The sequence below is a fragment of the Lactuca virosa genome, chromosome 9, assembly GCF_052849685.1.
Source record: "Lactuca virosa cultivar CGN04683 chromosome 9, Lactuca_virosa_CGN04683_v6, whole genome shotgun sequence".
Taxonomy (NCBI): domain Eukaryota; kingdom Viridiplantae; phylum Streptophyta; class Magnoliopsida; order Asterales; family Asteraceae; genus Lactuca; species Lactuca virosa.
The window spans coordinates 286,212,833-286,284,921 of NC_136434.1; positions in this window are offsets into that span (position 1 = coordinate 286,212,833).

Below are 72,089 nucleotides of genomic sequence, written 5' to 3' on the forward strand. Positions count from 1 at the left end.
TTAAAATGAAATTAAACTCGTAAGTTATGGAAATGAAAGGACAATTGTCAAATATTAAGATAATAGGTTAATTATTTGTATTATTTGATATGAATTGTCTTGCTATATGTGTTACATTAGACCAATAGAATATTATATGATAATTTTCCTTGTTAGAATTGATCTAAATGTTCTTTAATGAGTTCCATAACTTGTCCTCAAGTTATGGAACATAAAAAGTCTTATCATAAATGTTTTAATAAACTCCATAACTTGTCCTCAAGTTATGGAAAGTCAAGAGTCTTTTCATAAAACCAACATTAAACTCATAATTTATAGAATTGAAGAGTTTTGACAAGTTTCAAAACTTACCCTCAAGTTTTGGAATTTGTAAAGTCTCACTAAAGAAACTTTAATTCCAAATCCTAGAGTTTTAAAAGTTAAAATTCAACCCTTATACTTTATAATATTATAAGTTTAATTATATATATATATATATATATATATATATATATATATATATATATATATATATATATATAACAAGTCAGTCTTACCGTTACTAGGCCTCATTCACGAAGCCGGTCTATAAGGGGGGTATAAGGTTATTGCCTATAAAATGGCAGTTTAATGGGTGTCCACTCTCACCCACCGCTTCCTTGACTGGTGGAGGGTCGTTAGCCGAACGGGTAGGATAGGACATTAATTCTCCCTCAATAAAAGTATAATGATAAATATAAAGTAACTAAATTTTTATCAAAATTCCCAATCTCAGTTACTTTAGGAAAATGTAAAATGGTGCTAATCCATGAAATTACACTTTGCACCTTGTTAAGTCGTTAATGGAGCGTGTGTGGTTAACCGACACACTAATCTGGGACTGACAATGTGTGGCAAAAGGTAGATTGATGTTAACCATAGATCAATGGAGCGTGTGTGGTTAACTGGCTCATTGATTAGGTGATTTGTAACATTGAATGTACCAAGCTAATTTGCATGGTTATTCACAACTTGTTTGTGATCCTCGGCATCCCAGTCACAAACTTGAAGGGCACAATCGAGATTTAAACATGCCATTGAAAAGTTCAATGAATCTTAAAGGATCTAGGAATTTCAATCCAATTAAAACTTAATCATCTATTTCGTTTTTCATGGTGGAAATTGGTAAATCGTCATTTACCTACCTTCAAATATTTTACAATTGGATTATGGCATCCCTCTTCGCAATTGTAAAATATTGTGTTGGGTCCTAACCTTAATATTTCGTTTTGGGTGTTATATTAAGGACTTAAATCAACTAACTTGAATTTGTTCCTTTTAGATGTCTAGTTTAGACAACTATGGTCTTCCCAAATCTTTTGGAAAAAGCTTTCCACATGAAGATGATATTCAACAATATCATACTTCACTTCCTTTCCTCCTTTAATTATTCTCCCTGACCCATAAGTTCGAAGACTTGAAAAGTTTAAGTTCACTCAAGCCCTATTGGCTAGTAAACACCAAGATGGAAGGTCTGTGTGTGCACATGTCTTGAATATGAAGTCACACATTGTGACATCCCCATTTTCACGGCCAGAAAAGACTGATTTTGTGTATGCTTGTTTGAAAATCAGAGTAACATTTTACATAAAAGTGTTGCGGAATTTGTTCCCAAAATAAAAATATGATAAAGATTTATCAAAGCATTTCCGTAGAAATGTATTTCATTAAAAAGACTCGGGATGTCATGTTCGATACAGATCAAAAGCATAAACAGTACAATATAAGCCTTACTACATTATTTCATATCTACAAGCCTATATCCGTAATCCCTCATCCAAAACATCACATCTATGCTCGAACGCCACTACCTGTAATACATGAAACTGAGTGGGTCAGGCTTGGGAGCCCGATGAGCACATAGGGTCTTCAACCCACAATAAATAAGTTATTTAATTTCATCAACCAACAATAACCCGATTACCCATTCCCGTTATCCTCACTTTATGTCCCTCAACACCTATCATAAGGGACTTAGCCTAAGGATCATCATCGGGATGGACACTACTGCTAAGGGGATTCCTCAGCAATAAATGTCCTTAAGGCAACCATGAGGGGGATTGAGTACACCGGTGAACACATCGTTCACAAACACCTATAAGTTGCGAGCTTGCTAGCGTTCCACTGGACTGTCTAGAAGAGTCCGTGGTCGTTATCCATACTCCGCTAGATGACAGAATCAACAACAACAACATTGAGGGCTCTCATCATTTTATCACACATCGTCTATTACATCTACCCATGGTTTACCCAAACATTTTTGTAGATATAAAATACATATACAGTTTAAATCATTTAAAACATGTATAAAAATCTTTCATCAGCATAGACAGCAAGTATTCAGACTATATGCACACATAGCATGTAATTTATATTAAATACTTCATATCTATGTGTAATATGAAAGTGACTATGCACTCACCTGATTAGGTGGTGACTCGGTACTCGGACAGCACTTCGATATCCCAAAACAATTTTCCGTTGACAAAACCTAGTATCAATACCACTAGGGTTTAGTCTAACGTTAACCACAACTAATTAATAGTCTAGCTATTATTACTATTATATAAGCGTTAAACAATACTTATATAACCAATAATAATAGCCCAAGTACTTATTATAAGTTCCTAATAACGTTACTATAATTAAATAAAAGCTATATTAAAAATATCGTAGGCGTAGCTCGCTTACAACGGGTTTTATAGAAAACCGGGTTTTGCTTGGAGCAGCGTTTCCGAACCGAAAGACCCTTTTTCTCAGGACTCCGGGATCCTCGGGGCTTCCTTCGGGTGCTAGGGGGTTTACCTAGGCTTAGGGGGGGGGGGGTTAGGGTAGTCTAGAGAGAGAAAGTAGTGAGAGAGAGAAGAAGTTTTGGTGTGAAAATCTGAGAAATATCGCATCCTATTTATAGGCCAGAGCTGCTGGGAACGCGCTGCGCTCCTCAGACCTGCGCGGGGCGCTCCTCAGACGCATGGCGCTCCTCGGCTACGCTCAGCGCTCATACAGCCACCTGTCTGAAGTTCCATGGTGCGACGTGGTTCATCCGATTCCAAGGGTTCCGAACGCGAGGCGCTCCTTGTACGCGCTGCGTAGCGAGGGCAGGTGTCCTCAATCCGAAGCGAGGCCGAGGTTAGCAAAGGAAGGCTGAGATCGTGCCACGTCACCTCCTTTCGTAACAGCTTCGCAAATTCACTTTCCGACTTCTAAAAATCATAACTTTCGCATACGAGCTCCGTTTTCGACGTTCTTTATATCCACGCGTAGGCGAGAACGTACTCTACAACTTTAGTTTAGACTCCGTCGGCTAATTTTGAATTTATTTTAAATTTATATTTTTAACAGGCCGGGACAGGATTGGTCCGTTAAAAATTCATAACTTCTTCATCCGACGTCCGTTTTCGTCTGTCTTTTTATCGTTACACTACTAAGCCGAAACTTCGAAAAATCATAACTTCCTCATACGAAGTCAGATTTGGGCGTTCTTTTTATGGACGCTCTCGGTTTAACATTTTCTACGACTTTTGTTTAGATTGTTAATGATAAAGGTCGCTCTATCGTAAATTTACTATTTATGCTTCCTGGTGTTGTGGCGGTTCCGTCGCGAAACTTCGACGGATCATAACTTCTTCATTATAACTCAGATTTCGGCGTTCTTTATATCTTCGGAATCCTTGTTTCGACCACTACAACTATGTAGAGATATCGGGTTTATTTCACACTTTAATTTTGACGCTTATTTTTATTCTTTATTTATTACACATTTATAAATAAGTAAGAAGCATATAAAGGCACATAATTCACATAATACTCAAATATTTCATCTTTATTATCTCAAAAGAGTTAAAATCGTTGACCTAGACTATTACATCATCTACTACAGCTTAGCCCTGAAACACGGGCGTTACAATTCTCTCCCCTTTAGGATGATTCCGTCCCGGGATCATGCATCAGCAAACAGATGCGGATAGCGACTCATCATGTCACTCTCTGTTTCCCAGGTGAGATTCCGCCCATTTGAATGTTTCCATCGGACTAGCACTAAGTCGACCATCTTGCGTCGTAACTTTTTAGTCTTACGGTCAACAATTGCCTCGGGCTCTTCAATCAGCCTCTTGTTTTCATCAATTCTTAACTCTGAGATCGGAATTATGTCGGGAACTTCTCCCGTTAACTTCCTCAAATAATACACATGGAAGGTGTTGTGAATACCATCTAGTTCTTCGGGTAATTCGAGCTTGTAAGCTTGGTTCCCAATCTTTTGAAGAACTTTGAACGGTCCAATAAACCTTGGACTCAACTTTCCTCGTTTCCCGAATCTTATAAGTCCCTTCCACGGTGAGACTTTAAGCAAAACCGAATCCTCAACTTCGAAGGTCATCGGTCGTCTTTTCTTGTCAGCATAGCTCTTCTGACGATCCTGGGCTGCTAACATCCTTTCCCTGATCACCTTAAGCTTCTAAGCAGTCTCATGGACTATCTCGGGGCCCATAAACTGCTTTTCTCCAGCCTCAAGCCAACATGACGGCGTACGACACTTTTGTCCGTAAAATGCTTGATAGGGTGCCATCTTGATGCTCAAGTGGGAACTGTTGTTGTAGGAAAATTCTACCAAAGGTAAGTGATCATCCCAGTTACCTTGGAACTCGAGGGTACATGCTCTCAGCATATCTTCCAGTGTTTGAATCGTTCTTTCGCTCTGACCATCAGTCTGCGGATGGTAAGCAGTACTTAAACACAACTTTGTACCCAATTCCTCTTGAAGACTTCTCCAAAACCTTGATGTGAAACGACTATCACGATCTGATACAATCGTTAGAGGAACACCGTGAAGTCTTACTACCTCCTTCACGTAAGCATTTGCGAGCTTATCCATAGAACACCTCTCGTTGGCTGCTATGAAGTGTGCACTCTTAGTGAAACGATCCACGACCACCCAAATCATGTCGTGACCGCTCTTCGTCCTGGGTAGTTTAGTCACAAAATCCATGGTGATGTCTTCCCATTTACTCATTGGTACAGGTAAAGGTTCTAAACTCCCATATGGTTTCTGATGTTGTGCCTTAACTCTTGCACATGTCACACACTCGGCCACATACTTCGCAACATCGAGTTTCATCGTCGGCCACCAATAGTAGGGTTTTAGGTCCCTATACATTTTTGTGCTACCGGGATGAATCGAGTACATGGTTTGTGCGCTTCTTCCATCAGAAATTCTCTTATTCCTCCCGTCTTAGGTACCCAAATCCGATCTTGGAATACCTCCAGTCCTTGACTGTTTGTACCGAACACCAACGTTCTGCCCAAACGTTCTTCCTTTCAGTCATTCTTCTCTGAAGCTTCTTCTTGAGCTTTCCTGATACTTTCCACAATCGTCGAGATAACTTCTATTCTCAACGCTCTTGGCCTTTTTCTCTCAAGGTTGACTTTTCGACTGAGAGCATCAGCGACAACATTCGCTTTACCAAGGTGGTAAAGTATCTCACAGTTGTAGTCCTTGAGTAACTCCAGCCAACGTCGTTGTCTCATATTCAATTCCTTCTGATTAAAGAAATACTGGAGACTCTTATGATCAGTGAAAAGCTTGCACTTCGTGCCATAGAGGTAATGCTTCCATATCTTCAAGGCAAAAACTACCGCTGCCAACTCCAGATCATGAGTGGGGTAGTTCTTTTCATGCTCCTTCAATTGTCGAGATGCATATGCTATCACCTTTTCTCTTTGGGTCAGAATACAACCCAACCCGACTCTAGATGCGTCACTATAGACCGCGAAGTCTTCAACTCCATCGGGTAGAGAAAGAATCGGTGCTTCACATAATTTCTTCTTTAGCTTCTCGAATGCTTCTTCGTGCTTCTCACTCCATGTATAAGTAGCTCCTTTGTGGGTCAAAGCTGTCAATGGAGCAGCTATCGAAGAAAAGCTTTGGATAAATCCTCGGTAGTATCCGGCTAGTCCCAGAAAGCTTCGAATCTCCGTGGGACTTTTCGGTCGTTCCCACTTCATCACCGCTTTGATTTTCGCTGGGTTAATCATTATCCCTTCTTGGCTAAGCACACGACCCAAGAATTGGACTTCTCGGATCCAAAAATCACACTTGGAGAACTTTGCATACAACTTCTCCTTCTTCAAGACTTCCAACACTTCTAGTAGATGCTGGCCATGCTCCTCCTGGCTTTTCGAGTAGATAAGAATGTCATCTATGAACACTATCACGGATTTATCGAGGAATGGTTTACAAACCCTGTTCATCAAATCCATGAATGTTGCTGGAGCATTGGTTAGTCCAAACGACATAACCAAGAACTCGTAGTGTCCATATCTCGTTCTGAACACAGTCTTCTCGATATCCTGATCTCTCACCTTCAGCTGATGATATCCTGACCTAAGATCGATCTTTGAGAAATAGCTCGAACCTTGCAGCTGATTGAATAGGTCATCAATCCTTGGCAATGGATACTTTTTCTTCACCGTTGCCTTGTTCAGCTCTCAGTAGTCTATACACATTCTCATGCTTCCGTCTTTCTTCTTCACGAATAGCATCGGAGCTCCCCAGGGTGATGAACTAGGTCGAATGAAACCGTTGTCCAGCAACTCCTGAAGTTGCGTCATAAGCTCCTTCATCTCCGTCGGTGCTAATCGGTATAGTGCCTTCGATATCGGTGTTAATCCTGGTAACAAGTCTATTCTGAACTCTACTTGTCTATCAGGTGGTAATCCGGGAAGATCTTCGGGAAAGACTTCCGGATAATCACACACCACTGGTATACTCTGCACCTCCTTTTTCTCATTCTTTGCATCGATCACGAATGCCAAGTACGATGCACATCCCTTGGACAAACATTTCATGGCTTTCGTCAGGGAGATGATTCTAGAATTTACTCTGTGTTTGTCCCCGTACACCATAAATGACTCCTTTCCGGGTGGGTTCACCCTTACTATCTTCTTCGTGCAAAGAATCTCAGTATCGTTGGCGCTAAGCCAATCCATTTCCAGAACGATGTCAAAACCGTTCAACTCTATGGGTAACAACTCTTCGTGGAATTCGTTTCTGTTTAGGTCGATGACGATGTTCCTAATACGATTACTAACAGGTACGAATTTGCCACTGGAAACTTCTACAATCAGGGCATTATCAAGTTTTTCTACGGGCAATGCTAGTTTCCCACCAAACTTATGTGACACAAAGGAGTAGTTTGCTCCAGAATCAAACACTATATTGGCAGGCAAACCATTTACAAGAAAGGTACCTGAAGTGACATCTGCTGCCTCCTTTGCAGCTTCGAGCGTCATCTGGAAGGCCCTTGCCTTCGGCTTTGGTGGAATGTTGGGTCTTCCTGCCTCCTTCTCCTTCGGGCAGTCCCTCGAAATGTGCCCTTCCTCGCCACACACATAACAGACTTTCTTGGTGAGGGTGCATTCATTGGCATAGTGCCCGGTCTTTCCACACTTAAAGCAGGTGACTTCTCCGTCGCATTTTCCGGAGTGCTTCTTCTTGCACTTGTCACACCAGTTTGCTTCGGCTCCTCCTCCCTTCGAACCAGACTTCGACAATTTACTTTTCTTGTTGGACCTTGAAGATCCATCGAATTTCCTTTTCTCACCAACCTCGACCCTCTCCAGACCCCTTTCCTTTTGCTGGGTCTCCACATTCTTAGCTGCTCGAACAACTGATTTCAGAGTGGTTGCCATCTTGACTGTCCGGCCAAAGTCGGCTGGCAGTCCATTTGCGAACTTCTCAATTTTGGAGAGTTCGGTTGGCACTAGGTATGGAAACAACTTCATTTTCTCCGTGAATGTAGTAGCGTAGTCGTCAACGCTCATTCTCCCCTTCTTCAAGTTTTGGAATTCATTGTTTAGATCAATCAGATCTATTTCTGAACAGTACTGCGCCTTCAGTTGTTCCAAGAACTCATCCCATGACATCTTGAGGGCTTTTCCTCATGGCATTGTATCCGCCAATAGCTTCCACCAACTCAAGACTCCATTTTTCAGTTGTCTAACTGCAAAGACAGTCTTCTGTTTCTCGCTACAGCTGCAGTTCTCGAACACCATCTCTATTTCGGAGATCCAATCCATAATTTCAATGGGCTTTGGGCTTCCTGAGAGACTTGGTGGCTTCGCACTCAAGAAATTCTTATGCATCCGCCCATCCTTGTCGTTTCCCCTCTCCGAGTCATTCCGTCGTTCTCCTTGAGTCCCAACTTGACTCACATGGCGGCTATAGTTCCCTTCCTCTGATTTCTCAGGAATCAGCTCGGGTTGCTCAATGGGCATGGTAGGTTCGTCCCTATTTGCGTGCAACATCTGCCTCATCTCCTCCATTTCTTCTGCTAACATAACACGAATCGTGGCTTCTACTCCAGCCATGGTGATTGGCTCGGGTGCAGCTTCTACTACAACAAGTATTTGTTGAATCACTGGGGGTTGATTCCTATTCCCATTTTCATTCCCAGCTCCACTGCGGGTTCTTGCCATTTTGATCTATACACCGAATAAGGTGAATTTAGATTTTTATTTAGGATAGACGTTTAAATCATCCTTATCTCTCCGAAACATTTACATGCTAGTTCTAATATCGTAGTCGTACGTTTAGAATCCTAAACACATAAGGTTTCCAGATCCGGTCGGCAGCAGACCATAGATCCGAACAAATAACAGCGTATAAGGCATAAATCATTTAGCACATAAAGCATATTAGGTATACTTTCTTAAATAAGCTAGTGCTCACATCTCACGATCATCTCTTAGCATTCTAAGTTTAAGTCTAGAAATCCTACAAATATCTAGTTCGCTTAAACTAATGCTCTGGTACCAACTGTGACATCCCCATTTTCACGGCCAGAAAAGACCGATTTTGTTTATCCTTATTTGAAAATCAGATTGACATTTTACATAAAAGTGTTGCGGAATTTGTTCCCAAAATAAAAATATGATAAAGATTTATCAAAGCATTTCCGTAGAAATGTATTTCATTAAAAAGACTCAGGATGTCATGTTCGATACAAATCAAAAACATAAACAGTACAACATAAGCCTTACTACATTATTTGATATCTACAGACCTATATCCGTAATCCTTCATCCAAAACATCACATCTATGCTCGAACGCCACTACCTGTAATACATGAAACTGAGTGGGTCAGGCTTGGGAGCCTGATGAGCACATAGGGTCTTCAACCCACAATAAATAAGTTATTTAATTTCATCAACCAACAATAACCCGATTACCCGTTCCCGTTATGCTCACTTCACGTCCCTAAACACCTATCATAAGGGACCTAGCCTAAGGATCATCATCGGGATGGACACTACTGCTAAGAGGATTCTTCAGCAATAAATGTCCTTAAGGAAACCATGAGGGGGATGGAGTACACCGGTGAACACATCGTTCACAAACACCTACAGGTTGCGAGCCTGCTAGAGTTCCACTGGATTGGCTAGAAGAGTCCGTGGTCGTCATCCATACTCCGCTAGATGACAGAATCAACAACAACAACATCGAGGCCTCTCATCATTTTATCACACATCGTCTATTACATCTACCCATGTTTTACCCCAACATTTTTGTAGATGTAAAATACATATACAGTTTAGATCATTTAAAACATGTATAAAAATCTTTCATGAGCATAGACAGCAAGTATTCAGACAATATGCACACATAGCATGTAATTTATATTAAATACTTCATATCTATGTGTAAGATGAAAGTGACTATGCACTCACCTGATTAGATGGCGACTCAGTACTCGGACAGCACTTCGTTATCCCAAAACAATTTTCTTTTGACAAAACCTAATATCAATACCACTAGGGTTTAGTCTAACGTTAACTGCGATTAATTAATAGTCTAGCTATTATTACTATTATATAAGCGTTAAACAATACTTATATAACCCATAATAATAGCCAAGTACTTATTATAAGTTCCTAATAACGTTACTATAACTAAATAAAAGATATATTAAAAATAGCGTAGGCGTAGCTCACTTACAACGGGTTTTATAGAAAACCGGGCTTTACTTGGAGCAGCGTTTCTGAACCGAAAGACCCTTTTTCTCGGGACTTCATTCGGGTGCTAGGGGGTTTACCTAGGCTTAGGGGGGGGGGGGGGTTAGGGTTGTCTAGAGAGAGAAAGTAGTGAGAGAGAGAAGAAGTTTTGATGTGAAAATCCGAGAAATCTCGATCCTATTTATAGGCCGGAGCTGCTGGGAACGCGCTGCGCTCCTCGGACCTGCGCGGGGCGCTCCTCGGACGCATGGCGCTCCTCGGCTACGTTCAACGCTCGTACAGCCACCTGTCTGAAGTTCCATGGTGCGACGTGGTTCATCCGAGTCCAAGGGTTCCGAACGCGAGGCGTTCCTTGTACGCGCTGCGTAGCGAGGCCAGGTGTCCTCAATCCGAAGTGAGGCCGAGGTTAGCAAAGGAAGTCTGAGATCGTCCCACGTCACCTCCTTTCGTAACAGCTTCACAAATTCACTTTCCGACTTCTAAAAATCATAACTTTTGCATACAAGCTCCGTTTTCGACGTTCTTTATATCCACGCGTAGGCGGGAACGTACTCTACAACTTTCGTTTAGACTCCGTCGGCTAATTTTGACTTTATTTTAAATATATATTTTTAACAGGCCGGGACAGGATTGGTCTGTTAAAAATTCATAACTTCTTCATCCGACGTCCGTTTTTGTCTGTCTTTTTATCGTTACGCTACTATTAACGAGATCTTCGCTTCTCGTTTAGGTTGTGTCGGCTAAAAATCACTCGATCTAATATTCGAACTTTGGGCTGTACACTACTAAGCCGAAACTTCGAAAAATCATAACTTCCTCATACAAAGTCAGATTTGGGCGTTCTGTTTATGGACGCTCTCGGATTAACGTTTTCTACGACTTTCGTTTAGATCGCTAAGGCTAAAGGTCGCTCTATCGTAAATTCACTATTTATGCTTCCTGGTGTTGTGCCGGTTCCGTCGCGAAACTTCGACGGGTCATAACTTCTTCGTTATAACTCAGATTTCAGCGTTCTTTATATCTTCGGAATCCTTGTTTCGACCACTACAACTTTATGTAGAGATATCGGGTTTATTTCACACTTTAATTTTGACGCTTATTTTTATTCTTTATTTATTACACATTTATAAATAAGTAATAAGCATATAAAGGCACATAATTCACATAATACTCATATATTTCATCTTTATTATCTCAAAAGAGTTACAATAGTTGACCTAGACTATTATATCATCTACTACTGCTTAGCCCTGAAACACGGGCTTTACACACATTGACAAGCTGGGAATGTTGGGTGTCGTTTTCCCGAGGAAGTTGGATGTTGACTTGGTTCTTCAGTCACTTCCCGAGTCGTATAGTCAGTTTGTTAAAAACTACTACATGACATATTGCGACGTAACCCTTATAGACCTTACCTGTTCGCTTATTGCTGCTGAATCAGAAATGATTTGGCGCAATGGTCAAGCAAATTTGATTGGAAGATCTACTTCCCAAGCTGCCATGGACATAGGCAATGACATAGATAATCCATAAAAGATCCCTTCTCCTATGGGAAGGGAATTGGCTATAGTCAAAATATTTGACCATAAGAGAAAAACCAGTTCTGAGATAGTTCCATGTGCAAATGCCAAAGAGTCCACTTGTTTCTACTGCCATTTGAAGGGACATTGGAAGCGAAGATGCCCTGAATACCTGAAAGATCTAAGAGACGGTAAAGTCAAAAAGGTTTGACTCTACTTCAAGTAAGTTTGCTATATATAACTCTATTAAGTTCCTATTTAGAGATTCTTAATACATGATGTGATAAGATTACATTTTGATGTTTTGTAGGATCAAAGGAAGCTTAAAGGAAAGGCATGCAGAGTCTGATCACGAAGAGATGGATTTCGATCACATGGTTCGATGATCAGATTTTTGAACTGCTACTTAAGGGGTATGATATATTGCTTAGAAATTTGTAATAACATAGTTTTCATTTTTAATTGCATTGTAAGGAAAAGTTTTTCCGCACCTTTTATAAATAAATAAAATTTTGGTTATTTATCTTATTTATATTTCCTTGCAATGACATTTGTGAAAATTGGTGTTTGTATTTTTTAGCAATATGGATTTGATTCTTTCGTTTGTGGTAGTGTCTAAATTTACCAAATAAGGAAAGATTCTCATCACCCAAGTTTCAGTTGGATAGGAACTTGGAATCATGCAAGTTGTATTGTGTGATGAATGAGAACTTTTATCTTTAGGGAATTAAGACTGATTCTTTGTTCACATGTAAATGTGAGCCAAGTGAAGGACTAGGGGATCGGGTACACTTGGTTGTGCGCTGATCAGGTCCACCACAAAGAACGATAAGATTGTTCGTTATGGTTTACTAAAGTTAGTAAATATGGTTATGCTTAAAAAGTTAAGTATAATTCTGAGTCATTGAAAAGTCTCAATGTATAGCAGAACGAATAAGAAGAATCAAAGTCAGCGGAAAGATAAAAGTTTCTCCAATCTGAAGACGGGAGAGTACGTGAGTATCGTGTTTTATGATCATCTTAGTGATTATGAAAACCATATCACAATTTGATCCTCTAAGGACGCCTTAGTGCATTTTTTTGGCTAATAAGAGGAATCAGGAATTGTTGAAATGGTTAAATCAATTAAGATAAATCATACTTCGTTCCAAAATCAGGTCTTAGAGTCATACTCCAAGATTATAACTTGAGTGACATAATCTTAAGAAAGGTTTATAACACTTATCAAACGTAGAGTAAAATGTTTTCTACTCTTGTACATTTGAAATTGGTAAGTTGCGATGTTTTGGATAAAACAAAGACCAATTGTGTGAAGTGTTTGTCTCGATCAGAAACCGCACCAACCCTTGAATATTTTTTTGTCAAGTAATGGTTCTTGAAAAAGAGAATCTTATATGTCAAGAGGTCAGTGGGAGTCTTAAAAGTCTTGAAAAAGTTTCAAGAACTAATCAAGAGTAAACTTATTGTTAATCACTAGCACACGACTTGAGGTTTGTAACCTATCGTGTTGACATATTCTTCTTTTTGTGGCCATTCCACTTGAGGTTGACTATACATGTGAGTTCTATGTGTTCTCAATTGTTTGCATAAAAACCTGGAAGTAATGGCAGGCCCTTGTGCTGCCAGGTAGCAAGAAATTAAGATTGAACAAGTTCGGTCCATATGAGTTTGGATTTGTCACTAACCCTGTCTTGTGATCATGGTTATGACAAATTCACATGGACAGGAATACATACACCATAAAATCTAAGTGTCATAAGGTTTCTCTCCGCTTTATGAAAATGATTGTGAGGAAACGCTTTCACTAAGTAGATTTTAAAGAGTTAGCGATTGTGATATTTGCATTCTCAAATTCGATTAGGACTACGGCATCCCTCTTCATAGTTCGAATTGTGAGAAATGGTAAAATGTCTAAACATTTGAGACTTATTGCTATAAGTTCTAAAATTGTTTAGACACACATATGAGCTTTCTGATAAAAGGCGTGTGATCTTAGATAAAGGCTTATCGAAGCATCTCGTGTTAGAAATCTGAACTTTGGAAAGAAAATCAATAAAGTATTGATTTCTAGAAGTTCAGCTGATTTCTGGACTTATGTCACAGCTAGTGGGAGCATAAATGTTATGCAAGTAACAAAATAATTGTTATGCTAGTGGGAGCATAATTATTATGGTAAGTGTTGCAAGTTAGCAATGTTAGTTATAGAAAACAAAATTTTCAATTCGCAAAGTTGCAGGGTTGAAAAGTTGTTTTGCTATAATTAAGGGAGAGGAACTTATACTTTATTTCAACTCTAAAAGTTTAGATTGAGATTTCAATCAAATTTAGTGAAGGATTTATATGAATACCATGATGAAATGCTTCAACATTGGAAATTCTATATATGAAAAATTATAGCAAAAGACTGGTCAAGTATCATGTCTTTATGTAAGACATTATGAATCGTATCCCATATACTTCGGGTATAGGATCGATTACATATGCAATAATATTCATGTGTTCTAATTTTCCAAATGCCTAGGGCATTAAGAGGAAAAAAGGACTAGAACTAGATATGACTAAAGTTATTAAAACGACTGCTAAGAACAATCCAAGGTTCGCCAAAGATTGGTTGCTTATGGATAGTTGGAAGTATAGTAATGGATGGACCATATTAAAATTATTATGAACAGACAGGATTCTACTAACAACGAGTTGTCATATGGAAAATATGGAAATGTTTCGATAATGGGAGATGGATATCAAGAATCTATGAGAAACTTAGAAACTTTTATGCAAGAAGGATGTTCAAAGGAATGTGCTTTGAATATGAGACTTCGGATCTATGGAATTGTCTTGTAACAATCTCCAATGGAAAGTATTGTAATTGATGAAGTCTCTGTGACTTGTGTACATAGTAATTACAAAAGGATCACTACATATAAGTTTAGAATCTAACAAATTACAGTAAGTGGCAAGAACTTGGTATTCTTACACTTACGATAAGGATTTGGAATTGTGAAATGGGTATCATTGGAAATGTTTACAATTGATCTATTTCACAAAGTAAAGGACCGTAGGTAAACATAGTGTGCATGCTTGGAGCATGGGAGAGCTATTGTTTTAATTCAAGTATTAGTTGATAAATCAAAACAATATACAATGAATAATGTGTAATTAATATGGTGATTAAATAAAAGGTGTTTTATTTACACTCAAAAGTTTTGGGGCCATATAGGATTAGTATTATTCTTGTGTTTCACTTTGCATGTTTTGACTTCCAGAATAATAAGATTATTCAAACCATCCACAGTCGATCATACGTTGGAATTAAGTATGAAAGAAGACTATCATGAGTTGGCTTGTAGATTGTCTAAGGCGTTAAACATAGCAAAAGTGTGATACACCATTCATGAGTGCTCCTGAAATAAGATTTGATTATTGGATTTAACCCGCACTCACCTGAATCACTTCATGGAATTTATGACGAGTGATTGTGAGACGATAATATCATATAATCTTCAAAGTAAGATATATGAGTTGTTGACTACGAGTTGGTTGTGCATTGATGATACGAAAATGCATCAGTAACTTGATGTTATAAAACGTATCGTTGTGCATGACTTAATGAGTAGTTAGTACAAGCATATAATGTCAAAGTTTATATGTTCCTTTTATCCTAAGACGATTAAAAGCGATATCTTAGGCCCCTTGATGATTCTGTTTTGACTATGTGTCGGGCCTGGTCAGAACTAAATTGATGTGTTCAATTATGTTCCATGTATTTGTCCGCATAGATATCTTGAGAACAGAGGAGTATATGATCCCTTATTTGAAGGACACGTCACTGACTAGGTCAGAGTTCGACAGCGGCTTTTGAAAGCTTACGATTGTTAAGTCGGATCCTGAAGTCGCATTGGCAGTTATAGTTATTAGACTTATCCAAGTGGGAGACCGTTGGATTTGGTGTCTAATCCCATAGCTCTAACTAGGATGTACTTGACCCGATTGTAGCATCGTCCTTTTTGGGTTGCCTTCACTAGTGCAATTTGATAGGATGGATTTTGAGAATAAGGTTATTTATGATTTATTAATATATTACAAGTATAATATATTAATATGAAATCATATTATTTAATTAGTATTGATCAAGATTTAATTTGGAATTAGTTTTGTGGTCAAAAGAGACTAATTAAATATATGGGGATTGATTATGTAAATCAATGATTCTTGTAGTGTGGGCCAATGATCCATGATTATGTAGATGGGCTAAACTAATCCATGGATAGTCCATGGAGGTTAAATCCATGGAGCATGAGAATGTGGAAAGTCATGGGTTATTACGGTTTACAAAGTGTAACCCTAGCATGTGCAACACTATAAATAAGCCCCTCCTAGAGCCCAAATCGGTTGCCACTTACTTTCCAAGAGGGTGAAGTTGATTTTGTGCTAGTAGCCTATTCTATCAAGGCTCCTCTTGCATATTGGTGTTTGTGAACCAATAGAGGCATCACACTTGAGGTGCTCAAGCTTTCAAAGGTCAAGAAGTACAAGTCCTTCTAAGAGGTAAGTCATCTAACTAGTTGTATCAATCAATTGTTCAAATATATGCTAGTTAGGACAATGCTTTGGAAAATTAAACATATGCATGTATAATTAGAGAAAACATAGATCCAAAGCATTTAGGGTTGCATGTGCACCATAGGAGAGTTATAGTGCCCAAAACCCAACAGTCGCATCCACCATGATCGGAGTCAGTGTATCCCACCAACTTGAACTCAGAATCACAAGGCTACCATAACCCAAGATTGGGTGTATGCTTTAAGTACTAAAAGATTCTTTTAACAACGAGTAGATGAGATTCCTTAGGATTGGCTTGATAACGAGCACACAATATAGTAGCAAATGTAATGTCAGGGAGACTGGCGGTAAGATAGAGTATAGAGCCTATCATTCCTTGAAACAAGGTTGCATTCACATCAACACCATTTGGATCAGCATCGATATACACTGATGAGAACATCGGAGTTTTTTCCAGCTTGCACTCAAAGAATCCATACCTCTTCAGCATATCTGCAATATATTTAGCTTGGCAAAAAAATACCATTAGTTAGTTATTTGACCTGCAAACCCAAAAAGAAATTTAGTTCACCCATCATGCTCATCCAGAACTTTTTGGCCATGATCTCTGTGAATTCTGAACTTAGCTTTTCATCAGTGGATCCAAAGATGAATATCATCCACATAGACTTGAGCAAGAATGATATATGATCCTGAATTCATTATGAACAAAGTGTTGTCGATCTTTCCTCATTTATATCCACTTAAAAGAATATATCTCGCCAATTTGTCAAATCATGCTCTAGGTGTCTTCTCTAAACCATAAACAACTTTATCAAGACGATACACATGATTTGTAAATTCTTCACTTTCGAACCCTGGAGGTTGGTTTAGAAAAACTTCTTTTTGAAAATCTCCATGTAGAAAGGCAGTATTGACGTCCATTTGATAGAATTTGAAGTTCTTTAAAGAAGCAAAAGAAAGAAACAAGAGAACTGCTTCAATTCTGGAAACAGGAGCAAATGTTTCATCATAGTCTAACCCTTCAAGTTGACAGAAACCTTGAGCCACAAGTCTAGCTTTGTTTCTTATCACAATCCCATCCTCATCCATTTTGTTCCTGAAAACCCAACAAGTGCCAATGATGGTCTTCACTTGAGCTTTTGGAACAAGAGTCCACACACGATGATGTTCAAATTCATTCAGCTCATCCTGCATAGCCTTGATCCAGTCATCTTATTTCAATGCATCAGCGACATTATTGAAGGGTTTTGAGCATTCTAACACTCCTATGGTGTACACGCAACCCTAAATACCTTGGATCTATGTTTTCTCTATTATACATGCAAACTTGAACTTTCCAAGGTATTACCCTAACTAATACAATCTTTGATACTTGGGTAATATAATCAAGTTAGAAGACATACCTTTTTATGTAGCTTGATTCCATGGAGCTTAACAGCCTAGTGCCTCAAGTGTGACACCTCAAATGGTTCACACAACATCACCAACAACTTGGAATAACTTGCGAGAAAAGGTTCCTATGCTCAAATCGGCTAGCCCTCATGTGTACACATACTAGTGCAAATTTCTTGAGCCATGGGGTCCTTATATATGGTGGCTATTAGGGTTACACCATGTAACCCATGTCTTTCCATATTCTTCATGCTCCATGGGTTAAAACCTCCATGGAGTATCCATGGGTTACTCCATGGGTTTTGCCCAACATGAAGAACTATGGATCATAAGCCCACATATATAAGAATGAATTATTTACACAATCAATCCCCATATATTTAATTAGTCTCCTTTTGATTACAAAATTAATTCCAAAATAATCCTTGATCAATACTAATTAAATAATATGATTTCATATTAATATATTAGAACTTATAATATATTAACAAATCATAAATATCCTTTTCTCACAAAAGTCTATCCAAATTGTTCTGATGCCATGCAACCCAAATGGATCGGGTCAAGTACATACCAATTATAGTTATGGACTTAGACACTAATCCAACAGTCTCCCACTTGGATAAGTCTAAAACTGTTATTGCGTATGACTTCAAAACCCGACTAGCAATCGCAGCTCTTAAAAGCTGTTGTCGAACTCTGAACATATCAATGACGCGTCCATTAGATAAGGGATCATATATTCCTCCATTCTAGATATAATATGGACTGAGACATGGATTATAATCATTCTCTCTGTCCATTTGTTGTTTCCCGATTTCTGATTTATGACGACCGACTAACTGAACAAATCAAATCAGTCCAGGCTTGGCCAAGCACTTTGGGGTGTCATCACTAAATCATCGAGGGGCCCACATATATCGCTTTTATCCCTTTAAGCGTAAAAGGAATAGATAAACTTCGACTCATATGCTTGTTCTACTACTTGTTGAATCATACACAAAGGCACGTTTTATAACATCGAGTTACCAATGCGTTTTCATACAATCAATGTATAACCAACTCATAGGCAACAACTAATATCTCTAGGTTTGAAGAATATAAGATATTATCGTCTCATGATCACTCGTGATAAAATCCATGAACTGAGTCAAATGAGCGTGGGTTTAATCCAATACTCAGAACTTATGAGCACTCATGAATGCCGCAACAACTCTTGCTATGTCCACTACCTAGGACATCTACAAACCAGCTTCATGACAGTCTTGATTCATATTTACTTCCAACATATGACCGACTATGGATGGTTTGAATAACTTAGTCATTCAGGCAGAACAACCTAGTTATTCTGGAAGTCAATACATGCAAAGTGAAACACAAGAATAATCGAATCCAATATGGTCTCAAAACTTATGAATATAAATAGAACACCTTTTATTTATCACCATATTGATTACACATTATTCATTAAATACTGTTTCAAATTATCAACTTTATACTTGAATTGAAACAATAGTTGTCCCATGCTCCAAGCTTGTACACTATGTTTTCTAAACACTAGTCATGTCATACACCAAGTATGCACACTATGTTTTTCCAAACATTAGTTATGTCATACACCAAGTATGCAAACTAAGTTTGTCTATGATCTTTACTTTGTTAACATAATTCCAATGATTCTCATTTCATAATCCCAAATCCTTACCGAAAATGAAAGAATTCTAAATTCCTGCCATTTACCTAAATCTGTTAGATGCTAAACTTATATGCATTGATCCTCTTGTAATGATTATGCACAAAGCCATAAAGACTTGTCAACAGACATTACCGAGTATTCCAATGGAGATCATTCCATGGAAACGAAGTCTCAAATTCAAAGTACATTGCTTTGAACATCCTTCTTACATTAAGTTTCCTTATCTTACATAGATTTAATGATTAACTTCCGCCTATGGGAACATTTCCATATTTCCATTTTGACTATCACTTCTGACCAAGAGTTGCCTCTTTTTAGAATATGTCAATATGGTCCTTCCAAACTTAACACTATACTTCCAATTGTCCCTGAGCAACCAATCTTTGGTAAATCTTAGATTGTTCTCGACAATTGTTTAATCAAATTAGTCATATCTAGTTCTAGTACTTTTTCCCTCTTAATGCTCTAGGCATTTGGAAAAATTTAGAACATATGAATATCATAGCACATGCAATTGACCCTATATCCGAAGCATATGGGACACGATTCATGATGTCTCACATAAAGACATGATACTAGACCAATCTTTTTGCTATAATATTTCTATTTCTATTTGCCAAGTTCTCATAATTCAGATTATGAAAAGAGATGCCGTAATCATAATCAAATTTTAGAATGCAAATAATGTTCCTATATATAGAATTTCCTTATGTTGAACCATTCCAACATAACATTCATATATATATATATATATATATATATATATATATATATATATATATATATATATATATATATATATATATATATATATATATATATATATATATATATATATACTTGACTAAATTTGATTAAAATCTCACGATCTAAGCTTTCAGATTTGAAATGAAGTATATTTTCCCCTCCCTTAATTATAGCAAAACAACTTTTCCCAATTGAAACTTTTGTTTTCTATAATTAACATTGCCAACTTGCAACATTTATTATAATTATAATACTCCCACTTGCATGATGATTATTAGCATAACACTTATGCTCCCACTAGCTTTGACATGTACTCAGAAATCAGCTGGACTTCTAGAAATCAATACTATATTGACTTTCTTACCAAAGTTCAGATTTCTGATACGATATGCTTTGATAAAACTTTATCAAAATCATACACCTTTCCTTAGATAGCACACATGTGTGTCTAAACAATTTCATAACTATGAAAAGGGATGCCGTAATCATAGTCTCAATTGTTTAGACCTTTGCCATTCCTCACAAGTCCATGTTAGTGTGCCGGTTAACCACACACGCTCCAATAATGACTTTGAGACTGCAAATATCACAATTGCTATCTACTTGAAATCTACTTAGTGAAAGCTTTTCCTTACCATCATTTTTATGAATCGAAGAGAAACCTTATGACACCTAGATTTTGTGGTGTATGTGTTCCTATCGTGTGCTAGTGACACCTTTAACTGGAATGGGCACAGAAATAGGAATATGTCAACACGATAGGTTATAAACCTCACGTCGTGTGCTAGTGATAAACTACAGGTTTTTATTCTTGATTAGACTCTGTCAAGATCTTTTAGGCTCCCACTGTCCTTGTGACATATAAGACTCTCTTGCCAAATATTCAAGAGATAGTGAGGATTCTTTATCAAGACAAACACTTCATACAATTGGCCTTAGTTGGTCTCTGTTTTATCCAAAACATCACAACTTACCAATTTCAAATGTACAAGAGTAGGACACATTTTACTCTTACATTTGAAAAGTGTTATAAACCTTTCTTTAAGATATGTCACTCAAGTTACCATCTTGGAGTATGACTCTAAGAATTGTTTTGGAACGAAGTATGAATCATCTTCTTGATTTAACCATTTCAACAATTCAAGATTCCTCTTCTTAGTCATAAGAATGCACTAAGATGTCCTTAGAGAACCAATTGTGATATGGTTTCTTAATCATTAAGATGATCACAAAACATGATACTAAATTACTCTCCCATCTTTTCAGATTTGATAAACTTTTATCATCCTGCCTAATTTGATTCTTCTCATTCGTTCTGCCATACATTGAAACTTTTCCAATGTTTCAGAATTATACTTAAACTTGTAAGTATAACGATATTTACTGAACTTCAGTAAATCATAACGAATAGTCTTATCGATCTTTGTGGTGCACTTGATTAGTGCACAAGAATGTGTACTCGATCCCTTAGTCCTTCACTTGACTCACATATACATGTGAACAAGGAACTAGTCTTAATTTTCCAAAGATGAAAATTCTCATTCACCATACAATACAACTTGCATAATTCCAAGTTTCTATCCAACTGAAACTTGGTTGATGAGAATCTTTCCTTATTTGGTAAATTATGACACTAACACAAACGAAAGAATCAAATCCATTTTCCAATATTGCTATTAACGGAATCATATAAGCAACAATTTTTCACAAATGGCATTGTAAGGATACTTAAAATAAATAAAAACGAAACATTTTCTTTTATTTAAAACTTGCGGAAAGACTTATCCTTACAATGCAAATGAATATGAAAACTATGTTGTTATATATTCATAAGCAATCTATCACAACTCTTAAGCAGCAGCTCAAAAATTCTGATCACTGAACCATGCGATAGAAATCCATCTTCGTGATCAGAATCAGCTTACTCTTCTTTAAGCTTCCTCTCTTTTCTTTGATTCTTAAAACTTCAACATGTGACCCAGTCACATCATGTAATAAGAATCTCCATATAGGAACTTAATAGAGTTAGATAGTGGACTTACCTGAAGTAGAGTCAAACTTTTTGACTTGACCAACCTTATGATCTTTCAGGTAAATAGGGCAGCTTTACAACCAATGCCCCTTCCTTTGGCAATAGAAACATATGGACCCTTTGGTAATGGTTCATGGGACTATCTCAGACTTAGCCTTTCTCTTTACCATTTGGTTAACCGAGTTGACTATGGCGATCCCTTTCCATTGGGAAGAGAAAGCTCTTCTGGATTTTCAATGTTACCATTGTCAATGTCCATGGTAGTTCCGGAAGTTGATCTACTAATCAATTTTGCTTTACCAGAGCTCCAAATCATTGCTGATTTAGCAGCACCAAGCAAATAGATAAGATCATTGAGGGTTATGCCATAGTCTGTTACATAGTAGTCCCAAAGGAACTCACTATGTGACTTAGAAAGTGATTGAACAACCAGCTTTCTCAAGACTTTGACATCCAACTCTCCCGGCTTGTCAATATGTGACTTTATCTCCAAGATATGAACACACATAGACTTTGCTTGCCAATAGGGCTTGAGTGATTTTGAACTTGTGGGTTAGGGAGAATAATGGAGGGGTGAAGGAAGAGAAGTATGATTTCCATGAACCAACCATGGGACATCATCTTCATTAGAAATATTCAAGTTAGTTGTTTGAACCAGATATCTACAATGGGAGATATTCAAGTTAGTTGATTTAAGTCCTTAATATAACACCCAATATGAAATATTAAGGCTAGGACCCAACACAATATTTTATAACTTGGAAGAGGAATTCCATAATCCAAGCTATAAAATATTTGAAGGTAGGCGAATGACGATTCACCAATTTCCACCATGAAAAATGCAATAGAAATATTAGGTTTTAATTGGATTTGAAACTCCTAGAACTTTTGAGATTCATTGAACTTTTCAATGGCATGTTTCAATCTCGATTGTGCCCTCTCAAATTTTGTGACTGGGATGCCGAGGATCACAAAACAAGGTGTGAATAACCATGCAAATATACTTGGTACCCTTAATATTTACCACTCAATCGATGTGCCGGTTAACCACACGCGCTCCACCGATACTATGATAAACATTAAGTTACCCTTTGCCTACCTTGTTAAATCCAGGTTAGTATGCCGGTTAAGCACACACGCTCCACTAACGACTTAAGCAAAGTGCAAAGTGTAATTTCATGGGTTAGCACCAAATTCACATTTTACTAAGTAACTAAGATTGGGAATTTATAAGTGTTTAGTTACTTAGTATTTATCATTAATACTTTTAATGAAGGGAGAATTATAGTCCTTGTCCTACCCGTTCGGCTAACGACCCTCCACCAGTCAAGGAAGCGGTGGGTGAGAGTGGACACCCATTAAACTGCCATTTTATAGGCAGTAACCTTATACCCCCTTATAGACCCGCTTCGTGAATGAGGCCTACTAACAGTAAGACTGACTTTGTTCTTATATATATATATATATATATATATATATATATATATATATATATATATATATATATATTATTATTATTATTATTAACTTATAATAATATAAAGTATAAGGGTTGAATTTTAACTTTTAAAATTCTAAGGGCTTAAATTGGAATTAAAGTATTCATGAGGGGAAACTTTACAAATTCCAAAACTTGAGGGCAAGTTTTGAACTCTTCAAAAACTTTTCAATTCCATAACTTATGTGTTTAAAGTTGTTTTAATAAAAAACTCTTCAAGTTCCATAACTTGAGGACAAGTTATGGAAGACTTTAAAACATTCAAAAATGAGACTCTCCATTTTTCATAACTTATGGAAATCTTATGAGTTTTAATAATCATAAATGTGACTTTTCATATAACTTGAGGACAAGTTACAAAACACATATTATGAACAACTTTTAGATCAATTTGTATTGAAAACACATTATCACATAACTTTTCTATTAATCTAACTCAACTCATAAGAACAAGATAATTCAAATCAAACACTTTTCATGTAATTAGCCTAACCATTAAACTAATACAAAACATGAATCTATTGACAATTATCTATAAAATTGGATTAGCATGAACATTACCTCATCAAAAACAGGTTTACAAGTTCAAAAACAGCTTAGGGTAATGTTCCTAGTCCAATTCCAGCCAAAAAAACTCGAAAAAATGTTGTCCGGGGCTCCTACTCGTCGAGTGTATGAACATACTCGACGAGTAGGATGAATTTCTTCATGGACTCGGCGAGTCCATCAGTGGACTCGGCGAGTCTAGTGCCTAGACAGCCAAAAAATCGATTTTTTCAGCTTTTTTCAGCAATTTGCATCAAGTATAATTGAAAACAAGCCTAGTCTCTGATACCACTGAAGGGTTTTGAGCATTCTAACACTCCTATGATGTATATGCAACCCTAAATACCTTAGATCTATGTTTTCTCTATTATACATGCAAACTTGAACTTTCCAAGGTATTACCCTAACTAGCATACAATCTTTGATACTTGGGTAATATAAACAAGTTAGAAGACATACCTCTTTATGTAGCTTGATTCCATGGAGCTTAAGAGCCTAGTGCCTTAAGTGTGACACCTCAAATGGTTCACACAACAATACCAACAACTTGGAATAACTTGAGAGAAAAGGTTCCTATGCTCAAATCGGCAAGCCTTCATGTGTACACATACTAGTGAAAATTTCTTGAGCCATGGGGTCCTTATATATGGTGGCTATTAGGGTTACACCATGTAACCCATGTCTTTCCATATTCTTCATGATCCATGGGTTGAAACCTCCATGGAGTATCCATGGGTTACTCCATGGGTTTAGCCCAATATGAAGAACTATAGATCATAAGCCCACATATATAAGAATGAATGATTTACACAATCAATCCCCATATATTTAATTAGTCTCCTTTTGATCAAAAAATTAATTCCAAATTAATCCTTGATCAATACTAATTAAATAATATGATTTCAAATTAATATATTAGAACTTATAATATATTAACAAATCATAAATATCTTTTTCTCACAAAAGTCTATCCAAATTGTTCCGATGTCGTGCAACCCGGATGGACCATGCCAAATCGGGTCAAATACATACCAATTATAGTTATGAACTTAGACACTAATCCAACAATTATTTGGTTCAATCATTGAGACGAAGTTAGCAAACATGCAGAAGTTGTTGCTGACTCCGATGCGGGTAAGAATCCCAGAATTTACATCTCCAATGATTTGAGATTAAGGATGATCTCGAAGAATTCTTGGATTAGAACTATCATTTGTATTACTTTGAGCAGAGTCTTCCTAATTTGATGGTTCAGCTTCTTCTGGGATGGCAGCCTGATCTGCAGAGATAGGTTGTGAACCGATTAATTGATCAACATTTGGTAGAACAAGCTCAACGTCACTTGGCAAGAACTCAGGAATAGTGTCTGAAGGATTGTAAGTAAGTTCATTCAGAATTGATGAGGGGTGATCAACTCGATCATGAATGAACGACTCTTCATCAAAGGTGACATGAGCGGTTTCCTTAATAGTTTTCCTTGAAAGATTGAATACCCTGAAGGCCTTGGATACACTAGATTAACCTTGAAATACTCCTTCATCAGCTTTAGCTTAAAACATCGAACGTTGATCTCTTTGATTCAAGATGTAACAGACACATCCAAACATATGAATATAGGAAATGTCTAGTTTCCTTCCTTTCAGTAACTCATAAGCATTTTTCCCATGGTACTTAATAATTATGGATGGGCTTTGGGTATAGCATGCAATATTGACAGCTTCAGCTCAAAAAGACAAAGCAAGACCACCTTCAACGACCATAGTTCTTCCAGCTTCAATGAGAGTTCTGTTTATTCTTTCTACAATAACATTTTTTTAGGATTTCTAACACCATAGAAGTTCTAAGAAATCCCTGAGTTTGAGCAAAAGTCTTCCAAATAGGAGTTTGTGAAGTCGGTCCCATGATCACTACATAATTTCCTTACTCTGTGATCATAGATAACATCCCACTGCTTGATGAGAGCAATGATTTCATCAGTGGCATGACTCTTTTTTCCTAAAAGAACTACCCACGTAAACCTTGAAAATTCATGCACAATGACGAGAGTGTATTTCTTCCCAACTCTTGACTTAACCGAAACTGGTCCAAAAAGATCCATGTAAAGAAGATGAAGAGGTTTGATAATGGTAGAGAAGGACTTTGGTTTGAAGGAAGACTTGGTTTATTTCCCTTTTCACATGTTAAGCATAGCTTATCCTTGACAAACTGCATCTTGGGAATTCCTCTTGCAAGATGATTCTCAGATATCATCGATATGTTCTTGAAATTCAAATGCGATAATCTCTTGTGACACAACTAATTTAGATGAGACTGGGCATGAGAGAAGAAGTAGTGATGAAGAGAGTTGTCCGCAGAAAACATATCTAGAACATAGATTTCATTCTGTTGATTTGTAGAGAGAACAGTTACATTCCTTTGATCAACAACCTTTCCTTCTTTTTTTGTTAAAGAGAACTTCATATCTAGTGTAACACAATTGGCTGATTGAAATGAGATTATGCTGAAGACCTTTCACATAAGAGACATTCTTGAAAACAACAGAATTGCACTTGATGGAACCATATCCCTTTGTAACTCCCTTGCTATTATCTCCATATGTAACAGTCGGACCATCCTTCTTTATGAAGTCTTCTGGAAGTGACTTGAATTCGGTCATATGTCTTGAGCAGCCGCTGTCTAAATACCAAATATGCTCTTTACCCTGAAACTAAAATATACAATAAGTCCTGACAAAACAATATACACAATATACACTGACCCACTTGCAATGGGTTACTCAAGAAAATATATTATAACAATCATCAGGGAGACAGTTCGATGAGTTCCCTTTTTGATCCATTTATCATTGTGAGTCATGCTATTGTCAGCACGAACAAAATTCTTTTCAAAGGTGCACTCGCTAACTTTGTGAGAAGCATCACTGCATCAATAAGAAACTTTGATTCCAGGATTCTTTCCTTTACTATTATAATTTGATTTCTTTTCAACTGAGGACTCCGAAGAACTTTGATTATTTGATTAAAATTTCTTGTTTTAGTTTTTGAACAAGGAGTATCATCGATAGTATGCTCACATACTACCTTGTCATGAGGCTCATGATGTATTGAAGAGTCATCTGAGGTAGAAGACATTGATTGATCTTCAGGTTCAGAATTGTTAACTGAGCACTGAGGAAACATGCTAAGGATTTCATTTACAGAATGAACTTCACCATTACAAATAAGAAACCTTAGCAAGGTCTCAGTGGAGGGAAGAACATACTCACGATGAGAAGGTTGGTGAGAAGGATCAAGAGCAGATAATTTAGAAACACATTTGGTAATGTCGTTATAATTAGTAGAGTAGTGAGTATTAATTAAAGTTTGATTTATAAAATAAGAACTCACAAATATACTCTTAAAATCTTCTTTTAAACTGTCAGCTTTATAGAAGGTTTGTTTTGTTTCATCAACTTTAGTTAAGGAAACTGCACCTTCTATATCAACTCTAAGAATTTTCTCACATTGATATGGGATCTGAACATTTATAATTATTTTGACCTTGAAGTGAGAAGAGGCCCATTTTTTCAAAATAAGTGGAATGCATTTAGCATAATCAATATCTTTTTCTTTTTCGGTGTGAAGAAAATTATTGGTCAGAGATATACATGTGTTTTCCCTTTTTAACACAGAAAGAGATTTTTTGAGAAAAGAGAGATTTTCTTTGAATTTATTTAACTCATGACTAATAGCAGATTTTTCTTTATTTGAGACCAATAAATCAAAACGTAGGAGATTGATTGTGTCATTTTTTAAAATATTTTCAGTTGAGGAGAAATTAACAATATTCTTTACCTGATACGCTGAGGTATCGTCCCATTCTGGCTTGAAGTCCTTATTAGCGTGAGGAAGATCAGCGTCAAGGGTCCTAACGCTGTCATGTGAAACGTCAGTGTGAGATTCAACAATATTATCCATGAGACACTTACCTTCATCGTCCGAGGAGTTTTCCTTTTCAAAAGAAGATGATAAAGTGATCATCATCTCTTGAGCAATTGACCAGTTTTGAACCAAACGATAGACAGAAAAATGGAGCGAGTTTCCAATAGCAGCTCTCGCCTTTACATCGAGATTCAACATCCTTTTCTCTTCCTTGTTTTATCCGGGAATAAATTTCCCTTTCATCTTACTACCAGATGCGTTATCAGTGGATGAATTATGCATAACGGCGATAAGACCTTTATTGATGACATCGATCATACCAAATTCCATGAACTCGAGAGCTTCCATGGCCTTTTATTTACAGGTAGAGAATTTTTGTTTACCAAACGGACGGATCTTGTTGTAGACCGTTGATTTTTCAACAAAGGAAGTCGACATCGTTACTTGAGTGTATCAAAAACCCGCTTTGATACCAATTTAAGGTTTGTATCGATCGGATACACTTCAAGTATAAAGAACGAGAGTAAACTAATTAAATAGAAAACAAAGAACAGAAAGTAAATAACACAGAGAGTTCTCCAAATTGTTCTTTCACCAAAAAAAGGTTTTGTGTTCACCAAGAACAAGGGTTGTCACAAAGATGATTGACACAAAGCAAAACTCTCTACATTACGGTTTACCCTAATGTAGATTATATACTAATCTACACATATCAATCCCATGATTTAAGAAATTGTATCTTATCTATACTAAGAACCGATCTTAATAAAACAGATACTGGATCTGCTATCTATTATGTAGTTATCTACATCATTACCTAATATACAAAAGATTACATAGAATAACTAAACTAAGCGTTGATGCTACTTATCTTCATACGTTGGCACTTGTAGTAGACTATACGCTAACGCTGACGGATGTTTAGAGTGTTTGACTGTCACACCCCGTTAAAGCGGAAACACGAAGGGTGACAAGCTAAGGTCTCATAACACAAGGTAAATACGATTACCAACCATAATCATTGAGCATTTTTATGTTTACATAATATTCGAAACAATATTACATTTAGTTCCATACTACATAGTCTAATACATAACAAGAGCAATAAATATAAATCATTGCGGCGTCTTAAACTGGCTTACTGACCGTTTCCTGAAAAGCATGCAAAAACGAGGGTCAACAATAAAATAGTTAGTGAGTTCACAAATTTATAAAGGTACATCATTTCAGTAAGAAAATATAGATTTGTTCACCAAAAGTTCCAACTCATAGTGAGTGTTGAATGCCAAAGCACTCCGTTCACAACCAAACCTAACGACCATTCTTGCCCCATTACATCATGTCATTAGTTGCCATGATGTTAGTTCACGGAAATATGCACTCACGGTTCTCGGTGAGTGGGGGCCGTCTACCCCAAATAGCGTTATCCATAAGACCGTTGGCTCGAATACGAGTTAATAGGTTGTAGTTCGGTTCTTGGGGACTTAACATACAAAGTTCAGAAAAATTTCATATCAAGAGTTCATAGCATAAAGTTCATAGCACAAGTTCATAACACAAAGTTCATAAAAGAGTATTGTTCCAAGTTCATCAAGTTCATAAAACAATATCGTTCCAAGTTCATTAAGTTCATAAAACAAGGCTCAACAAGTTCACCAAAATAGAGTTCAGCAAGTTCATAAAACAAAGTTCGACAAGTTCATAAAATAGTACAGATATCTCATAAAACAATAGCATGATTTCCACCCCAAAACATGAAAACAGTAAAAGGGGGGGGGGGGGCTATGAATACTCACAGGGGAAAGTTCGCGGTTCATGTGTCGCGGTTTGAGGTCGTCGGGTTCGATCCCTACTAGCGTCCTACGGAACAACAAGTTTCTAGTAATTCATTGATCACTAGCCATAATCTAGTAACTACTTATCCAACTAGTGATGTTACAAAGTGCACAAAGTTTGTTCGATTCATTATCGGTAAATACTGGATTCGCGGTGCCTTGTGTTCAAAATCCACAAAGGCATGAAGATGAACTCCAAAAACTCCAAAAATATAATTTATGGTTCTAACGGAGGGTATGGTTGTTCATAATTTTTATAGTAATTTTTGAAGGTCATTTGATATTTATTTGTAATTTAAGCCTAAATAATATTAAAAATAGAAATAATTAGTAAACAGTTGTAAAATTTTCCAAGTTAATTTGTAAAGGTTTTAATAATGTTGCCAAAGCTAGGAAAAATATTGGTTTTTGCATTTGAGTGTAAAGACTCGGTTTTGTGAATTCATGCTCTAATTCAATGAAGACAGTCACCAAATTATATGAAAATTTAATTGACATTCTTATTTCGTACATAAATCAGTTCTATAATTTTTCAAATTTTTATCTCATTTGTAAGTATATATTTTGAATTTTTGGCCATTAAATCCTTATTTTTGTAGAAAAATAAAAAAATTGTTCTAGCACTTGGGGTTTTACATAAAATCCCTTGAAAACTTGAACTTACATAAAACAATTCAGTTCAAAATTATTTCGGAGTAAAATGGGGGTATTCAACCCCAACAAGTTATGAAATGTAGCACTAGCAAATGCATGAGTTCCAAATGCAGCTGGAAGTTCAATAATTTGTGTAGAAATCTCTATAACGTTTTTTTTCATGAAATTATAGTTCTTATTAGATCGTTTTTTCCAGATTTATTGTGGGGTTTAAGGCATTTGATTATGTAATGAAATACTAGCGATCACAAAAAAATTGCTGATGGAGCAACTATTTTGTAAAAATTATTGAAAATCGAAATCTTAATGTTTTATAGCGAGACCACTTGGGTTCGAAATTTAACTAAGATAATTATTTCTTAGAAAACGAATCTCATGTTTTGGTTGAGAAATGAGTGAGATATGACAGTTCAAAGTCAGGTAACGAAATTTGGCAGATTGCATGTATTGTAGTGCGTTGGAAAAGTGAGCTTTAATCATTACTTTGAGAAAATCTTTTAAAATATTTTAAAGATATCAAGATTCATGCATGTTCTAGTCATGTTTCCAGAGAAAAAGTGATTTTATATCATCAAAAACAAACATGCATTCAAGTACAAATCGTTTGATCTCAAGAACTCTTGAAAATGGGCTTGATGTTCTTAACTTGAAAATCGATTTTGTGCTAAGGTTATGAACATGCAACCTTATTTATCACACATTAATGGTGTCAAAACACATCCATGATTTTCTAAAAACCATTTCAACCGTAAGAAAACTGATTTTGAAGAAGATGAATGAGTAGAATCTGATTTTTGAAGTTGTAAGAACATACATGTGTTAATCTTTGATCTTAACATTGGTTTGATCATGGATTATCACCATTTTAAATACATGCAACATGCAGTGTTGATAATCTACAAATATCAAGATGAAAAGAAAGATTCTAGTCTTTAAAGGGCATAGAATCCAATGATGAAGAGAAAACAAACTAAAACTTGCATCAAGATAAAGAGAATGATCAAGATAAAGAGAATGATGGAGAGAGTGGAGTTTCTTACCTTGATTTTGATTTTGAGGCATCAAAAACACCAAAAATATCTCATTATTTTCATGTGTTGAAGGCTGATTTTTGGTGGAAAGTGTTGAGAGAAGTAGATCGTATTTTTAGAGAAAAGAATGAGATAAAGTGAATTTCTGTCTCTCTAGGTAGACCATCTCTCTCGTCGCCTTTTTGGGGCTATCCTCCACCAAAATCGGCCACAAAACTCCAGATATGTGAGTTGACATGTGAAAAATGAAATGGAAAAATCTCTCCCAAAGATGTTGCTTCTAAGAAGGGTTTACTCTCTGAAAGGGACATGTAAAATCTAACCTCGGGATTTTGCATCATGGGAGCAATGTATAAAGAGAGAGAGAGAGAGAGAGAGAGAGAGAGAGAGAGAAAACCTATGAACAAATTTTGGGAGAAGAGAATGGATTAAAGAGGCTTTGAAAGTCTCATTTGAATAAATATGGCCTCTTAATCATTTTTATAAAAATCATCTTTAGTTTTTATAAATATTCCATGTATTTTTATAAACTTCCAAGAGTTTATTTCTTGGTTTTTATTCAAGTATTTTGATTTTAGAAATAAGTTCATAAACTTGTATTCTCTTGAATTAAATTATAAAAATGATAACTTATGGTTTGATTTTTATAAAATTAAATTTTATATTTCAAATAAATGAAACAAGGGTTCACATATGAATGTAGGATTAGACAATCCTTGGATTATATTTTTGGTTCATAATTCAAATTATGATATGTGGATATTATTTCCCACTTGTACCTAATTCATATTATGATTTAATTAATTTGATTTGATAAGTGCTTAAACTAGTTAAGCACTTCATAAGTTCTGATTAAGAAGTTAGGGTATTTTACTTACCCGAGAGCTTTGATCTTCCGAACATGATTTTGAGTTTAGTTTTAACATTGAGCTTTGGCACTTTATAACCTAGTTGGTGTATTCACATATCAATGTGACTGCTTTTCACTAATTGTTCTGAGGGATCTATTGTGGCATGTAGAACCAAGTTATGTTCACACTTAAAGATGGTAAGGTTCGAGTTAAGTATTATCCTGAGTTTTGACAGATGTCACAGTCTCCCCCAGTTGTGGGAATTTTGTCCCAAAATTCAACTGGCAGTACCACTGGTTCATACGTTGAAAATTGTTGAGGATATTTGTTCTTCATGAAATCCTCCTGTTTCCAAGTAACTCAGGTCCTTGCTTAGAATTCCAACGAACTTTCATAATTGGGATTCTGCTTTGTTTAAGCTGCTTAACTTCCCGATTGATGATTTCTATGGGTTCATCAATGAATTTTAGTCGATTATTAATTTGGAGGTCCTCGATAGGTACGTTCAGGGATTCCTCCGCCAAGCACTTTTTGAGGTTTGAAACATGGAATATGTCATGTAACGCACTGAGTTCTTTTGGTATCTTTAGCTTATATTTCAGTGGATCGGTCATTTCAATAATATCGAAGGGCCCTATATAGCGAGGAATTAGTTTTCCTCTTTTTCCAAAGCGTACAATTCTTTTCCATGGCGATACTTTTAAAAGTACTTTATATCCCACTTGAAATTCCAAGGGTTTCCTACGCTTATCAATATATCTCTTCTTACGATCGCAATCACCTTCTAGGCTATCATGTATTATCATGATTTTATTGGTGGTTTCTTGAACTATATCAAGCCTCATTAATTGGCATCGCCAATTTCCAACCAACAAAGTGGTGATCCACACTTAAGCCCATACAGTGCTTCGTAGGGGAGCACATTTAACACTGGCGTGATAGTTGTTTCTTATAGGAAAACTCAACTAATCGTAAATGGGTATTCCAACTACCTCGTAAACTGATCATATGGGCTCGAAGTATGTCTTCCAAAGTGTGGATAGTTCATTCGCTTTTCCATACATCTGAGGACGGTAGGTAGTACTTATGTTTAATCATGTACCGAGGCTTTCTGAAGTGACTACCAACATAAGGAGACTCTCTATCCAAAATAATGGAAATAGGTACTCCATGACATACTACCATCTCGTCTACGTAAATCTGGGCCGGATTTTCCATTCAGTAATCTTACCGAATGGGAAGGAAGTGTGCAGATTATGCCAATAGGTCCACCTCTACCCAAATCAGATCATGCCCTTTAGCAATCCTTGTAAATCTTCAATAAAATAAATTGTAGATACCACCCGGTGGTTTGAATACCTTATATATATCGCAAGAGGATCGGAAACATCGGGACCATCAAGTAATTGGACTGCTAAAATTATTAATGGTGAAGGATATGCATACATCCTTGCCAGTGTGGAGACAACCCACGATTTGATATGAGCATTGTCCAAAATGAATGAAACATCCTCTATTACAAACAAGGTGCACTTGATTTGTTGGTTGTGGAACATGAATGTGAAAGGGTAGCTTTGTGACAATTCTTCTGAATAAGCACAACTTAATTACCTCAAGACTAGCCTTTGTTGATGTTGGTTGAGAAGATGTAGTCTAGTAATTGCTATTATTATCATTTACTTTATAGTTTGCCCATTACCGGGGCAATAGTTAGCAGCTCCACTAGGGCTGGATTGCTAAAATTTTAAAGCATTCACGATTAGATCCTTGATAAGGACATGTATAGATAGATTTCCAAGGGAAATATCAAGTCGGGGAGAAGATGTTAAATGAACAATTGGAAAGACATCTCATGTTGGAACTCTAACGATGACCAAAGCTTATGATTTAAGAGTACGAAAGAGGTGAATATTGCAAACGATTCTCATGATGTCGCTCTTATTTACTGTAGTAATGAATCAATAGAATTCTAATTAATAGGACATGGGGTGTCGCTTCCTTCTAGTCATTCCATAAGTTCCATAAAAATCCCAAGAACTACAATGGGATAGTTTGAGTAGCACACATTATGAGCTGAGGTATCATTCTCATTGGGGATGCGGTCCCCAAAGCAAGCTTTAGTACAAATTTAGAACTTGCGGAAAGTCAAGTTGTTTCCAGTCCTGAAGAGAATATCGATATAGGTATACCAACTCAACGGTAAGGGTCACCAAGCTATTTATGGTGGTTAGCCATGTAAAGCAACATAAAGAAATTTAGTGGTTTATAGAGATCATAAACAGGGTACGCTCTATATAGAGGAAGCTTCTAGTTCCAAAGTACGTGCTAATGACGAAGTTGATCATATCGGATAGAGTAAGAATACTTACTACATAGAGAGAATGAGTCATAAAGGGTTGATAGGGATGCAAGAACATCAATGGAAGTAAACACTCCAAGGTTGATAAGAGCGATTCTAAAAATTTCGTAAGGAAACTAATTAAGTTGTTGTTAAAAGCGGATTGTGAGTATTTTTAAAATGACCCAAGGTTTGATACTATGTTTTTCTTATCATATAGAAATTTGCATGGAGGGAAAGAAATAATAGGCTTGGGTCAAGAAGCTAAGTGTACAATGTCCAAAAATCCATGTTCCTTGTCTAAAATTTAATCTTGATTTATAAAAACTCTCAGAAAAAGAGATAACTCACACTTGGCGTGTCATTTAATAATATTTAAGAACATAATGGTAGTAATTTGCCGGAAAATATCAAAGTTATAGAATTTTCTAATTTTGGAAACTTTCATCATTTATAATACGAAAAGTGACGTAAAAGAGTAAATTAAAAGATGTTTTGAAATCAACGTTCTGGTAATGTAATATAAACATATTAGGGCCAAAAGGTTCTGAAATGACATGCTCAAACTCAACAAATCATATTTAGAAAAAATGGAATACTTAAATGAGAAAATTGTCAAAAATGTCAAAGATGATTATTATGCCCTTACGAAGCATACATGAATAGTGAAATGGAAATCCAATGCTAATGGAATGAGCAAGAATGAAGCTAGAGATATAGTTTAGAATAGTGAGTATGCACTAGCAATGCCTGAAGTCTCATTCTTATCAATAGGAGGAGTCAATTAGCTCACTCGAGTCTGCAATCTTCCAAGGAGCTATACTGCCTTTGCAAGCTACTCATTGCCTTTGCCTCATTTTTGAGCATCTTCGCTCTGGGATTTGTTGATTGCCTTTGTGGTCAGCAAATATAGTGCATTTGATTTCATATAAGTATTGTCTCTAGATCTTAAGGGCGAATACCAACGTTCGTAACTCAAGGCCGTGTGCGGTATAGTTCTACTCATGCACCATCGATTGCCTCGAAGTGTATGCAATAATCTCGTCCTTTTGCATCGATGCGAAATCCTGGGATTGGTGCGATGTGTCACAATATTTTGTGACATTGTTCATGCCCTTTGGTATAATCAGGGCCGATGTGTTGCACAACTTTTTTTCTACCAAATTGAATACATCTTCTTATTGTTTTTACCAAAAGTACTTCCTAACTTTTGAATCACTGCATTTAGTGGTTCGGTGATCTTAGAGAAGTACGAGGCATTTTATAGTTAGTAGAAGAAATCGTTGATTCGGGGAAGTGAGTATCAGTGTTTGATCGTCAACTTATTAAGTTCTTTATAATCAATGTACATTTAATCGATCCATCTTTCTCTTTAACGGATAGCGCCAGTGCACCCCATCATGAAGAATTTGGATGAAAGAACCCTTTTTTGATGGGTTTTTGGAGTTGACCAAATAGCTCTTGTATTTCGGAAGGGTGCTAAGCGGTATGATGCTTTAGCTACAGGCGTTGCCTAACAAATTAGGTCAATTCTAAACATGACTTGCCTAGGCATGGAAGGTTTAGGCAATTCCACTAGATTTTTTTTGGGTCGAAGGCGAGAAATCTAACATCTTGCTTTTTGGGTCTACATGTTGGGGATTAACAGGCTGGAAAAATAGTTGTCTAGATTGTTTGAGGTACAGAACCGAATGATTGATATGCAAATATTAGGAATAGGCATAGAGAGAAATATAGTTGATGGTAGTCTAAAACTTGCTCGAAAGAAGTATGTCCGACAATTTCGAAGAAGTTCTTATGGATAAGAGCAAGCCCAGACATACGCATTTGAGAAGTCACTTAAGACTTTCAAAGAATCAATCTCTAAAGAGAGAGAACGACCTAGAAGGAGTGGCCAAGGCCTTTTTTCATATTATTAGTTGGCAGCATAACATATACGACAATATGTACTAGACCAAACATTCCCCGAAATGGGGTAAGAAGACTATGCCATCATGGTACCTTCCATCGTGAAGTAGTTCTCTATAACGATGTACGAGAGGTAATATCTCCTCCGGATCTCTAATGACATCGTAATGGGTTGATTTCCCTCCACATTACACCCTTTGAACTGAAACAATGATGGAAGGGATCCGAACTTAAGGTTTGAGGTAAGAGCTCGGGGAAATAAGAGATGTGCTTGTATGTTATCTGAAAATATTTTGTATTTAACTCCTGAAGCTCACAAGGCATTTTGATATTATGCATTACGTTATATTCCATGTATCTCAAGGGGTTTCTAAATTTAGAAGATTCTTATTGTTATGCTAGCAGCACACTACAAGACAACTGGAGTTACGTCCTCATAGAATCCTAGGGCGACTAGTGATATAACTTTGCCCCGTCAGTAAGGTATGCAGTGTAAGACAATGAACATGTCGACCGAAGGAGTCGATGACATAACTGAATACTGCGTAGGTCTCCTGGGTAGGTTACTGACTAGTAACCTCCTTACCGGACTCCGATCCCATAGAGGGGTCCTTTCTATCTCATTACTAGATTAGTTAACGAATGCACATCCGATATTGTATCCTCACGCGTTGCCCGATCCGGGAGAGTGAAACATAGAGTTCGACCTAACTAAACTATACATAAAGAATCCTAGCGTTTAGAAGCATTTTAATAGCCTGATGTCAATTGGTGGCTATGTGCGCCTAAATGTTTCTATTTTTATCTAGTGTCTAAGCAGATCCTAGGTTGTTTATACCACTTACTATAACCAATTCCACGCGTGCACTTGCTCTTCCTTAATTATGCATAGGAGATCATGATATGTATAATTATGGTCTAGTAGTGCACTACCTGATTTAGTTATACTAGATGGCATGATTCTTAACTCGTTGGTTATAGTTTCAGCTTTCCCAAGGGAAAGGAAAACCGATATTCTCTATAACCTTCAGCTCTGATACCAAATCTGCCACACCCCGTTGAAGCGGAAACAAGAAGGGTGACATGTTAAGGTCTCATAACACAAGGTAAGTAGGATTACCAACAATAATCATTGAACATTTTTATGTTTACATCATATTCGAAACAATATTACATTTAGTTCCATACTACATAGTCTAGTACATAATAAGAGCAATAAACATAAATCATTGTGGCGTCTTAAACCGGCTCAGTAACCGTTTCCTGAAAAGCATGCAAAAATGAGGGTCAACTATAAAATAGTTGGTGAGTTCACAGGTTTATAAAGGTACATCATTTCAGTAAGAAAATATAGATTTGTTCACCAAAAGTTCCAACTCATAGTGAGTGTTGAATGCCAAATCACTTCGTTCACAACCAAACCTAACGACCGTTCTTGCCCCATTCCATCATGTCATTGGTTCCCATGATGTCAGTTCACGGAAATATGATGTAGCGCCCGCAGATTCAGGCTAGTCAATTTAGAGACGATAAGCGTAAAAAAATGACTTTTTGATAGAGGATTATTTAGAATAAATAATCATAACTAAGTTTTAGTATATGTCACAAGGTTTCTGTACATATAAAGAACGCCGAAATCCGAGTTATAACGAAGAATTTATGACATGTCGAAGTTTCGCGACAAAACCGGCACGACACCGGGAATCATAAAAAGTGAGTTTATGATATAGTAGTTTTTAGCCTTAGGATATTAATTTAAATTTGTAGAGTTCGTTTCCACCTACGCGTGGATATAAAGAACGTCAAAAATGGAGCTCGTATGCAAAAGTTATGACCTTCCGAAGATGTAGCTGTCTGAGAGCATGACACGTGTCAGAAACCCTAATTTGACTGGACTCACGACGTGAGCACTAATTCTCAGATGGTGAAGCTAGGAGATGATCAGCCATGGCTCACGACGTGAGCAATGAATTCTCACGACGTGAGGGGCCAAAAATCACCCTATAAATAGCAAACTCGACCCTTTCTCTTCTTACACCTAAATCTCATCTCTCTCTCTCGTTTGTTGAGGCCGTTTCCGCTACCCGAGCCCGGTGATCACGAACCGCTGACCGTTTCTAGTTAGATTCTATCAAATCACGCTAAGGTGAGTGCATAGTTACTTTCATCTTACACATAGATATGAAGTATTTTATATGAATTACATGCTATGTGTGCATATTATCTGTATACTTGTTATCTATGTTAGATGAACACTATTATACATGTTTTAAATGATTTAAGCTGTATACGTATTCTATACCTATAAATTACAATGGGTAAAGATGGGTAGATGAAAGATGAGTTAGATGATGAGATGAAAGGTGATATAGATCATGAGATAAGGGTGAGAGGTGAGAAATAAGAGAAGCCTTTAACCAAGCGTTGGCCCTGTCATCTAGCAGAGTATGGATGACAACCACAGACTATTCTAGACAGTCCAGTGGAACACTAGCAGGCTCGCAACCTGTAGGTGTTGTGAACGATGTGTTCACCCGGTGTACTCTAAACCCTGGCGACTATGAGACTTAGTGCCTAAACCCTGGCGGCTATGCGAATTAGTGCATGTTGTATAAACCCTGGCAACTATGAGACTTAGTGCCTAAACCCTGGCGACTATGCGACTTAGTACCTGTTGTATAAACCTTCGCGAATATGAGACTTAGTGCCTAAACCCTGGCGACTTTGCGACTTAGTGCTTGTTGGGTAAACCCTGGCAACGATGGATTTCGTGCCGATTACTTAGGATGATCCTTAGGAATGAATGAACGAGGAATAGCTAATTCTTAGGGTAGATCCTTAAGAGTAAAGAAGATAATGGGGATGGGTAATTGGGTTAATTGTTTGATGATTAAACATAATAATTATATTATTGTGGGTTGAAAACCCTATGTACTCACCAGGTTTCCCAACCTGACCCACTCAAGCTTATTTGTATCACAGGTGTCGATACGAAGCCACATTACACTGAGAGATTAAGGAGATATAAATCATTAGTGATAATGAATGTAAGTTATGTTTATGCTTATGTTTCTGTATTGACGATGACATCCCAAATATTTTAAAATGAATAAAAAATACATTTCTTCGGAAATGCTTCGATAACGTGTTTATCATGTTTTTCTGGGAACAAATTCAACAACATTTTTATGAAAAGAAGTACTCTGATTTTAATAAAGCATAAACAAAATCGGTCTTTTCTGGCCGTGAAATTGGGGATGTCACATATGCACTCGCGGTTCTCGGTGAGTGGGGGCCGTCTACCCCAAATAGCGGTATCCATAACACCATCAGCTTGAATACGAGTTAATAGGTTGTAGTTCGGTTCTCGGGGACTTAACATACAAAGTTCATAACATGTTCATATCAAGAGTTCATAACATAAATTTCATAGAACGAGTTCATAACACAAATTTCATAAAAGAGTATCGTTCCAAGTTCATCAAGTTCATAAAACAATATCATTCCAAGTTCATTAAGTTTATAAAACAAGGCTCAGCAAGTTCACAAAAATAGATTTCAGCAAGTTCATAAATCAAAGTTCCACAAGTTCATAAAATAGTACAGATAGCTCATAAAATAGTAGCATGCTTTCCACCCCAAAACATGAAAACAGTAAAAATGGGGGGCTGTGAATACTCACAAGGGAAAGTTCACGGTTCGTGTGCCGCGGTTTGAGGTAGTCGGGTTTGATCCTTACTAGCGTCCTACAGAACAATAAGTTTCTAGTAAGTCATTGATCACTAGTCATAATCTAGTAACTACTTATCGAACTAGTGATGTTACAAAGTGCACAAAGTTCATTCTATTCATTATCGGTAAATATTGGATTCGCGGTGTCTTGTGTTCAAAAATCCACAAAGGCATGAAGATGAACTCCAAAAATTAAAAAAACATATATTTTATGGTTTTAATAGAGGGTATGGTTGTTCATAGTTTTTATAGTAATTTTTGAAGGTCATTTGATATTTATTTGTAATTTAAGCCTAAATAATACGAAAAATTAGAAATAATTAGTAAACATCTGTAAACATTCCCAAATTAATTTTTACAGGTTCTAATAATGTTTCCAAAGCTAGGAAAAATATTTGTTTTTGCATTTGAGTATTAAGACCTGGTTTTGTGATTCATGCTCTAATTCAACAAAAAAATTGAGTAAAATACAAAACAGTGACCAAATTGTACAAAAATTTAGGTGACATCCTTATTTCGTACATAAATCAGTTCTATAATTTGTCAAATTTTTATCTCATTTGGAAGTATTTATTTTGAATTTTTAGCCCTTAAATCCTTATTTTTGTAGAAAAATAAAGAATTTGTTCTAGCACTTGGGGTGTTACAGAACGTCTCTTGAAAACATGAACTTACATAAAACAATTTGGTTCAAAATTATTTCGGAGCGAAATGGGGATATTGAACCCCAACAAGTTATTAAATGTAGCACTAGCAAATGCAGAAGTTCCAAATGCAGCTGAAAGTTCAATAATTTGTCTAGAAACATCTATAACGGTTTTGTTCATGAAGTTTTAGGTCTTCTGAGATAAATGTGTCAAGTTCCTAAAATAATTTTCTCCAGATTTATTGTGGGGTTTAAGGCCTTTGATCATGTAATGAAATACTAGTGATCATAGAAAAAGTGCTAATGGAGCAATTCTTTTGTAAAACTTATTGAAAATTGAAATCTTAATCTTTTAAAGGGAGACCACTTGCGTTCGAAATTAACTCAAATTACTACTTCTCAGAAAATGAATCTCATGTTTTGGTTGAGAAATGAGTGAGATATGGCAGTTCAAACTCAGGTAATGAAATCTGGCAGATTGCATGTATGCTAGTGCGTTGGAAAAGTGAGCTTTAATTATTGCTTTGAGAAAATATTTTAAAGGTATCAAGATTCATGCATGTTCTATTCATCTTTCCAGAGACAAAAGTGGTTTTAAATCATCAAAAACAAACATGCATTCAAGTACAAAATGTTTGTTCTCAAGAACTCTAGAAAATGGGTTAGATGTTCTTAACTTGAAAATCGATTTTGTACTAAGGTTATGAACATGAAACCTTATTTTTCACACATTCATGGTGTCAAACACACTTCCATGATGTTCTAAAATCCATTTCAACCATAAGAAAATGGATTTTGAAGAAGATGAGGGAGTAAAATCTGAATTTTGAGGTTGTAAGAACATGCATGTGTTAATCTTTGATCTTAACATTGGTTTGATCATGGATTATCACCATTTTAAATACATGCAACATGTGGTGGTGATAATCTACAAATATCAAGATGAAGGGAAAGATTCTTGTCTTTAAAGGGCATAGAATCCAATGATTAAGAGAAAACAAACTAAAACTTGCATCAAGATGAAGAGAATGATGGAGATAGTGTAGTCTCTTACCTTGACTTTGATTTTGAGGCATCAAAAACACCCAAGTATCTCATTATTTTTGTATGTTGAAGTCTGATTTTGGGTGGAAAGTGTTGAGAGAAGTAGATAGTGTTATTAGAGAAAAGAATGTGATAAAGTGAATCTCCCCCAAAGAAGTTGCTTCTAAGAAGGGTTTACTCTCTGAAAGGGACATGCAAAATCCGACCTCGAGATTTTGCATCATGGGAGCAAGGTATAAAGAGTGAGAGAGAGAGAGAGAACCTATGAACAAGTTTTGGGAGAAGAGAAGGGATTAAAGAGGCTTTGAAAGTCTCATTTTGAATAAATATGGCCTCTTAATCATTTTTATAAAAATCATCTTTAGTTTTTATAAATATTCCATGTATTTTATAAACTTCCAAGAGTTTATTTCATTGTTTTTATTGAAGTATTTTGATTTTAGAAATAAGTTCATAAACTTGTATTCTCTTGAATTAAATTATAAAAATGACAACTTATGGTTTGATTTTTATAAAATCAAAATTTATCCTTCAAATAAATGAAACAAGGGTTCACATATGAATGTAGGATTAGACAATCCTTGGATTTATATTTTTTGTTCATAATTCAAATTATGATATGTGGATATTATTTCCAACTTGTAATTAAATCATATTATGATTTAATTTATTTTAGTTGATAAGTGCTTAAACTAGTTAAGCACTTCATAAGTTCTGATTAAGAAGTTAGGTTATTTTACTTACTCGAGAGCTTTGATCTTTCGAACATGATTTTGTGTTTAGTTTTAACATTGAGCTTTGACACTTTATAACCTAGTTGGTATATTCACATACCGATGTGACTGCTTTTCACAAGTTCAGTCACACTAATTGTTCCGAGGGATCTATTAAGTCACGACCTAGTTCATCTTGCAGCATCTAGAACCAAGTTATGTTCACACATAAAGATGGTGACATTCATGTTAAATACTATCCCGAGTTTTGACAGATGTCACAATGACTCATCAGATCATAAGGTGTGATCTTACAAACCCATAAAAAAATCAAAACGTCGGCCGGTCTAAGGGTTGACCTTCCTTCTGTCGGGTCAGTCAAGAAATTCATAGGTGCTTTTTTCTTGGCGGAAATTATTGCACGCTTAAATATTTCAAACAAAACATCCCTAATTATGTCGTGCCTATATTTGAACCCCGGGAGTTCATTATAATGAACTGTATGCTCTCCAAAAAAGTCCAAACCTTTCTTATAGCATAGTGGACATATCTCGTTAGTTGGGAATATTGGGATCATGAAACGATATTTTAGGATAGTACAATACTCCGCAGGAGACATATGTTGGCCAATCCCATCTATAAGGATAGTTAGAAGAAAATTTTGAGCATGTGGTGCACGTAAATACTGGAAAACTGCTTTTTTTCGAGCCGTCATGTCAAAATGCACTTCCATATCATTGATAATTTTACTTAAAAGGGAACTTGCCAGTGTATTCGGGGATTTAGGGGGGCGGTATCCATAGTAGTAAAACTGCTAAGGTCAATTTCTGAAAGCTTGTTACGAAGAGAAGCCAAGGCACAAGCACAATCAGAATCCATACCGTATATATCGCTATCCCGTAAGATGTGGTCTTGCAATACCCAAGATTGGGCCCTTGAGGCAACAAAAGCATATGAGGTAGCCTGTACTGCCGAGTATAAACCCAAATCACCAAACCTAATGGGTAGGGAAGCATTTCTCCATTGTATGTCGCCAAAGAAAGGGCCACCACAAACCACAATGTCCTCAATCGCCCCGCACAACCCATTGTCAAAGAATAACGCCGCATCCTCCATGTGAACGGTGTAATACTTAAATCTTGGTATGTTTCATTATTGCCCTTTGTTATTTAAAAGTTGCATTTTTGGTCCTTGGGCAGTACGCGGGGCGTACCACCAAGTACGCTTAGTGCACAAGCTGAGAAGCTAGTACGTGCGGCGTACCACATGGTACGCTTAGCCTACTGATGCGAGGTGTGATCATGGATCTGGACACATACGCGTGGCGTACATCTATGTATACTGGGCGTACGTGAGACTTAATGAAACCCTAATTTAGGGTGTTGCACCCTATATAAACACCTTTAGTCATTAGGGTTGGCCTCTTTTCCAGCTTCTAAGCCTCCAAAACCCTAGAAATCATCCCTTTAGCCTCCATTGTTGTGCTTTTGAGTTCTTAAGAAGATTTTGGTGGTTGTTTTGCTCCTTGTGAAGGAAGTTTAGAAGTTTGAAGGTGGTTTTGCTTGGTGAGAAGGTTATAGATCCAGAATCATCACCCTTGTTGCAAGATTATTGAGGTATCAAGTTCAAACCTTGTCTTCTCCGTGATTAAATCTCTTAATTTATTAGTTTTTATGCTTTTGCTCCCTTTTTGGGTTGGTTTGAGTTGGGTCGTTTTAAGGACTTCTTCTTTTAGATTTGAGCTTGTTATGGACTCCTATGACATAAAGGTGCAAGCTTTATGGGATTTTTGGTCACATGCATGCATTAAGCCACTTATTAAGTCCTTTTGAGCTTTAAGAGCTTGATTGAGCCATGCATGAATGTAAAGTTAGAAACTTTACGTGATAATCCAGCACAAGGAAGTCATATCTATGTTTTGGAGCAATGTCTTAAGGGATTAAGGGATGAATGTGAATGGTGGCTAAACAGGAGGAGTATGTTGGGTGTACAAGCTTGTACGCATGGCGTACAAGCCCTAAAGCATGTACGCTTAGCGTACAACTGAGTAGACCCCGTGTACTCAGTCTGATGGGTTTTTGCATTTGAGATTCAAGTTTGGTCCATTCTATTGGGCTTAGGTGCTTGGTTTCTTATTGGGTCATATGAATGCAAGTGTTTAGACTAGGAAAAATTAGTGGGCCTTGGGGTAAGGCCCATGTAAGGGTTTAGGCCTAATTTGGAAAATTGGGCCATGTTTGGGCCTTGGATGGTTAGTTGATTTTTAGGCCTTTTAAATTGTGAGTTTGGGCCTTAGTCTTGGACCAAACGATGTAAGGGGTAAAGTGGTCTTTTTCCCCTAAGTATGGATTGATGGTTATAGATTGAAATCCAATTGTTAATTGGATGTAATTTGGTATTGATAGCTCGGGGATTCTTCGGTCAACAGCTAGAGATTCAGTCGTGTGATTCAACAGTTGAGGTGAGTTTCCTCATTAGGTTTAGCGGGTCTAAGGCACCAATGTCGGCCCTTATTATTTATGTTAGGATGCTAGGAGCTTGCATGACCCTTGCATGTGATATGTGCTGCTATGTATACCGGGCGGGGCTCGATCTCGGGCGAGGCCCAATGATTGTATCGTATGCTAATGTTTTATGATCATTGTATGTGTAAGTATGATTATGTGATATATATCTATGTGTATAGTGTACGGGGCCTGATGTCAGGTGGTGCCTAAGAATAACAGATCTATATATCAAGTTGGGCTCGATGTCGGCGGGCCCAAGCCGAGTAGGATTTAGTATCGTGCGGGGCCTGATGGAGGGCAGGGGTATGTGATTTATTATTATGTATGGTATGGGGTAGTTTGGGGAACTCACCAATATTTGTGTTTATGGTTTTGAATTTGTGTTTTAATTTGATTCGATATGATGTTTGATACACTTATTTTATTGGGATTGTATTGATATTGTTTTTGGAATACTTATTTTATTAAATTAAAAATGAAATTTTCGGGTCGTATTTTTAGGATGTTTCAAGTTGGTATCAGAGCCTTAGTTTGATGGATTCGGACATACTCTCGGGTGTGCCTGAACTCAATTCGAGGTTTTGGTAAAGTTTGTCAAAAAGAAATATTTTGTTAGAAAAGAGTTTTTCCTTAGACAAGAAAGAGTGTGGTGCATGCAATCAGCCGAGCTCAAGTAAGTTTTCCTAAATTACCCATACATTTAATCTAATATGATTTGATCTGTGAATCTGTGAATCACATGCTAGTTAGGGCTAAGGATCTGCTCAGTTTTTGCATGATAGAACGCTAGGAGAGATGCCTTTGTATGCTTGTTATAGTTGTTAGTCAGTGATAGCGTGTCCTGATTAGTTGATGCTTGGGTTTGGTTAATTGATGCTCGAATGTTGCTTGCTTTGTGCTTTTAGGAGTTCTTACTAACTTCAACTAACTAGTAAGAGAATATGCTAAGTTACATATTATGGGAACAAAATAATTTTATAAGGTTAGATTTTAACTCTATTTTGTAACTCTTGTCTGAGTCCAACCGCTGTAGTGTGATACCTTTCATTCGAAGAATTATCTGGTTTTAGTGGTATGTAATTGTATTCGTAAGCTAGTTAGAGGGAGTTAGTGGGAGTTCCTTCTGCAGTTGATGGCGAAGAGTGGTATTGAGTTTGCCCTAGGAAAACCTAGGATGAGATCTAGTGCTGGGAGCGTTATCTATGAGGGGAAATTGTATGGATATAAAGTGACTTGGTTGAGTCAAGGCAATTCTTGAGGAAAGTATGGATAGATGTGGAAGATAGTTTGGGCACGTACTACTGGAAGCAGGGGATCCATACTCGATTCAAGGAGAGCTACGATGAAACTTGGAAGCTTGTGGAGTTTGTGATCCCCCGATATATATTTTGATGCATATTCTGATCATTTATATGGCTATTTTCAGTATGGTGACATTGCGAGGCAGACCTGCTGGCAGTTCTGGTGCTGGAGAGAGCTCGGGCTCAAGATCTGGAGTCGGGCAGCTAGTGTTGGATTAGTGTCTAAGTCCATAACTATAATTGGTATGTACTTGACCCGATTGGCATGGACCATTTGGGTTGCATGGCATCAGAACAATTTGGATAGACTTTTGTGAGAAAAAGGATATATATGATTTGTTAATTTATTATAAGTTCTAATATATGTGGGCTTATGATCCATAGTTCTTCATGTTGTGCTAAACCCATGGAGTAACCCATGGATACTCCATGGAGGCTTTAACCCATGGAGCATGAAGAATATGTAAATACATGAGTTACATGGTGTAACCCTAATAGCCACCATATATAAGGACCCCATGGCTCAAGAAATTGGCACTAGTGTGTGTACACATGAGGGCTAGCCGATTTGAGCATAGGAACCTTTTTCTCTCAAGTTATTCCAAGATGTTGGTGATGTTGTGTGAACCATTTGAGGTGTCACACTTGAGGCACTAGGTTCTTAAGCTCCATGGAATCAAGCTACATAAAAAGGTATGTCTTCTAACTTGTTTATATCACCCAAGTATCAAATATTGTATGTTAGTTAGGGTAATACCTTGGAAAGTTCAAGTTTGCATGTATAATAGTGAAAACATAGATCCAAGGTGTTTAGGGTTGCATGTACACCATAGGAGTGTTAAAATGCTCAAAACTCATCAGTGGTATTAGAGACTAGGCTTGTTTTCAATTATACTTCATGCAATTTGCTGAAAAAAGCTGAACAAATCGATTTTTTGGCTGTCTGGGCACTGGACTCGCTGAGTCCACTGCTGAACTCGCCGAGTGCATGAAGAAGTTCATCCTACGCGTCGAGTAGGTTCATACACTCGACGAGTAGAAGCCCCTGACAGCATATTTTCAACTTTTAAGGCTGGAATTGGACTAGGAACAGTACCCTAAGCTGTTTTTGAACTTATAAACCTGTTTTTGATATGGTAATGTTCATGCTAATCCAATTTCAAAGATAATTGTCATAATTTCAAGATTTGTATTAGTTTTACGTTCATGCTAATTTCTTGAAGATTGATGATTTGAATTATCTTGTTCTTATGAGTTAGCGTAGATTAATAGAAAAGTTATGAGATAATGTGTTTTCAATCCATATTGATTTAAAAGTTATTCACAAAATGTGTTTTTGTAACTTGTCCTCAAGTTATATGAAAAGTCACATTTATGATTTTTTAAACACTCATAAGATTTTCATAAGTTATGAAAGTGAAGAGTCTCATCTTTAAATTCTTTAAAGTCTTCCATAACTTGTCCTCAAGTTATGGAACTTGAAGAGTTTTCTCATTAAAACTACTTTAAACACATAAGTTGTGGAATTGAAAAGTTTTGTAGTGTTCAAAACTTGCCCTCAAGTTTTGGAATTTGTAAAGTTTCCTCATGAATACTTTAATTCCAAGTGAATCCCTTAGAGTTTTAAAAGTTAAAGTTCAACCATTATACTATTATAATATTAATAGTTAATAGTTATATATATGTATAAGAACAAACTCAGTCTTACCGTTAGTAGACCTCATTCACGAAGCCGGTCTATAAGGGGGGTATAAGGTTGTTGCCTATAAAATGGAAACTTAATGGGTGTCCACTCTCACCCACCGCTTCCTTGACTGGTGGAGGGTCGTTAGCCGAACGGGTAGGACAAGGAATATAATTCTCCCTTCATTAAAAGTATCAATGAAAAATACTAAGTAACTAAACTCTTATAAATTCCCAATCTTAGTTACTTAGGAAAATGTGAATTTGGTGCTAACCCATGAAATTACACTTTGCACTTTGTTTAAGTCGTTAGTGGAGCATGTGTGGTTAACCGGCACACTAACCTGGATTTAACAAGGTAGGCAAAGGGTAACTTAATGTTTATCATAGTATCAGTGGAGCGTGTGTGGTTAACCGGCACATCGATTGAGTGATAAATATTAAGGGTACCAAGTATACTTGCATGCTTATTCACACCTTGTTTTGTGATCCTCGGCATCCCAGTCACAAAATTTGAGAGGGCACAATCGAGATTGAAACATGCCATTGAAAAGTTCAGTGAATCTCAAAAGATCTAGGAGTTTTAAATCCAATTAAAACCTAATAAATTATTTCGTTTTTCATGGTGGAAATTGGTGAATCGTCATTCGCCTACCTTCAAATATTTAATAGCTTGGATTACGGCATCCCTCTTCCAAGTTATAAAAGTATTGTGTTGGGTCCTAGCCTTAATATTTCATATAGGGTGTTATATTAAGGACTTAAATCAACTAACTTGAATATCTCCCATTTTAGATGTCTGGTTCAGACATTTATGATCTTCCCAAATCCCTAGGAACAAGCTTTCCTAATTGAAGATGATGTCCCAGAAATCATTCTTCACTCCTTCCACCTCCTCCAATTATTCTCCTTGACCCACAAGTTCAAAGTCACTCAAGCCCTATTGGCAAGCAAGGTCTATGTGTGCTCACATCTTGGAGATGAAGTCACATATTGACAAGCCGGGAGAGTTGGGTGTCAAAGTCCTGAGAAAGTTGGTTGTTCAATCACTTTCTAAGTCACACAGTGAGTTCCTTTGGGATTACTATGAAACAGACTATGACATGAACCTTAATGATCTTATCTATTTGCTAGGTGCTGCTGAATCAGCAATGATTTGGAGCACTAGTAAAGCAAATTTGATTAGGAGATCAACTTCCCAAAATTCCATGGACATTGAGAATGGTAACATTGGAAATCCAGAAAAGCTTTCTCCTTCCCAATGGAAAGGGATCAGCCATAGTCAACTCGGTTGACCAAATGGTAAAGAGAAAGGTTAAGTATGAGATAGTCCCGTGTACCATTCCCAAAGGGTCCATATGTTTCTATTTCCATAGGAAGGGGCATTGATTACGAAGCTGCCCTAACTACCTGAAAGATCTGAGAGAAGGTCAAGTCAAAAAGTTTGACTCTGCTTCAGGTAAGTCCACTATCTAACTCTCTTAAGTTCCTATTTGAAGATTCTTAATACATTTTTATGGATGGTAGGATCAAGCAAAGGGAAGGAAACTTAAAGAAAGAGTATGCTGATTCTGATTGCGAAGATGGATTTCGATCGCAAGGTTCGGTGATCAGAATTTTGGGCTGCTACTTAAGAGTTATGATATATTGCTTAGGAATAGACAACAACATGTTTTTCATATGTATTTGCATTGTAAGGATAATATTTTTCCGCAAGTTTAAAATAAAAGAAAAGGTTTTGATTTATTTTAAGTATCCTTACAATGACATTTGTGAAAAAATGATGTTAAATGTTTCCATTGTTAGGCAATATTGGAAAATGGATTTGAGTCTTTCATTTGTGGTAGTGTCATAATTTACCAAATAAGGAAAGATTCTCATCACCCAAGTTTCAGTTAGATAGAAACTTGGAATCATGTTGTATTGTGTGATGAATGAGAATTTTCATCATTGAAAAATTAAGACTAATTCCTTGTTCACATGTATATGTGAGTCAAGTGAAAGACTAAGGGATCGAGTACACATTCTTGTGCACTGGTCAAGTCCACCACAAAAGATTGATAAGACTATTGGTCATGATTTACTAAAGTTTAGTAAATATGGTTATACTTACAAGTTTAAGTATAATTATGAAGCATTGGAAAAGTTTCAATGTATGGCAGAACGAATGAGAAGAATCAAATTAGGCAGAAATATAAAAGTTTCTCCAATCTGAAAAGATGGGAGAGTACTTTAGCATCATGTTTTGTGATTATCTTAGTGATTATGAAACCATATCACAATTGATTCTCTAAGGACATCTTTGTGCGTTTGTTTGACTAAGAAGAGGAATCGTGAATTGTTGAATTGGTTAAATCAAAAGATGAATCATACTTCGTTCCAAAATTGAGTAATACTCCAAGAGTGACATAATCTTAAGAAGGTTTATAACACTTGTCAAATGTAAGAGTAAAATGTGCTCTACTCTTGTACATTTGAAATTGGTAAGTTGTGATGTTTTATATAAAACAAAGACCAACTAAGGCCAATTGTGTGAAGTGTTTGTCTTGATCAGAATCCACACTATCTCTTGAATATTTGTTTTGTCAAGGAATGGGTCTTGGCAAGAGAGTCTTATATGTCAAGAGGACAGTGGGAGTCTAAAAGATCTTGAAAGAGTTATCACTAGCACACGACTTGAGGTTTATAACCTTTCGTGTTGACATATTCCTATTTCTGTGCCAATTCTAGTAAAAGTTGGCTTTGCATATGAGTTCTGAGAGTTCTCAATTGGTTGCATAACAACTTGGAAGCAATGGTAGGCCCTTGTGCTGCCAGGTGGCAAGAATTTAAGATTGCACAAGTTCAATCCATATGAGTTTGGATTTGTCACTAACCTTGTCTTGTGATTATGTTTTTGACAAATTCACATGGATAGGAATACATACACCATAAAAAATCTAAGTGTCATAAGGTTTCTCTCTGATTCATGAAAATGATGGTGAGGAAACGCTTTCACTAAGTAGATTTTAAGTAGATAGCAATTGTGATATTTGCATTCTCATGTCGTTAGTGGAGCGTGTGTGGTTAACCGACACACTAACTAGTGAGAATGGAAAAAGGTATAGACAAACATGTGAGCTATCTAAGGAAAGGTGTATGATTTTGATAAAGTCTTATCAAAGCAATCTTGTATCAAAAATATGAACTTTGGTAAGAAAGTCAATAAAATATTGAGCTCTAGAAGTCTAACTGATTTCTGAGTACATGTCAAAGCTAGTGGGAGCATAAATGTTATGTTAATAATCATCATGCAAGTGGGAGTATGATAATTATAATAAGTGTTGCAAGTTAGCAATATTAATTATAGAAAACAAAAGTTTCAATTGGGAAAAGTTGTTTTGCTATAATTAAGGGAGAGGAAATTATATTTCATTTCAAATCTAAAAGTTTAGATTGAGATTTTAATCAAATTTAGTCAAGTATATATATGAATGTTATGTTGGAATGGTTCAATATAAGGAAATTCTATATATGGGAACATTATTTGCGTTCTAAAATTCGATTATGATTACAGCATCCCTTTTCATAATCTGAATTATGAGAACTTGGCAAATAGAAATAGAAGTATTGTAGCAAAAGACTGATCTAGTATCATGTCTTTATATGGGACATCATGAATCGTGTCCTATATGCTTCGGATATAGGGTCGATTGCGTGTGCTATAATATTCATTTGTTCTAAATTTTTCCAAATGCCTAGAGCATTAAGAGGGAAAAAGTACTAGAACTGGATATGACTAATTTGATTAAGCAATTGTCGAGAACAATATAAGGTTTACCAAAGATTGGTTGCTCAGGGACAGTTGGAAGTATGGTGTAAATTTTTGGAAAGGACCATATTGACATATTCTAAAAAGTGGCAACTCTTGTTAAGAAGTGATAGTCAAAATGGGAATATGGAAAATGTTTCTATAGGTGGAAGTTGTTCAATCTGTGTAAGATTAGAAAACTTAATGCAAGAAGGATGTTCAAAGCATTATACTTTGAATTTGAGACTTCGTTTCCATGGAATGATTTCCATTGGATTACTCTGTAATGACTGTTGACAAGTCTTTGTGACTTTGTGCATAATCAGTTGTAACGCCCGCAGATCCGGGCTAGTCAATTTAGAGACGATGAGCATCAAAAATGAGTTTTTGATGAAATATTATTTAGAAGGATTAATCTTAACCAAGTCTTAGTATATGTTACAAGGGTTCCGTACATATAAAGAACGCCGAAATTCGAGTTATAACGAAGAAGTTATGGCCCGTCGAAGTTTTACGGCAAAACCGGCACGGCACCGGGAGACGTAAATAGTGAATTTACGATAGAAGACTTTTTAGCCTTAGTGATCTAAACAAAATTTGTAGTATATGTTAAACCGAGAACATACACAAATAGAACGCCCAAATCTGACTTCGTATGAGGAAGTTATGAATTTTATAAGATTTGGCATAGTAGTGCACGACCCGAAACTCGAATTTTAGTTCAAGCGGTTTTTGGCCTACACGACCTAAATGAGAGTTGAAGATCTCATTAATAGGAACTCAACGGTAAAAAGAAAGACGGAAAGGGAGTCTGTATGTAGAAGTTATGAATTTTACGCGGACATTTAACAGTATAATCTCCTCCTACTGTTAAATTTAAGATCGGTCGAGAATTAGCTGACGGAGTCTAAATGAAAGTTTAGATCTTGTTTTTACCTACGCGTGGATAAAAAGAATGTCGAGAGTAGAGCTCGTATTTTAAAGATATGGACGAAACTTGGTCCCTACTCTTCGAGCGCAAAAAATTCGATACAGTTTTGTAAATCTGAGATAGAATGAGAATTAGCTGACGGCGTCTAAATGAAAGTTGTAGTACTCGTAAATACCAACGTGTGGATATAAAGAACATCAAAAATGGAGTTCGTATGAACGAGTTACAAATTATAATAGCATATTTACGTATTAAAATAAAGTATAAATCATATATACGTACACATATATATACAAATATATATATCATTAGAAAGGTATCGACGATGCGGTTATTATAAGACTAGTGTTGAGTACTTTCGACATTAGTTTAGTACAAATATCGTTAAATCTATTTAAAATAGTATTATGAAGGAGTGTTTAGTCGTTTATATAACTATAAGGTTATTAAATAATTATGGAGGGTAGTTTTTGTAAATTCAATTACTATAAATAAGAGGCTTGGGCTCTCATATTTCTTGCACCATTCTCTTGATTCAAGAGTCTTTCTCTTCTTATCCCCCGAGCATTTCGGTCCCTCGTGATTCGACTTCTCTTTTTGTAGTTTTAGTATAGTAAGGTGAGCGCTGAAGCGCTGCACGAATCTTTCTTAGAAAGATTCAGCAACGAAGTTCTGCCCCTGCAGAGCCCGACTCCTAGCTAAAACCCCCTTGTAAGTAAGTTACGCTTACCCTATTTTAGTATAGCTTATATTTAAAATTAGTATTGTTATTATGAACTTATAATAAATATTTGAGCAATTATTATGACTTATATAAGTGTCGTTATAATATCTTTTTAACTACTCGCTGTACGGGGAGTCTGGTTTAAAGGGCCGCATAGGGTTGTTGGATTTCAGAAGTGCTATATGCCAAAATGGTCCTGCCCTCCGGTGTTTTATGTCTGGCCCCTGTCTGTACATAGTGGTTGGAAAATATTGTTTAAACGCTTATATAATAATAATAAGACTAATAATTAGTCACGGTAAATATTAGACTAAAATCTAGTGGTAATAATACTAGGTTTCGTCGAAGGAAATTATTTTAAAGTAAACGAAGCGTTGTCCGAGTACCGAGTCACCACCTTATCAAGTGAGTGCATAGTTACTTTCATCTTACACATATATATGAAGTATTTTATATAAACTACGTGTTATGTGTGCATATTATCTGTATACTTGCTATCTATGTTGGATGAAGGATTTTATACAAGTTTTATATGATTTAAACTATGTATGTATTTATATCTACATAATATGTTGGGTAAAACATGGGTAGATGAAATATGAGTTGGATGATGAGTTGAGAGGTGATATAGACCATGAGGTAAGGGTGAGAGGTGGACGATGTGAGAAGCTTTGTTCCCAAATGTTGGCCCCGTCATCTAGCAGAGTATGGATGACAACCACGGACTATTCTAGACAGTCCAGTGGAACACTAGCAGGCTAACAACCTGTAGGTGTTGTGAACGATGTGTTCACCCGGTGTACTCTAAACCCTGGCGATCATGCAGACTTGGTGCCTAAACCTTGGCGATCATGCTGACTTGGTGCCAAAACCCTGGCGACTATGCGGACTTAGTGCATGTTGAATAAACCCTGTGCGACTATGCAGACTTAGTGCCTAAAACCCTGGCGACTATGCGGACTTAGTGCTTGTTGTATAAATCCTGGCAACTATGCAGACTTAATGCCTAAACCCCGGTGATGATGGACTTCGTGCCGATTCCTTAGGATGATCCTTAGGAATGAATGAACGAGAAATAGCTGATTGTTAGGGTAGATCCTTAAGAATAAATAAGATAATGGGGATGGGTAATTGGGTTAATTGTTTGATGATTAAACCTAATAATTATATTATTGTGGGTTGAAAACCCTATGTACTCACCAGGTTTCCCAACCTGACCCACTCAAGCTTATTTGTATCACAGGTGTCGATATGAAGTTACATTACACTGAGAGATTAAAGAGGTGTAGATCACTAGTGTAAATGAATGTAAGTTCTGTTTATGCTTATGTTTCTGTATTGACAATGACATCCCAAATGTTTTATAATGTATAAAAATACATTTCTTCGGAAATGCTTTGATAACGTATTTATCATGTTTTACTGGGAACAAATTCCGCAACATTTTTATTAAAAGAAGTACACTGATTTTTATAAAGCATAAACAAAAATCGGTCTTTTCTGGCCGTGAAAATGGGGATGTCACATCAGTACAAGAGGATCAGTGCATATAAGTTTAAAATCTAACAAGATTTTGGTAAATGGCAGGAATTTGGAATTCTTGCATTTGCGGTAAGGATTTGGGATTGTGAAATGAGAATCATTGGAATTATGTTCAATCGCTTGATTCCACAAAGTAAAAGATCAGAAACAAACATAGTGTGCATACTTGGTGTATGGCATAACGAATGTTTGGACAAACATAGTGTGCATATTTGGTGTATGGCATGACTGTTGTTTGGATAAACATAGTGTGTATGCTTGGAGCATGGCATGACTATTATTTTGATTCAAGTATAAAGTTGATAATTTGAAACAGTATGCAATGAATAATGTGTAATCAATATGGTGATAAATAAAAAGTGTTCTATTTATATTTATAAGTTCTGAGACCATATTGGATTTGATTATTCTTTTGTTTCACTTTGCATGTTTTGACTTCCAGAATAACTAGGTTGTTCTTCCTGAATGACTGAGTTATTCAACCCATCCACAGTCTATAATACGTTGGAAGTAGGTATTAAGGCAAGACTGTCATGAAGCTGGTTTGTAGATGTCCAAGGTAGTGGACATAGCCAGAGTTGCTGTAACATTCATGAGTGCTCATAAGTTCTGAGTATTGGATTAAACCCACGCTGATTTAACTAACTTCATGGATTTTATCACGAGTGATCATGAGACGATAATATCTTATATTCTTCAAATCTACAGATATGAGTTGTTGCCTATGAGCTGGTTATACATTGATTGTACGAAAACGCATTGGTAACTCGATGTTATAAAACGTGCCTTTGTGTATGATTCAACAAGTAGTAGAACAAGCATATGAGTCGAAGCTTATCCATTCCTTTTATCCTTGTAGGGATAAAAGCGATATCTGTGGGCCCCTCGATGATTTAGTGATGACACCCTAAGTGCTTGGCCAAGCCTGGACTGATTTGATTTGTTCAATTAGTCGGTCGTCATAAATCAGAAATTGGGAAACAACAAATGGACAGAGAGAATGATTATAATCCATGTCTCGGTCAATATGATATCTAGAATTGAGGAATATATGATCCCTTATCTAATGGACGCGTCATTTATTTGTTCAGAGTTCGACAGTAGCTTTTAAGAGCTACGATTGCCAGTCAGGTTTTGAAGTCATACGCAATAATAGTTTTAGACTTATCCAAGTGGGAGACTGTTGGATTAGTGTCTAAGTCCATAACTATAATTGGTATGTACTTGACCCGATTGGCATGGTCCATTTGGGTTGCATGACATCAGAACAATTTGGATAGACTTTTGTGAGAAAAAGGATATTTATGATTTGTTAATATATTATAAGTTCTAATATATTAATATGAAATCATATTATTTAATTAGTATTGATCAAGAATTAATTTGGAATTAATTTTGTGATCAAAAGGAGACTAATTAAATATATGGGGATTGATTGTGTAAATCATTCATTCTTATATATGTGGGCTTATTATCCATAGTTCTTTATGTTGGGCTAAACCCATGGAGTAACCCATGGATACTCCATGGAGGTTTTAACCCATGGAGCATGAAGAATATTGAAAGACATGAGTTACATGGTGTAACCCTAATAGCCACCATATATAAGGACCCCATGGCTCAAGAAATTTGCACTAGTATGTGTACACATGAGGGCTAGCCGATTTGAGCATAGGAACCTTTTCTCGCAAGTTATTCCAAGTTGTTGGTGATGTTGTGTGAACCATTTGTGGTGTCACACTTGATGCACTAGGCTCTTAAGCTCCATTGAATCAATCTACATAAAAAGGTATGTCTTCTAACTTGTTTATATTACCCAAGTATCAAAGATTGTATGCTAGTTAGGGTAATACCTTGGATAGTTCAAGTTTGCATGTATAATAGTGAAAACATAGATCCAAGATGTTTAGGGTTTCATGTACACCATAGGAGTGTTAGAATGCTCAAAACCCATCAGCTAGATGATCAGAATAGGGAGTTCATTTCATCTGAGATTACTCGTTGCATTCTTGAACAGACTCCTGTGATCTTTGGCACGGTCAAGGAGGGCATTCTGGAGATTCTGGATGAGCAGTTGAGCTCGTTTCATTTTGAGATAGTGGCACAAGTGGGAGCATGTTCTTTGACATTCAGGGAGTTCCGGGCATGTGGGGCTCCGGACTACCATGGGGAGAAGGGCCCGATATCGAGCCAAAGGTGGTTAGCGGACGTTGCTAACACCTTCCGTACCAGCAGTTGCCTTGATGAGGCAAAGGTTAGGCTTGCCTCCTGTCTTTTTAAGGACAGGGCACGAGACTGGTGGGATGAGGTAGGACGTGCGGTGGGTGATGATGTCGTTGATACGATGACGTAGGATGATTTCTCGAACAGGTTCCAAGCTGATTTTTCACCAATGATTGAGGTGCAGCAGTTGGCGCGAGAGTTTCAGGATCTCCGCCAGAATACGGATATGGTGGCTGAGATCACTGTGATGTCTCGGGAGACGGCACTTCTGGTTCCCCAGTGTGTGGCAAATGAGGAGATGAAGAAGGCCCGATATCATGAGATGTTGAGGAGTGACATTCATCAGTTTGTGAGCCGATCCAGCTGCAAGATGCTGGAGGATATGATAGAGTGAGCTAGGGAGAGGGAGACTGATCTGGAGATGGAGAAGAAAAGGAAGCCATATTTTGTGTCGAGTGTTGACGGTTCGGGAAAGAGGCCCAAGGTATCTGATTCAAGATCGAGAGGCCATCAGGGCCGTAGCCGCTGTGGCAAGTGTGGCAAGGAGCACGAGGGACCGTGCAGGGTTAGTGGTTCTGGCTGCTTCAAGTATGGCCGTTCGGGTCATTATAACAGGGATTGTACTGCTACCACCACCCAGGGATCTGATCTGATTTGCTTCCATTGAAATCAGAGGGGCCACAAGAAGGCCCATTGTCCGATTTTTGCTACAGCAGGATCGGTGTCAGCACCCGTTCCTACAACTCTCCGGATTACTGACGGCCGCTAGGGCTGGGCAGACGCGCCTGTGGTGAAGAGTAGGGCTTTCCAGTTGAAGGCCGAGGAGGCGCGTGCAGCTCCCGACATGGTGACGGGTATGTATGCTTGCTAATATTTATGTGTTTTATTTTAGGATCGTTCATTGTGAACGGTATTTCTGCATTTGGTATTGTTTGATTCGGGGGCTACCCGATCCTTTGTACCGCTTGAGCTTAGCAAGAGATTTACAGGAGCTTTGGGGGAGCTGGATTGTCCTCTAGATGTTGAGATTGCTGATGATAGGTGTGTTCGGGTTGCGAGAGTTCATCAGGGTTGTACTCTTCAGTTGTTCAGTGAGCAGTATTTGGTAGATTTGGTTCTTATTCCGTTGTGTGGGAGCAAGGTTGTCGTGGGCATGGATTGGTTGACCCCTAATGGGCGGACTGATCGATTGTGAGCAGCAGTTGGTACGGGTTCGGACCCCGAGTTGGGGAGAGTTAGTGGTTCCGGTTATATTGTCTATGTCATGGATACCCGGGATAAGGGTAAGGCCACCGTGGATGATGTGCCGATTGTGCGGGACTACCCAGATATGTTCCCAGAGGATTTGCCTAGGGTGCCTCTGGAGAGACAAGTTGAGTTCAAGATTGATCTGGTTCCTGGTGCGGCTCTGATAGCCAAAGCACCATAATCAGTTGGCTCCTCCCAAGATGAAGGAGTTGTCTACACAGCTGTAGGAGCTGTTAGACAAGGGATTTATTCGACTGAGCAGTTTGCCTTCGGGAGCACCGATCTTGTTCGTGAAGAAGAAGAAGGATGGGTCTTACTGTATGTGCATCGACTACTGGGTGCTGAATAAGGTAATGGTAAAGAACTGTTATCCACTCCCGAGGATTGATGATCTTTTTGACCTGCTTCATGGTGCATCTTGGTTCTCCAAGATTGATTTTCTATCGGGTTACCATCATATGCAGTTCAGGGATGAGGATGTGTAGAAGACAACTTTCCGAACTCGTTATGGTCATTACGAGTTCGTGGTGATGCCTTTTGGGCTCACCAATGCTCCGGCCACGTTCATGGATCTCATGAACCGCGTGTGCAGACCGATGCTAGATCAGTCTGTGATTATATTCATCGATGATATATTGGTCTATTCCAAGACTCAAGAGCAGCACGAGGGGCACTTGAGGGAAGTGCTGGAGACTTTGAGGAGGGAGAGACTTTTCGCAAAGTTCTCCAAGTGCGAGTTCAGGTTGTATGAGGTGCAGTTTCTGGGGCACCTTGTCAACCAAAATGGTATTCTGGTCGATCCAGCCAAGGTTGAGGCCGTGATGCAGTGGGAGGTTCCGAGGTCTCCATCTGAGATTCGGAATTTTCTTGGTTTAACGGCTTATTATTGGAGATTCATCCAAGATTTCTCCAAGATAGTCGTTCCTCTGATCCGACTAACCAAGAAGACAGTTACATTTTGCTGGGGGCCTGAGCAGCATGCAACTTTCGAGACTTTGAGACAGCGAGTTGTGCGAGACACCGATTCTAACCTTGCCATACGGTATTGATGATTTCGTGGTCTATTGTGATGCTAGGAGCACAGGATTGGGGCAGTGTTGATGCAGAGGGGCCGCGTGATCGCTTACGCTTCGAGGCAGCTGAAGTCTCATGAGGCGAATTATCCGACGAGTGATTTGGAGTTACGGGTCGTGGTGTTCGCCCTCAAGATTTGGCGGCAGTACCTCTATGGGGTCCGTTGTATTATTTACACAGATCACAAGAGCCTGAGGTACTTAATGGATCAGCCAAATCTAAATATGAGGCAGTGTCGATGGTTGGATGTGGTGAAGGATTATGATTGCGAGATCCTTTATCACGTGGGAAGGCCAATGTGGTGGCTAATGCGTAAGCGAATTCTTAAACCTAGCAATGTCTAGACACTAATCTAGCTCAAGTGAACCTACATTGCACTCCTAGTTGCAATGTATCCTCTATAGCCTTTAGGGCTTGTGTATAAGCTAAATAACTAAGCCTAGATTTAAACCTAAGTTAATTTAGGTTAGCTTAATGTAATATAAATCAAAAGAAAAGGGTTTAAAACATAAATATTCACCATTTATTGGAGAATTCGGTCAAGGAAATGAATTAAAGGATGAAATCAGTTTTTGGAATCTTTTCCAATTGTGTGTTCGGCCATATCATTCAACAAAAGGAGAATTCGGTCTAGGTATGACCGAATTCACAAACAAAATGGCCCATTAGGACCGAACACACACATAGTCCATCCCATTAAGACCGATTTCTCATTCATATATATATATGTATATATATATATATATATATATATATATATATATATATATATATATATATATATATATATATATATATATATATGTTCAGCCGAATTCAACTTCATTTCCCCACTTATTCACACCGAATTCTTGCAAATTTTGCTCTCAAAACTCATCAGTGGACCTTCACATCTTCACAAAACTTTGCCCAGATCTTCATAAATTCACCAAGAACACACACTCATATCTTCAAATCTTTAACATTCCACCGAATTCATCCCATTCCCCACCGAAAATCCAATTTTCCACCGAATTCACACTTCAACAATTCCAATAATTCCAAATTAATTTTGTAAGTATTATTTACATAATTAATTATTTAACCCATTATTTAAATTAATTTATTATTAATTTAAATACGACGACGATTACAATTATTTTTAGGGTAACGTTATTAGTGCGTACACTTACCCGGGGATCGTCTCTACAACTCGCTACTTCCAGTTAACGCACATTTAAGGTGAGTTCATACCCCCATATTTTTCCAAGCTTTTTAATGTTTTAGGTGGGGAATACAAGTACTACACAAGTAATCTTGCATTTAGAAATATAATTTTCTTTATTATATTTTCATACCGTTAACATGCATTTGGACGTGAAACTTACTAAACACGACAAACATTGTTACTACTAGACTTACGAACAATTTACAAAACACATTAAGACACAAATACTTTACAAGCACAGACTTTAACACGGAAACAAACTTATAAACTATTTTAAGTATAATTTATGTAACGAATGTACTACTTTTACAAGGATACATATTAATTACAAAAAGGGTTTTCATTGTGGTATTCATGAATTCGCTGAGGGAGCAAATTTGCGAGAGACGGCATTGAGTACTTACCAAAGTATCTAGATAAGTCTACCTTATGAACCAGAGTCTCCTGGAGGGAGAGCGTGAGTTTGTGTATAGATCTATACGGGACTGACAATCCCGCGCCCTGACTATTAGCTACAGTCGTTCTGGATGACAAACGTCATTAACATTTACGACGTCCGAAGTACGTCGTAGGTTTTAACGTCCATCAGTATGGTTATAAGAACTCACCATGACATAACACGACCTCTTTCACGTAATAGTATACTTAACAAACAGTCACTAGGGTTAATAACTATGTGATTACTTAGTATGTACATCAGGGTGATATGAAATTAACATCTGACATGCAGTGGGATGAGTGACTTCCGCCTCATTTCCTGTTCCTTGTTTGGTTGTGGGCTTATGTCAGAAACACCCAATCGACTGTCTGTTCGATATAGATTTCTATAACTCGTATGTACTAAGTGATCACAAGAGGGTATTAACATCACTCGCAGTTTACAGAACAAACACGTTTTCGGCTACTTTTTAAATACTAATAAAGCTACACTTTTTAAATACTAATACTAGAGACAATAACTCACTACTTTGGAAAATATAGGATTTTACAGGACAAACATCAGTACTTTTCAAGCAAACGGTTTACCATTCAACTAATGAATAACTATGGTTAGTTCTATAATTCCTTAGTTTATGCATCAAGATTATGTATGAAGATTATCCGATAGGCAGTGGAATGTGTGGTTTCCGCTTTATTTCCTGTTTCTTGTTTGGTTGTAGGCTTAGGGCAGATCCATACAATCAACTGTTCATTCGATCTTGGTTTATATATAACTAGTATAAACTAAGTGGTCATAGAAGAAACTGGTATTATCATATTCATATTAAGAAACTATAGGATTTTCTTAAGGAATACTTTCATCATAACTTAAAGGACTATAATAGTTAACTCTGTAAGGACTATAATAGTTAACTCTGTAAGTACCTAATAAAGCTACACTTTAACAACTTATGTATGGGAAAATACTTGTACTTATTTCAGTTTTGGAACACTAGAGACAATAACTCACTACTTTCGAGCATATAGGGTTTTCCAGGACAAACATCAGTACTTTTCAAGCAAACGGTTTACCATTCAACTAACGAATAACTATGGTTAAATCTATAATTCCTTAGTTTATGCATCAAGGTTATGTATGAAGATTATCCGATAGACAGTGGTATGTGTGGTTTCCGCTTTATGTCATGTTCCTTGTTTGGTTGTGGGCTTAGGGAAGATCCACACAATCAACTGTCCATTCGATCTTGGTTTATATATAGCTAGTATAAACTAAGTGGTCATAGAAGAAACTGGTATTATCATATTCATATTAAGAAAATATAGGATTTTCTTAAGGAACACATTCATCATAACTTAAAGGACTATTATAGTTAACTCTGTAAGTACCTAGTGAATACATCAGGGTTATATACAATGAGGATCCGACAAACAATGGGATGTGTGCCTTCCGCCTCATTTCCTGTTCCTTGTTTGGTTGTGGGCTTGGGGCAGAACCACATAATCGATCGTCTGTTCGATCTGGATTGTATATAACTTGTATACACTGAGTACTCGTAGAAGGAACTAGTATGACTCATTTTACTTATCATTTATTACATCAGAAAATATAGGATTTTCTGGAGAAACACATCACGTTTTACAAAGAACAAGGAGCCTGTTTTCTAAAACAAAACACTTATGAACTCACCAACTTTAATGTTGACACTCTTTCAAAACCACTTGTATTCTCAGGACACTAGTAGACAGGTACACGCCCAGGTTCCTAGAAGATGGAGTACAGTAGCTTCAAGTCTTTATTTTGCTAAATATTTTTGGAGTCAACTATATATGATTAAAATACACTGTAAACATTTTGATATCAATACAATGGAGGTTGTTGCTTTGATTCTATTATTCAATTGTTGTGATACTATACATGACGTCCTCCGCGCTCGAACGTTTCCGCCGTTCTGGTTTGGGGGTGTGACAAATTGGTATCAGAGCATTGTTTATAGTGAACTAAGTATATCAACCCATAAAAGATATACAACTATAAATACAATGGGGCCGAAGTGCTCTGACTAAAAGTATACTTCTAAAATATAAGTATTCTTATATAAGTATACATACATGCATATATACATACTAGAACAAGTATCACTAGAGGAACAAAATAAAAGTATTTAGATGTTGGACACTATAGTCAAACCTAGGTAGTTATGTAATCATATATGGGATAAATATAGCCTGATCAACTATATTTATTTGAGATACGACCTACATGTGTTTGGGAGTGATAGTGGTGTTGCAACGACTCTAAAACTTACCAACCCTATATACAAAGGATTTCTAAAACAAAACATAAAGTTAAAATACTATATGAGTATTTTAGGGTACTATGAGATAACAACAAGTCTGACAACTTACCAAGAAACTTTAGAATCAATCACACAGTTATAATAGTATGGGAGCATTTTAGGCACTATAACCAACTTATGTAAAAACTAAAAGACCCTTACTAGCAGGTCTATAATTGCGAAGTGTATGCTTCCAAGGTTATATATAATTGGGATCTTATAGACTTAGAATTTGTGATCTTCGCTCTACTACCTGTTTCTTGTTTGGTTGTGGTTTTAGAGTAGGATCACTTATTCGAAGGACTATCTGATCTTAGTTATATAAAACTTGCATGCACCGCGTAGTTATAGGAGGACCTATTTTGGATCACCAAGACTTCAAAAGAAATGTTTTACTTAATCTCATAAGATTCTTTAGACATTCCCATTCTCGCACGAGCAAGCTAGATAGATATAGCCACTCCACTACAACAGTCAACAGAAGAGTCAAGGAAGGACAAGACATGATACATAAGGAGGATTCCGAGAGGGGATTCGACGAGGAGTAAAGAACTAGAGAAATCACTGAGGACCTTTACCTGATCAGGAGCAGGCATGAGAGGCTCGCTCAAACGTTCAGAGTCAGACCTTCCATCATGAAGTTGTGGAGATCGGTGATAGAACCCGAAGCATGAACTATTGAGAACAGGAACACGATAGTAAGGCCCAGAGACAACAAATCCCCACAGCTGAAACTAGGGAAACCATAACAAAGACAGAGAACAGAGAAAACCACTCATGAGGCGTACTAAGTGGTAGAGCACCTTATGCGTCACACAACTAATTAACCAACTTATATAACCTAGTGAGTTAGTGATTACATTGCTCACACTATGTGGTAGGATTATCGCCTTTTTCGTAACAACTAGTAACAGTAAACCAGGTCACTGAACTTCACTAAGAAGGTGGTCACTATCAAAAATTCATAAGTCTATCTTTCATAGACCTCTGTTATGAATTGTTTTTAGAACACTATAAAATTCGGAACATAACTCACTCAGAACTAAGATAACTTCGATTCAATAACACTCGGCTAGTAACCACTACTAAAGGCTTACCACCGTTTCATATTTTAAACCTTATGGCAGAAAAATGCCACCGAAGAAGTCGAACAGAAAGAAAAACAATGCACCACCGCCACCACCTCCACAGTATGATCTGGTTGTCTTTTAGGATGCAGTAACAGCCGTAGTGACAGCTGTCATGACTCAAATCCATGTAAGTGGTACCAGTGGATCGGGTGGTGGTACTAACAACTATAACCACGGGGAAAGCCACGGACACACAAGAGAGTGTTCGTACAAAGACTTCATGAATTGTGGACCCAAATCCATTTATAGAAGTGGGGGAGTCATCGCCCTAATGCGATGGTTCGAGAAAACAGAGTCGATTTTTGAGATATGTGTATGCCCAGAAGGGAGCAAAGTGAATTTTGCTGCCTGCACCTTCTCTGACAGGGCCCTTACATGGTGGAATAGCCATGTCAAGTCACTAACCCTACCAGTGGCAAACGCGATGGGATGGGAAAATCTAAAAGAGATGATGCTCGAAGAGTACTGCCCGAGGGGCGAGATATAAAACCTAGAGCAAGAGCTGTGGAACCTTACCATGGCAGGCTCAGACATATTAGACTACACCGATAGATTCAACGATTTAGCCGCACTATGCCTTGGGATGGTTACCCCGGAGAGCAGGAAGGTAGAGAGATACATTTGGGGACTACCTCCTCCAATCCAAGGAAATGTGATAGCAGCAAAACCCCTTACATTCGACAGTGCCAAACGTCTGCCTCGAACATTGGTAGACCATGGAGTCCGACAAGGCATGATCACCCCCGTTCCGGAGACATCCAAGGGGAGTGATGATAAGCAAAAATCCGGTAGCAAGAAGAAAAGACAGTCAACACAAGAACCCTCAAATGGACAACAGATGGTTAAACAAGTTGTAGAATATGTCTCAAGGGTATAATATGTCTCAAGGGTTCCGTACATATAAAGAATGCCGAAATCCGAGTTATAACGAAGAAGTTATGGTCCGTCGAAGTTTTTCGGCAAAACCGGCACGGCACCGGGAGACGTAAATAGTGAATTTACAATAGAGGACTTTTTAGCCTTAGTGATCTAAAAAAAAGTTGTAGTATATGTTAAACCGAGAACATCCATAAAAAGAACGCCCAAATCTGACTTCGTATGAGGAAGTTATGAATTTTCTAAGATTTGGCATAGCAGTGCAAGGCCCGAAACTCGAATTTTAGTTCGAGCGGTTTTTGGCTTACGCAACCTAAATGAGAGTTGAATATCTCATTAATAGGAACTCAACGGTAAAAAGACAGACGGAAACGGAGTCTGTATGAAGGAGTTACGAATTCTTCGTGGGCATTTAACAGTCTAATCTCATCCTATTGTTAAATTTAAGATCGGTCGAGAATTAGCCGATGGAGTCTAAATGAAAGTTGTAGATCTTGTTTTTACTTACGCGTGGAAAAAAAGAAGGGAAAACCTTAGAAAAACCCAACATATTTTCACCAAATGCTTAAAAAAACCACTATATTATTTTTTAGTACACTAAAACCCTTATATTTTCTAAAATTCTTATTTAAGGTTTTCTGAGCTTAGAAAAACCTACTCTATTTTCATGAAAGGATTAAAAAAACCATTATATTATTTTTTTAGGGCATTTAAACCCTCTTATTTTTTAAACTTTTTTTAATCTAATGAATTGTAACAATAGAAACGTTAAGAATCGAGTACCTAACATTTTTGGCTATCTAGGATTTACCGAGCTCAATGCCTTAAATGATACATTTTAAAAAATATAAGGGTTTTAACGTACAAAAAAATAATATAGTGGTTTTTTAAGACTTTGATGAAAATATGTTGGGTTTTTATAAGATTATCCCAAAAAAGAACGTCGAAAACGGAGCTCGTATGCGAAAGTCACGGGGTTTAGAAGTCGGCAGGGTGCTGCTGCAAAAGGGGTGACGTGGCTGATTATGGGCCAAGGCTTTCTCCCCAAGGCAAGCCACCAGAAGGTGACATGTGGCATGGAATCGACGAGTAGGAGGACCTGCTCGACGAGTAGAGCTGTTTTCCAGCCTATAAATAGAGGTGACGGGTTCCCTGATTCTTCACACCATTCGAACCTCTTCTTTCTCTCTCTAGAACATCTCTCTAAGCCTCCCTAACCCCGCAAAGCCTAGGGTAACTCCCTAGCACGAGGCGGAAGCCCCGGAGCGCCTGACGGCTCCAAAAAGAAGAGCCCTCGGCTCAGAAACTCTGCTCCGGCAGAGCCCGGTTTTCGAGAAAACCCGCTGTAAGTGAGCTATGCCTACCCTATCTTTAGTATAGCTTATGTTTCAATATAGTAATGTTATTAGGGTCTTATAAGGAGTATTTGGGCTATTATTATGGGTTATATAAGTATTGTTTAACGCTTATATAATAGTAATAATAGCTAGACTATTAATTAGTCTCGTCAAACGTTAGACTAAACTCTAGTGGTAATGATACTAGGTTTCGTCAAGGGATAATTGTTTTAAAAGTAACGAAGTGCTGTCCGAGTGCCGACTCACCACCTTACCCGGTGAGTGCATGGTCCCTTTCATCTTACACATAGATATGAAGTATTTTAATATAAATTACGTGTGCATATTATCTGTATAATTGTTATTTATGCTGGATGAACGATTTTATACAAGTTTTAAATGATTTAAACTGTATATGTATTTTATATCTACGAATATGTTAGGTAAAACATGGGTAGATGAATGATGAGAGATGAAAGATGATATGAGTGAACATTAGCAGCTATAGACTTAGTTCCTAATAAATAACATCGGCATCTATGGACTTAGTGCTTATTGAATAAACGCTGGTAGCTATGGACTTAGTACCTGATAGATAAACGTTGGTAGCTATGAACTTAGTACCTAATAGATAAACGTTGGTAGCTATGGACTTAGTACCTACACTGGTAGCTATGGATTTAGTACCTGATGAATGAACTTTAGCAGCTATGGATTTAGTGCATTGGCAGCTATGGAATTAGTGCCTATCTTATAAACCCTGGAAGTAAGGGACTTCGAAATGAACAAATGCAGGATAGATGACTCTTAGGGTACACCCTTAAGAGTAAGGAAGATTACGGGGATGGGTAATTGGGTTGATCGTATGATGTTTAAACATAATAATTATATTATTGTGGGTTGATCGTACTCACCAGGTTTCCCAACCTGACCCACTCAAGCTTATTTGTATCACAGGTCTCGATACGAAGCTACTTTACACTGAGAGATTTAAAAGAGATGTAGATCACTAGTGTAAATGAACGTAAGTTCTGTTTATGCTTATGTTTCTGTATTGATGATGACATCCCAATGTTTTAAAATGAATAAAATACATTTCTTCGGAAATGCTTTGATAACGTATTTATCATGTTTTTCTGGGAACAAATTTCGCAACATTTTTATTAAAAGAGATACTCTGATTTTTATAAAGCATAAACAAAATCGGTCTTTTCTGGCCGTGAAAATGGGGATGTCACAGTTGGTATCAGAGCATTAGTTTAACCGAACTAGGAATAAGGTTTTATTTCTAGACTTAAACTTAGAATGCTAAGCGATAATCGTGAGGAGTGTGTCTAATATATTTTAGGAAGTACATCTGAATAGACACAAGCACTAGCTTAATTAGGGAAGATGCCTAAAATGCTTTTATGTGCTAAATGATTTATGATGCTTTATGATGCTAAATGTATGATCGGATCTATGGTCTGTTGCCGACCGGATCTGGAAACTTTATGTGTTCAGATTTCTAAACGTTTAATTACGGTATTAGAACTGGCATGTAACTTTTTGGAGTAATAAGGAGGAATACGCGTCTAAATCTTCCTCAATCTATATTCTCGTCTCAATACACCGAACACCTGCTTTGGTGTATAGAATGACTCATAGCAGACTGAGCAAATGGAGGAAACGAGAAGGCTTACGATATTGAATGATACCTATCGGAAGTTATTTTAAGAGGGATATATTGCCTTTAGAACGCGTCTAAGAAATAATACGTCTACTATGGTAGAAGTAAATTTTCGATTAGCAGAAAGAAAGATTTTTGGTATAATCCATGAAGTTATCCCATCGTCTGACATTTCCATCTCCAACCGAGTTGAAGTAGAATTGATGATTGAAGATACGCATGGAAGAAGCCCTAGTAGAGTCTAGGGAAAATTTTATGATTCATTGGACACATTTTTATGTGTTAAAATTGTTTTTGTGATAGTAACTTGGAAAGCTGCGAGACAATACTTGGGACGAGTATGAGTGGGTGTGAATGGTAGTAGAGGCCTATACTACCGGAAGCACAGGACTCGTACTTGGATCAGGGAAAGTAACAAGGTTAGCAAGAAACTAGTAATTGATACCATTTTATTCAAGTATGTCGTTACCATTGTTTCGGTAATGACTAAGAAGATTGTTGTTATTCCGAACCTAGCGGTCATACCAAATTGTGTCCGACTACGACGAGTCTGTTACGTGGTTCCGAGAACCAAGTTCGATGTAGCACCTGACTTAAGTCGGAAGAATTAATCAAAGCGATCAGTAGAGGTATCGCGACGCTTGCTTGTAGCTAGAAATGCTACCTTTTAAGATGACATTAGAACATGAAGGAAAGTATAGTCTGTTCTGGAAGACTTTAAGAGACCTGAGTCTAAGCATTGAAACATACGATGATAGGTCATTAGAATATGACACATCATTCCATTGTAGTAATAAAAGAACTTATCTTATGTTCGAATCTAGTGAGGATCGAGATTGTGACTTGAAGGTCATAATTTGGAGTCTAACGTGAGATAGGAAGCAAGTGCAAGATCGAGCACCGCCTGCAGTCAAGGAGTCCAAGAGTTAGATACTCATTCAAAACAACATACAAGTTACGGTTATTACCTAGGATGAAGAGATAAAGTATGGAGTCATTATACAATCATGTTTCGTTGATGATTCCGGGACGTAATCATCCTAAGGGGGAGATAATTGTAACGCCCGTGGATCCGGGCAAGTCAATTTACAGAAAATAGGGGTCGAAAACGACTTTTTGACAAAATATTATTTAAAATAAATAATCTTAACCAAGTTGTAGAATATGTCTCAAGGGTTCCGTACATATAAAGAACGCCGAAATCCGAGTTATAACGAAGAAGTTATGGCCCGTCGAAGTTTTTCGGCAAAACCGGCACGGCACCGGGAGACGTAAATAGTGAATTTACAATAGAGGACTTTTTAGCCTTAGTGATCTAAACAAAAGTTGTAGTATATGTTAAACCGAGAACATCCATAAAAAGAACGCCCAAATCTGACTTCGTATGAGGAAGTTATGAATTTTCTAAGATTTGGCATAGCAGTGCACGGCCCGAAACTCGAATCTTAGTTCGAGCGGTTTTTAGCTTATGCAACTAAATGAGAGTTGAAGATCTCATTAATAGGAACTCAACGGTAAAAAGACAGACGAAAACGGAGTCCGTATGAAGGAGTTACGAATTCTTCGTGGGCATTTAACAGTCTAATCTCATCTTACTGTTAAATTTAAGATCGGTCGAGAATTAACCGATGCAGTCTAAATGAAATTTGTAGACTTTTTTTTACGTACGCGTGGAAAAAAAGAACGTCGAAACGGAGCTCGTATGCGAAAGTTACGGGGTTTAGAAGTCGGCAGGGTGCTGCTGCAAAAGGGGTGACGTGGCTGATTATGGGCCAATGCTTTCTCCCCAAGGCAAGCCACCAGAAGGTGACATGTGGCATGGACTCGACGAGTAGGAGGAGCTACTCGACGAGTAGAGCTGTTTTCCAGCCTATAAATAGAGGTGTCGGGTTCCCTCATTCTTCACACCATTCCAACCTCTTCTTTCTCTCTCTAGAACCTCTCTCTAAGCCTCCCTAACCCCCCAAAGCCTAGGGTAACTCCCTAGCACGAGGCGGAAGCCCCGGAGCGCCTGACGGCTCTGAAACGAAGATCCCTTTGCTCAGAAACTCTGCTCCGGCAGAGCCCGGTTTTCGAGAAAATCCGCTGTAAGTGAGCTATGCCTACCCTATCTTTAGTATAACTTATGTTTCAATATAGTAATGTTATTAGGGTCTTATAAGGAGTATTTGGGCTATTATTATGGGTTATATAAGTATTGTTTAACGCTTATATAATAGTAATAATAGCTAGACCATTAATTAGTCTCGTCAAACGTTAGACTAAACTCTAGTGGTAATGATACTAGGTTTCGTCAAGGGATAATTGTTTTAAGAGTAACGAAGTGATGTCCGAGTGCCGACTCACCACCTTACCCGGTGAGTGCATGGTCCCTTTCATCTTACACATAGATATGAAGTATTTTAATATAAATTACCTGTGCATATTATCTGTATACTTGTTATTTATGCTGGATGAACGATTTTATACAAGTTTTAAATGATTTAAACTGTATATGTATTTTATATCTACGAATATGTTGGGTAAAACATGGGTAGATGAATGATGAGAGATGAAGGATGATATAAGTGAACATTGGAAGCTATAGACTTAGTGCCTAATAAATAACATCGGCAGCTATGGACTTAGTGCTTATTGAATAAACGCTGGTAGCTATGGACTTAGTACCTGATAGATAAACGTTGGTAGCTATGGACTTAGTACCTAATAGATAAACGTTGGTAGCTATGGACTTAGTACCTACACTGGTAGCTATGGGTTTAGTACCTGATGAATGAACTTTAGCATCTATGGATTTAGTGCATTGGCAGCTATGGAATTAGTGCCTGTCTTATAAACCCTGGAAGTAAGGGACTTCAAAATGAACGAATGCAGGATAGATGACTCTTAGGGTAGACCCTTAAGAGTAAGGAAGATAACGGGGATGGGTAATTGGGTTGATCGTATGATGTTTAAACATAATAATTATATTATTGTGGGTTGAAAACCCTATGTACTCACCAGGTTTCCCAACCTGACCCACTCAAGCTTATTTGTATCACAGGTCTCGATACGAAGCTACTTTACACTGAGAGATTTAAAAGAGATGTAGATCGCTAGTGTAAATGAACGTAAGTTCTGTTTATGCTTATGTTTCTGTATTGACGATGACATCCCAATGTTTTAAAATGAATAAAATACATTTCTTCGGAAATGCGTTGATAACGTATTTATCATGTTTTTCTGGGAAAAATTCCGCAACATTTTTATTAAAAGAGATACTCTGATTTTTATAAAGCATAAACAAAATTGGTCTTTTCTGGCCGTGAAAATGGGGATGTCACAACTTCCCAAATCGAAACATTTCTAAAACTTACATTTTTACAAAACGGTTA